This window comes from Mirounga angustirostris, unplaced genomic scaffold, assembly GCF_029215605.1.
Source record: "Mirounga angustirostris isolate CCGP_5_RB_7025 unplaced genomic scaffold, mMirAng1.0.hap1 SCAF_12, whole genome shotgun sequence".
Taxonomy (NCBI): domain Eukaryota; kingdom Metazoa; phylum Chordata; class Mammalia; order Carnivora; family Phocidae; genus Mirounga; species Mirounga angustirostris.
This window is the reverse complement of record NW_026991720.1, coordinates 23539428-23610087: the sequence shown is the minus strand read 5'-3', so window position 1 is coordinate 23610087 and position 70660 is coordinate 23539428. Positions and strand designations below refer to the sequence as shown.

Below are 70660 nucleotides of genomic sequence, written 5' to 3'. Positions count from 1 at the left end.
AAAATAAAATAAAGACAATTAGAAATTCCTAGAAAAACAAAAACCTACACAGGCAAGTAAAATTTAACATTTGTACCCCAGTTGAGTCTGCAATGGTCATATTTACGTCATCACAACAATGTAAACACTATTTAACCAAAGATTGTGATAGAATGGGAGAGGCCAGGTGTAGGCAGTATAATAGAACTGAACCCTCATCAGTTATATAAGAAGTAAAAATGATGAATAAATTTGACAAATCAAGACATAACTTTATAAATATAGAGAGAGAGATATGAAAGTAAATACCAAATTTATTTCAAAGAATTAAAAGTGGTTGCCTCCAGGAAGTGGGACTGGGGCCAGGAAAGGTGGCCCTGTGTTGGTTTCTATTCATAATCAGCTTTTTGATATAATTTGTTTTTTTAACCATGTGCACATATTGGTTTCATACATGTGCATGTTCACACACTCATTCATTCATTCATTCATTCATTCATTGAAAACCATCAAATCAAAATGCAGTAAGTGGTGAACAGCATGCTTTGAGTAAAGATGCACACAAGGTAGACCCAGAGGTTGGGGGGTGGTTAGGATGACCAGCACAGGCTTCGGTATTACTAGAGCAGAGAACCCAAAATGGGCTGTGGGGAAATCAAAGATGGCTGGATGGGGCCAGGCCACAGGAGCCCTATAGACCCTGTCAGGAGCTTGGACTTCATCCTGGTGTCAATGGGGAGCCACTTATTGTAAGAAGGAAAGTGACATGGTTGACTTTGTGTTTTGGAAATACACTGTGACAGCAATAATTCTGGAAGCTGGGTCTAGAAGAGTCAGGAATAGAGAAGGAAAATCCATGTAGGAGGCCATTGTCATAACCCAGGTGAGGAGTATATGAAGCGCTGAATCAAGACCATGGGCAGGGTGGAGGGAGGCAAATTAAAACAAATATTTAGAAGGTAAATGTGTGGCAGGACTTAATTGACTGAAGAATGGGGTAAGTAAGAGGGAGAAAGGGAGAGATGGGCAGATGGTGGCGCATCTCGCTAAGATGGGGCAGAGGTTTGGTGGTAGAAATGATTGGTTTGGTTTTGAATGTGCTGAGTTGAGGGGCTTGCAGGAGACCCAAGTGGGGATGTCTAGAAAGCTGTTGAGTATATAAATGGATGCTCTAGGGATAGGTCAATCCAGGAGCCATGGCCTTGGGAGCTGTCAGCTTGTGGTGGACAGTTGGGGTGGTGGCCCAAAGAAAGCATCCAGTGAGAAAAGCAGGGGACCAAGGACAAAAGTCTAGATTTTAGTATTTTAAGGGACAGACTGATAATGCCCTGGATAAGTTGAGCATCTTTTCATATATTCACAAGCCATTTTTATTTCCTCTTCTATAGTATACCTCTTCCATGTTTTGATTATTTTCCTATTTATTTCAAAGTAAATCCATCGCCTAGTTTAATGATAAAACTATAGAAAGATTCCCATTAGACTAAGGAGCAGTTAGATGAAGTATTAACTAAAGTAGTTAAATAAGGGAAAGAAATGAGGCACCAAATTGGAAAACAGGAAGTAAAATTGTATCATTAATGTAAAATTATGTGATTACATAACTTGGAGACCCAGGAGAATCAATGCAAAAAAGTGCAAATAGTAAAAATTCTATGGATTGCTGATGCAAAATTAAAATGGCAAGTTAATAGCATTCCTATATAAAACAACCAGACATTAAACAATACAATGGAAGAGAAAACCCGATTGTATTAGCAATAGAGGATAAGGTCCATATGAAGAATTTTTTAAAAGATTTGTTTATTTTAGAGAGAGAGTGGGGTGGGGGAGGGACAGAGGGAGAAGGAGAATCTCAAGAAGACCCCAGGCTGAACATGTAGCCTGATGCGGGGTTCCATCCCAGGACCCTGAGATGGCAACCTGAGCCAAAACCAAGAGTAGGTCGCTTAACTGACTGCAGCACCCAGGCACCCCCATATGAAGAATTTTAAAACATTTTCGGGGAATACAATAAGAGAACTCACCAAATGTAGTTGAAAAACCTTCTTGAATTAGAAATGTTGATCTTAAGCACTATGATGATGTTAATTCTTCCTAAGTTATGCTTCACCATTAAATATCTATATAATACTTAATGTTTTTTCTTAAAACCAGACAAGCTTATTCTTATATTCATATGGAAGAATAAACATGCACAAGTAGCCTGGAAATTCTCATAAAGAGGAGCCTTGAGAAGAGATCAGTTCTACCTCATATGAAAACATAATTAAAATAGAGAGGTATTGGAGAATATTCAGATTACTAGAACAGAATAAAGAGGTCAGAAACAGGCCCAATTTTATGTGGGAATTTAGAATAACAGAAAATAGCATTTCATATTATAAAGGAAAAGACAGATGGTTCAATGAATAAAAGTTGATTCCTACTTGACTCTTGACACAAAATAATGGAGCTAGTATGTAAAAGTTAAAACTAAAGACATAAAAACACTTGAATAAAATATGGAGCATTACAAAATATGTATGTAATTATATCCTAACTCACTTAAGCTATCTGTTAACTAATATTTGGGGCATTTCCAACGTTTTACAGTTGTAAATAATAATGTGATAAACACACATGTATGAACAAGTTTGTGAACTTTTTTTTTTTTTTTTAAGATTTTATTTATTTTTTAGAGAGCGAGCGAGAGAGAAACAGCATGAGAGGGGAGAGGGTCAGAGGGAGAAGCAGGCTCCCCGCTGAACCGGGAGCCCGATGTGGGACTCAATCCCAGGACCCTGGGATCATGACCTGAGCCGAAGGCAGATGCTTAACCATCTGAGCCACCCAGGCGCCCTGTGAACTTGTTTTGAGTGTTTATATTTATAGGAAAAATTATTTTAAAATTGAACTGTTGAGGGGTGCCTGGGTGGCTCAGTTGGTTAAGCATCCAACTCTTGGTTTCTACTCAGGTCCTGATCTTGGGGTTGTGAGATCGAGCCCCACCTTGACTCTGCACTCTGCAGTCTGCTTGGGGTTCCTTCCCTCTTCCCCTCCCTCCTCTTCTGTCCTTCCCCACCTCCCCTGCGTGCGCGTGCATAAGCACACTCTCAAGCACGCTCTCTTTCTCTCCAATAATACATAAATAAATAGTCTTTTTTAAAATTTGAATTGTTAAGTAAAGTGTAAGCATATTTTAAAGGCCCCAGGTCAAATTCCCCCCAGAGTGGATGGAGTGGATGGAACAGTTTACCCTCCACCCCATACAGGAGAGAGCCTCCTCACATCTTCACCTGCCTTAAGCATTATCAATCTTTTTAATCTTTGCTATTGTTATCAGTTGAAAAGTAAATCTCCTTTCTAAAAAAAAAAATGCATTTCTTTGATTCCTAGTGGAATTGAACATCTTTTTATACAGTCAGTGCCAATTTCTAAACCTTGCTTATTTTCCTATTGGAATGGTCAAAATTTGTATTGCTTTCTGAGAGCAATTTATATATTAAGGCAGTTGATCTTTGTGCATCACATTGAAAATATCTTTTTAGTTTGAATTTGTAATTCATATAATGTTTAAAACTTTTTCTTTTGGAAATTTTCAAACATATAAAAAAAAAAGGCTGAACAGTAAAGTGAAACTCTGCATATATCCATCATTCAGCTTCAACCATTATCAACATATAGCTAGTTTTGTTTCATCTCTGTCCCCCCACTTCCCCCCGATTATCTTGAAGCAAATCCCAGACATTATATCATTTCAGCTGTAAATATTTCAATTATATAGTGTCTTTGACATATGGAAATTTTTAATGTTCAGTAAATCAAATCCAATCAGAAAACAGCCTTCTTCCCAGCACCATTTCTTGAATAGCACTTTCTTTCCCCCACTGACTTGGAATGCCAATTGGATTTTCTATCTGTTCCTCTGATCTGTCTGTTCTGATACTAATACCTTACTGCCACAATTATATAGCTTCGAGATATATTTGTTCATATTAGATATGACAAGCATCAGGGGATGCTCAAATTCAGGCTTTTTTCTTCAAATCTTCTTCCCTATTTCCTCACATTTATTTAGCCAGATTAATGTAAGATTTATTTTATCAACTTCTCTTCAAACACTCAATTGAGATTTTGATTGCAATTATGGAAAATGCATAGATGAGTCTGGGTAAGATTGACACTTTGACGGGATCGTCTTCTTATTTTGAAACCAAGCATGACCCCCTGTTCAGTAAAGTGTGAGATCTCTTCTTAATGAGGTCCTGCACTCATCTTGTTAAGATTCTTCCCTAATATTTTATATTTTGGTTACTATTGTGAATGCAACCCTTTTCCCTATTATATTTTCTAACTGGTTGTTACCGCTATATAGAAAAGCTAATCAATTTTTCTATACTTTTTCTAACTACCTGCCTTATTAAACTTTATTAATTATAATAATTTTCCCTTGATCCTCAAGTTGTCTACAGAGTATATCAGGTGTTTGACTCTCCCTGTTCAATAATTTTATCACTTGTTTTTCTTTTTTCCTTGCAGTTGACTAGAACTTACTTGATTGGAGCTAATCAAGGACAAACTTGCGTGCTTGTTGGGTAGTGTTTCATCTTTAAGCATGACATCAGCTTCTGGTTTAGATCTGTTTTTTATCCCATTTTGGAATTACCTTTCTATTCCTAGTTTATTCAGAGGGTTCTCAAAAATATATATATATACTCTATTTTATCAAGTGCCTTTGGGCATCTGTCAAATGATCCTATGATTTTCTCCTTTATTCGTGAGATAAGTTGCATTAATCGATTTCTTGATGACAGTCTTCCAATTCCTGGAATTAACTTCACCTTGTCATTTATACTATTTTTATTACTCTTCTGCTGGATTCTATCTGTAATATTTTTTCCCATTAAAGTTGGTATATGAGGCTGCAGATGACTCTTCCAAAAAGCTTCGCTGAGAAGGGGAGGAAAGAGAACCGAAGCGCTCGAGACCCAGAATTAAGGAACTCTGTGTTTCGGGCATATTACTGGGCTTCGGGTTCACAGCCAGGAGAGAGGGAGAACTTGAGGAATTACGAGAAAGAGGATGTAACTGACAGAGCGAGGTGTCAGCCACAACCCGAGAGCACAGGTGGTGGGGTCAGCGCGCAGGGGCCGGGTTATGGTTGGAGGCCTCCGTTCTCATGGGGGTCAAGGGAGAGAGGTTATCTTCCAGCCTTGGGGGCTGAGGGCTGGAGGCAGGTCTCGAAAGTGGAGAACAGTTGCTGAGAGAAATACAGACAAATCAAAGGCTTGTCCACCAGATGCTGAGGCTCCCCTGAGGTTAAAGACCTGGATTTTTGTGTCATCAGTTTGCAAGATTATGCGGTTATTTTTCCCTAGGAGCTCTGAGGGGGTGGAATAGGATTGTGGGGCCCATTCAAGGTTGGGGTTTTAGGGGCAAGTGTGAAAGGCAGAAGGTGGTCCCCCATGTTGGCAGTGCTGACAGGGGCTAGGAGGACATACTGGAGTCAGGCCTCTCCATGAGATGGCTGTTAGAGTTTGTCTTTGTTTTAATCTCCACCTTGAGGCAAAAATTTCCATTTTTGCCCTGTCACAAACAAACAGAATGCACCAGGGCTTAAGCCAGATAACTTACGTAACTGATTTCATGCTCTGCCACGTTTTTGACAGTTACAAAAGTCTGTGCTGTTGGGACATGGTGTTGGGACCACAGGAAGTGTGTTCTGATGTGGGGGAAACGAGGAGATGGAGGAGGGCATGGAGCCCCTCCTCCCCACTCAGGGCTGTTAGGGAGTGGTTCGGGTGGTTTGGCAAGCAGGCCTGGCTGAGCAGGGGAGTGAACCTGCTGACCTGACCGACTGGAAGACAGTGGGGGGATTGGTGGGGACAGGGCAGCTGGGAGCCAGCCAAGGGTGTGAGTGCCCCAGGGGAGCTGGGGGGGGTGGGGAAGGCCCGCAGCTGAGGAGGTCCAAGGCCCAGGAGGCTGGCCTGTGGAATGAGCCTGCTACACGGAGCTTGAGGTCCCCCCAAATGAAGCCAGGGCTTGGAGTGGGCAGGGAGACAGGGAGCTGGGACGGAGGTCTCAGGGAGTGTGGGGAGTGCGCAGGGAGTCGGGAGGTGGCAGTACCTCGGAGTGGGTGGAGGGCTGGAAGGCAGGCCCAGCAGGAGGGATGGAGTGTTTAAAGGTTGCAGTGGGGCGGGAGGGGAAGGCTGACTCACCCTTGGCCCTGTGGCTGAGCCCGAGATGCCCTCCTGAGGAGCATGAGGCCCAGAGTGGGGAGTGACCTGCAAGACCCCCCAGCTCCCCAGCTAGTGGTGTCAGGGTTGGGGTATACAGCTCTCTGAGGGACAGCAGGCTGCCTTCCGGAGACAGTGTGACCCGTAGGCACCGCCTTCCCCATTTTGCAAGAAGCTTCGGTGCTGAGCCCACAGGCCTCCATCTGCCCTCCCTGCTGAAGGCAGCCTCCGGGTAGCGTGGGAAAGTGTCCAAACCTGCATGTGCCCACGCACAGGGATGGAACACCCTGCCAGGTAGGACCAAGGGGCTCTGCTTCCATTGCACTGTGGCCCAAGCCCCGTCTCTCCTTCCTGGTATGTTCTTTGGGGGTTGCCCCCCTCACGAATGAAAGAGGGGTGTAGTGGGCATGGGGTTTGGTTTCTGATGGGCTGGGCTCAAATCCTGACTGTACCATTGAGCAGGCAGCTGCCTAAGTTCCAGATTTGTTACGTGCAAACAGGGGATGCCATACTTAGTCTACAGTCTATAATTCCCTTGCCAGCAGCTGGCCTGCTCCCAGAAGAGGGTCCGTGTGTCTCGGGTTCGGCAGGAAGCTGACCCAGGGAGGTTTATGAGGGAATGCTCTCAGATCCACACCCAGGGAGCAGAGGGCCTGTCAGAGCTGGCCTGAGTCAGTAGCTGATGTCGTTTGCCTCGGGAAGGAGACACGACCAGGCAAGGTGACCCTCTTCAGTCAAGGACAGTTCCGGAAGAAGGATGGAGACTAACAGGGGGAGTCCTAACCTAAGAGGCTAGAAGGGAGCCTGAAAAGGGTGTGGGCTTCGGTGTTAAACATCTGGATTTAAACCCTACCCCTACCACTCACCATCCATGGGGGCTTGAGCAAGATTCCTGACTTCTGTGAGCCTTGCCTCACGTGTGAAATGGGAATAGTTGTGCCTACACGAGAGCTACATTTTGAAAGATGGAGTAGATGAGGTGGTTAGGGAAGTGCCCTGCATAGCACGTAGAAAAGAATAATTCACCACAAAAATCATTTCTTTTTGAGATTCAATCATACTTTCCTTTTTCTCATCTGCCTCTCCCTGCACAACTGAGCATAATCAGATGATGCCTCAAAATGTGTATGATTCAAACCCAAGGGCTCCCTGCACTGGGGCCCCCATCTGCAGGCCCCAACTGGAAGCTGGAGCCTCAGCAGGTACCCTCGCTCCTGAGCTCCTGAGAAAACTCCTGACCAGTGAGAACCCCGAGTTCCTTAAGCCTTCACAAAGGGCCTTCCCCTCCCCTGCTTTCCGAGCAGTGCCTTGCAGCGGGCAGAGCGGGGATTCCTTCTCCATTTCCCGGAAGGAGAACTGCCTTCTTTGCAGCAAATCCAACTTCCCAAGGTCACAGAGCTCGTGAGTGGCCAAGCTAGATTTCTTCCTGGAGGCCACAGTGTAATGGTTAAGAAGGAGGCCTCGGAGCCAGACTCACTGCCTGGGTTCAAATCCTGGCTGGGCCCCTTGCTGGCTGGGGAACCGTGGGAGATGTGCTTGACCTCCTGGTGCCTCAGCTTCTTCATTGGTAACAATGGGGAAAATAATAGTTCCTATCTCACAGGCAGCTGCAGGAACAAATGAAGTGTCTGGAACAGGGCCTGCTCTTGCGTAAGCCCAGGCTATGGACCGTGACTGTCCCCCCAGCCCACAACTTCACGATGAAACACCACTCATCGAACTCCTCAGAACATATTAGTATTTCCAAAGGGCTTCCAAGGGGCCCACCTGAGTCCTAGGTCCTATACATGCTTGACTATTAAAAATCATGCTCGCTTCTTCTGTCTTTAATTATTTCCCCCTATTGCCTGCTTCCCCACCACCTATAAACAGCAGTGTCCTCTCCCGCCCACCGCGCTCCTCAGCTGCTACCATCCTTCCCTAACTCTTCCCCTGACCTGTCAACTCCTAACAAATAAAGTAAGATACCCGAGCCTCTTTGCCTGCCCCTCTGTCCTCCCCCACCCTCCTTCCAGCTGTCCACGGGGCTCCGCAGGTCCCCTTCCCAGAAGTGGCTTGCCTCTAGGGGGTCCTGCGCCCGAGCAGGGCTGGCATGCGGAGCGCCTCCCTCCCTGTTCCTTCTCCCATCTGAAATGGCTTTTTTATTGTTTGCGGGACATTATGTAGGAGGCCTAGTTTGTGTTTTCTTCCTTTAAAGGGTATTGAGTTTTGTTCTGGTAGAATTAAATTACAGGTGGACCATCTTGATCCGGGCAGGCTAGTATTTTTCTTTGCTGTGTGTTTTTTGGGTTTGGTTTGGTTTGGTTTTTCCTTTGTCTTAAGAGTGTAGTGCGGTCATCAGCCCTAAGGGGATCCCTCTCTGGGATCACTCCTGCATGCTGAAGTCCTCACTGAGGTCTTGCTACTTTTTGCTGGACTGGAACCCCATGAGCCCTGCGCGGCCCGCAGGAGCTCAGAATAGCAGCCCCTCAGCTGGGCTTGGTGGAGCCTCACCCTGGGTGTGGCAGCTCGGGCCTCGGCCGAGCACCGTGGTAGCCCTCGTAGAGGCCACCTTCTCCTTCCAGCACCCTCCCTGGGCCATCGTAGCCTTCTGCACGACCATGACGCAGCACCACAGGCTGAGTGACTTCAACAACAGAAAGTTACTGCCCCCAGTTCTGGAGGCTGGAAGTGTCTCTGTGGGTTCCAAATTCCCTCTTCTTAGGAAGACCCCAGTCAGATTGATCAGGGTCCACCCTAACAGCCTCATTTTAACCTCACCCCTCTTTAAGGGCCTTCTCTCCAAATACAGTCACGTTCTGAGATCCTGGGCATTAGAGCTTCAACATGTGAATCTGTGGGAGACCCAACTCAGCCTGTGACGGCTACCCTGCCCCTCGGGTTCTAGCCCGTTCAGCAGACCTGAACTCTGGTCTCCGCTACCTGGCAAGTGCCTTGGTAGAAATCTGAGGCGAACGTGGGCCTCACCTCATGTATGTCCCTTCTGCCCAGAACGGCAGCCCTGTGCCGCCCATTACCCACTGACCGAAATCAGTGCCTGTCCAGCGACCGCGATGACTCGCGATGCCTCTTTCCTCAGCCGCATCTGTGAGGGTCTCTTCTTCCCTCCCTCATACCACAGTCAGGCTGTGGCTACCAGCAAGTGGCAGATGGTACGTTGGCCTCGCTCGCCCCAAGTGTCCCTCCCAGCGCCGCCCTGGTCTCCTCACCCTGGAGACCTTGGGTGGGAACTGGGTGGCAAACACCTTCCCCTTTACTTTTCTCACTGCCTTCCCCCCCCCCCCCCTTGGCTTTATTTATTGCCCTGGGAAGAAGAAAATCAAATTCCCACAGGAGGTGGGCTTGATGAGGAGATAGGCAGAGAGACCAAGAGAGCTGAGGACAGAAGGGGGAAGACAAAGGCCTAGAGAAGAGATCTTCCACTGGAAGACCAGTGAGGTTGGGGTGGGGAGGGAAGAGGGAAAGGAATGGAGGGAGCAGGGTGAGGACAGTGGCCGGCTTTTCTTCGGGGCTTCTTCACACAGCCGAGTCTGGATACGACCTTTGCAGAGTGAGAAACGCGACTTCTGTCCAACGTCCCAGGGCACTGCAGGGGCCCAGGGACCCAACTCACTAAGAGTAGAGGAGACCTGAAGGCAAGTTTATTCCGTGACTGTGGGTGGAAGGGGGTAAGCAGCAACCTTGCAGGGCCTGCCAGACCCTTGCTCGGCAACTGCCCACTGCCGAGTCAAGAACCACAGCCCAGAAGGCTGTGCTGGTCGCCAGGAGACTTCCTGGCAGCCTGGAATGAGGTCACAGTGTGGTGACAGGGCCTGGAGCCAGAGCAACGGAATGGGCCCTCCCTCCTGGAGATGCAGGCCTCCTCCCTTACAGGCTGGAAAACTGGCCTGAGCCTCTGTTCCCGCTTCCCTGCCCCCAGACTCCCTCCAGACCAGCTTTCCTGCTTACGTTTGCTGAGAACCAGCTCCCTGTCACTGGGACATGCCACTCCCCACAGTTTGGAGCCTAGTCCATCTCGGAGGGCCTCTGCGGGCAGGTCCAGCAGCACAACGGCCTGGACCACAGATAGGGGCCCACGTGCTCCCATGGGTGCCATTTTCTGTTGCTTCTTGCCCCCTCTGAGTTCAGAGGGTGATGCTTCCAGGCCTGGTCTCCACTTCGAAATGGGGAGGAGAGTGCTCTCTCTGCACATGTGGACATCTGACCTTTGGGAAAAGGTTCTTTCTCCTGGAAGTCAAATCCTGGAGAACCCCAGGGAAGTGTGCTGGCTTTCAGATTTTGAGGCCCTGTCCCCAGAGTCCAGGTTCCCAGATACAGAGAGTTCAGATGGGTAGAGTGGGCAGAGGAGGTTGGATTTCTATTAACATCAGAAAGAAACAAATCAGGACACTCTAAGATTATTAATAGAATGAGAGTCTATAAACTGCAGTACCTCAATTCGTACACTATTCAGGGTATACAATAGTTATTTTTATCTAAATTATTTCCTGAACAAGAATAAGACTCAGATGTTAAATTAAACAACTGTAACTCTATTTAGTTTCATTTTATGGTTAATGAAACCATGAGGACAATAAGAACTTACAATAGACCCGAAAATATTATTACTGCGCTGCTAAAAACGATGGTCCATAAGTTAATGAGTAAAACTTGAATAAGAAATATTCCTCTTCTAACACGAGTGAAGAAAATGTAAATATTAAAGCGAGAAAATTACAAGGGACAACTTGTTACCAAGCAGGTGACAAATCAAGAAGCATGAAGCTAACATGAAGAAAGGCATATAAAGGTGATTCAGCCAGCGAGGAAGGTCACGATATAAAAATGCCTCATGTTTAGCAGGAGTTCTTGGCGTGGGTATAGCTTGGATGCATATTTGAGGATGCCACCTCCTGGAACTCTCTGGGAAGCGGGGGTCAGCTGGGGTGGTGGCAGCAGGAACACAGAGCCCTCCCTCCCTGCTTTCTTCCTTCCCCCATTCCATCAACACTGACTGTGGGTGCTGGGCTTACAACAGCCAACCAGACAGACAAGACGTCTGTCCTCGTGGGTTTCAGTCCAGTGGGACAGGCAGACATGAAACAAGCCAACAACAAATCACACTAATAGCGATCTATTTGCAAAAGGAGATGAAGTGCTGGGAAGAAGTGCGGGGTGCTCTGCAACAGACTAGCAGAGTGGATTTAATTTGGGTGCTCGGGAAAGGTCTCTCCAAGGGAGAGAGAACGCAGCTCCATGCTGCAGGCGGAGTGGGAGTTGTCTGGGGGGAGAGCGGGAGGGCCAGCGTTCCTGGCAGAGGGGACAGACAAGGGCAAGGCCCGAGGCAGGCTTGGCGTGCTCAAGGGGCTGGAAGAACGCCAGCGTGGCTGGGACATCAGGACAGAAGGACAGACTGATGCAGGAGAGGAGCCTGGGAGCTAGGTAGGGGCGGATCATTTAATTTGAAGAGTGCTAAGAAACCATTTAAGGATTTTTTTTTTTTTTTAAGCAGGGGAGGGACATGAGGAGATTTACATTTAAATAAAATGACTGTGGCTACAGAGAGGCGAGTGGAGTGAGTAGGTAGGAGGCTACTGTGGTCAACAAGGTCACGAGGGCAGGAACATGGGTAAGGCAGGGGCCAGGGGCAGGAGGAGCAAGTGGGTGGATTCCAAACACATTAAGGAGTCCGACATTGAGACATGTTTTGAAGTGAGGGGTGAGGAAGTGGAGGTGCTGGGGAGGGACATGAGGAGATTTACAAATTTTGGCCTTGACTGTGACTTTTCTCCCCAGCGCCGCTCCCACAAGGCCTCCGTGGTGAAGCCTCCTAGGCTCCTTGTCCTCACCTCCCCCCAGCCTGGGAGAGCTGCCCCTTCCTGGGTGGCCCCAAAGCACTGAAACCCTCCTCTGGAGCCCATCACTGCCTGCCTTGCCCACCACCGTTCGCGCTGGTGCCTTGCGCAGAGGTGACCCGGGAAGGAGATGGGGCTCCCAGGGAGGCCGGCGAGCTCCGTGCAGGATGAGTCTTGTTTGAACGCCTCCAACATCCAGGGGGCCACGTCTATACTTCCTTTTATGCTGGGAGCTCCCAGACGGCAAAGTCTGCGGCAGTTGGCGTCTGCCAAGTGAGCAACCGAGGGGCCAATCAATGGCCCAGGGCCTGTGTTGGGGAATTCAGGAAAGGCATTGGGAATCTGAGGGAACGGTGGGCTCCTGTGGGGTCGGTCCTTCTGGCCAGTGGTCCAGGCAGAAGAGCTGGGAGGACAGCAGGGGCTCCGGCTTCTCCATCCTCACCCTGCCGGACCAGAATGCTGGAGGCTCCCTCCCCCACTCCCATCAGCAGGAGAGTGGCCCAAGGAGAGCAGTTCTGAGGAGCTGGTCCACCAGCCTCTGTGGCAGTAGCAGGAACAGGAGAGAGCAGCCGGGGTCCTCCTGTGAGCCATTGCATTGTTCCCGCTTTCCAGATCCCAAGAGGGAGCCTGGGAAGGTAAGACTCTCAACAAGGTACACAGCTTATTGCCGGAGGGTCAGAGCAGCTCAGAGCAGCTCGGCCAATCCTGGCGGGGGGGGGGGGGGGTAGGGGGGTAGGGGGGGTCAGGAGTCACAGACAGGACTGACTTTCAGAGGCAGAGCCTGGGAGGGACTTGAAATGGGGGTGCACCCTGGGGGGTTGCAGTTGCCTTGGATAAGCTCACTGAGGGCTGAGTGTAGAGGGAGAGCAGAGAAGGCACAAGGCCCCCAGCTTGCTCTGGTCCTGGGGGTCTGGGGGGGTTGAGGAACAGCCCCCACACAGGGTGCCGCCTGAAAGGAGCAGCCAGGGGCGGGGGTCAGGAGGTGCAGGGCAGGGCATTCGTGGAGCCCGGGAAGAAGGTGTTCCCAGGAGGACAAGTTGACCCACTGTGTCCAAGGCTGTCAATAGGTCAGGTGAGATGAGCTCTGAGAAGCAACCACTGGGCTTAGCAGTGTGGACATCATGTGACCTTGACAGGAGTGGTCTGGGGACCAAAGGGATTGTGGGGGCTTCAGGAGAGAGTGCAGGGTTGGGGGGACAAATGGAATAGCAAATAGACTCTGAGGGGTTTTGCCTTGAGGTGGGCAGTAGCTAAAGCCCTCTCCAACCGCGTGGCCAGGGGAGGGCTTTGGTTAGGGTGGCAATGATCTGAGGGGGCGCTGACCATCCAGTAAGGAGCAGGCGGTAGCCCGCTGATGTCCATGGGGTGGCCAGAAGGGTGGGATCCAGGCATAGGGGCGGGGTGGGCCTTAGACAGGGGCAGATGGTTCACGAGAGACCAGAAGGGGAGGAGGTCAAGGGGCACGGGGTGGGGGGCAGGTGGGCAGATGTGGTAGCAGGAGCATGAGATGTTTCCATTTGACCCAGACACGGGGTATTATGCCCACTTTAGAGGTGAGGAAACAGGTACAGAACTTGGCCTGAGATTCGAGGGCAGCAGAAACTGCCCTAGACCTTAGTGGGGGGTGGGGGGGAAGGAAAGAGAGTCTGGGAAGGAGGGGACAGAAGGGACCATCACACTAGTCTGGTTGGGCTGTGTCCTGGAGACCAAGGGCTTTAGAGTCAGACAGACCTGGTTCAGGCTGGGTCTCAGCCCCTCACCAGCTGCAAACAGACCAGTCTCAGCAGCCCCCCCCGCCCCCGCCCGGCCCTGTAAGGGGGTAAGGGGCGTTAACTGTATCTACTTCCTCAGGGCACTGTGAGGAACCAGGGAGCAGCCCTGTGCTGGCCTCTAGTGAGCCCTGGACTCACCTGGAAGTGCCTTCAGTGCAGGCAGCAGCCTTGGAAGAGGAGGCCTTCCGTGATGCCAGAGACAGAGCACCCTGGGGTGCGGGGAGCGGAGGAGCCCTGAGCCAGCAGGGAGGGGCTGGGCTTACTCCCTGTTGGCCCTTACCAGCCCTGCCCCGTGCGCGGTCCAGTCCCCAAGGCCTGTATGGTTCGGCTCGAACCCACCAAGTGTGCCTCTCTCCACCCCCTCAGTGTGTCCTCTTGCTGGTTCTGGCACAGGCCACAGCTGGGGAAGGGGGGCAGGAGGGGCAGGACGGAATGGAGTCCCAGGAGATCCCCAGGAAACCGTGCTGGAGGAGGGGGAGAAGCCGAGGACTCTCACTTGGAGTCACTGCCGGGTGTGGATTCCCTGGGCCAGTGGCTGAGCATGTAGGAAGGGGCGGCCTGCACCCTGGGTGGGAAGGGGCCTCCTTTCTTCCTCCTGAGAGCAAGCTCAGGGTCTGAGAGCAAGCTTGCTCCCGGCTCCCGCGAGGCTCAGGCCCAGCCCTGCAGAGGCAGCATGGATACCTGTCCAGGTAGGGTGCTCCCTGACCCTTGGCCGCCCAGTGCTCTCCGCCGCAGGTGGCCGAGTGCCCCAGGCTCTCCTCTATGGCCACCGGTCCCACATTCTGGTCTCTTTCCTGGACCAACCTCCGGAGCAGGGCTGGTATCTCCAAAGGGGCCCAGCTTACCAGCCCGGGTTGGGAGTCTGGGAGGGCATGAGGGCCCAATTTCTCTGGCAGGACCCAGTGCCTCCTCAGCGGCTTCAGGAAAAACCCAGCACACACCATCCCATCCTGAGCTCTGCAGTGGACGCCAGGCGAAGCTACCCATTCTGCAGACCTGCCAGGTTGGCTGTCCCACAACTTCCTCCGCACCTGGGTGGCTGTGGCCTGGAGGGGGCGGGGGTTCCTCCAGGTAAGGCAGGTAAGCACCAGGCCAGGCTCAGGGACTTCTGGGAAGTGTGGGTGACTTTTATTATGGAAGCCAGAGAGCACTGAGATGGGGAGTGGGGGTGGCGGGGGGCTTGGCTGCCCCCTTTGTGGAGCCATTCATTTGACGGGCAGGGGAGGCTTCATCAGACTAAGCCACTCAAACTCAACTCCCGCCTCCAACCCCTGCTTTTGCCATAACAATCTCATCTGCTGAAAGCCAAGGGCATTGTCAGAACAGACTGAACACCCATGCCTGCAAGTTCAAAGGTGTCTGTCCCCAGAAGTCTCATCCAAGATGACATCCTGGAACTGGTGTTTTGTGACTCCGGGAGAGTCCCCAGGGCGCCCCGGGTGCCCTGATGCTGTGGACCAAGGACAGTGTTAGGTCGCGTGGGCCCTCCCCCAGTAAGCATGGAGGCTTCATAACACGTCAGACTATCTGACTGCACCTCGATCACAGCAGGAGACGAAAATGCTCCAAGGTCAAGGAGAATCCAGGAGGCATCTGCCCTGAAGGGCAGACGGTGCAGGTTCAAACAGCCCCTTGCCTGGGAGCACACTGCAGTCCTCCCAGCTCGCTGGCCCCCCTACAAATCCCAGGTAAGAATTAGGCTGTGACCTTGGGTGGGTGGAGGGAGGGATTACACTGGGATTTCTGCTGCCTGCCTGCTTCCTGGGGCTCTCAGCTCCCTCCTTCTCTCTCCTCCCTTCAGGTCCTGGCTCGGTCTCCCCACGGAGCAAGCAAGCTGAGCCCTGGAGGGACACCCACCCTCCCCTCCTGCCCTCCTGCCCGAGGGCTGCAGTCTCCTTTGGATCTTTTTGCGGTCTGGGCTTGCTGTTCCTCTCAACAGTAGTCAGGAAGCCCTTACCCCAAAAAGTATCTGCGGGAGGCCTTGTCTACAGGGGGGATGTCCCCCCAAGGGCTTCAGGTGGGTCACACACCAAACTCACAGACGAGGGACAGCAACAAGGGAAGCCAATCAACTTGTCTTTCCCCTAGAGCCGCTGGTTGGCCTCAGGAAAAGTGCTGAGCCTCTCTGTGCCTCAGTTACACATTTAATCATTTATCTGTGTGCATTGTCTAGTGGGAGATTCCACAAGGTAAGAAAGAACACAAGAGTGGCTCAATTAACGGTGTGGATGCTGTGTTCGTGGCTTAACTCTCAGCCTGCTGTCCTCTATTTGTAGACCGTCTCCCTCTGGGATCCTTTTGGGGAATTACCTCTCCCACCCCGTGGGCACTCCGGGTGGGATTGTCACTCAAGGCATCTTGCCTTCTCCTGTTCTCCTTGGATACGAGACCCAAGGCAGGCCTGGGAATTAGAATCATGTGGAGAGAGGCAAGACTGGGAACCCAATGATCCCAGCAGCTGTGCTGAGGAGAACACTGAGCTTGTGCGTCCTTCGTCCCCTGAACTGCCCAGTGTCTGCCCTTCCTTAGCCTGGACCTTCAAGTGCCCCCTTAAGCTGGTGAACCACCCCCGAATCCTTCCAATAACATCCTCATTGTTCTAGTTAAGCAGTCAACACTGTTGCTTGCCTCGGGATACAGAGACCTCTAGGGACAGGAGGTGGGATTGCTTACCCTGGAGAAGGAGGGGACAGGCTGGCCTGGGGGACCTGTTCTCATCCTTAGGGGAGGCCCGCTTGGTGTCAGCCCCCAGGGGGCAGGGGACGGAGCAGAGGGCGGGGACTCCATACAAGGCCTGTGTTAGGGCCCAAGGAAAACATTCCCAAAGGTGAGAACGATGTTGGGATGAAGGACAGAGCAGGACCTAACACTATGGAGAAGTTTAAAATAAAGGAACATCCAGGAAGGGTCTTCACTTTCTCAAGGAGGGGGAGGATGTGTTCTGACAACGGCAGGTCACTGTGGCTCACCTGTCCCTCCTGCCAGGTGCCGGCTGCCTGGAGATCAGCACTGCAGTGAGGCCGTGGTAGGTCAGGGACGGCCACGCAGACCTCCATCTCACCTCCCGCCGCCAGGAGAGGGCCCCGGGGGCCTGCGTATCCTCCGCCCAGGAAAGGCCGAGCTCCCCTACCCCTCCTTCTCTGGAATCCTCCTAGCCCACCCCAGTGGCTGCTGTGCCAGGGCAGTCCAAGGTGAGGGGCACAGTGTCAGGCCACCCCGAGCCCATTACCGGGTACAGGTCACACCAGAGCCACGGCCTGCAAGAAACAACGCAGCTGGGAGGTGCCTTCCCCATGCAGAAGCCGCCAAGGGGCAGGTCTAAGCCAAGGCCAACAGGTGAACTGGTGTGTGGCCCACACTGAGTTCCAAGGAGCTGAAGGGGCCTGAGTGGGGGCTGTGGGCTCTCAGGAAGGCGGGCTGGGTGGATGGGCCGAGCAGCAATTACAGGAGGTGTGGGAGATAAACTCAGCCCCCACCTGGGAGCAGCCGGACGCCAGTGGGGAAGGCCGGATGGCAGCAGACGAAGACTGCAGGGCCGACCAGTGCCTGTGTCTGACGAAGCTCCTGCCCCTGGTGCCACCCTGACCTCCCTCCCCAACCCGGCTGCAAAGCAGGTCTTGATCGGCCACCTGCCCACCAGGGGGATGTGTATGCAGCTCAAGGGCGGCATCGTGTGGTCAGAATGAGGTAGTGCGCCCCACCGCCTCCAAAGAGCTCCAGTCATAGGTCCCTCCACCCGTGCGCAGTCCCACCCTGGGCTGGACTCCGATCTCGTCTCCTACAGATCTTCCCACAGAACCAGAGTTTCTTTGAGGAGCAGTCCTGAGGGGCGCAGAGCCTTAGAGGGATGGTGGAGAGAAGAGAGAGAGATGGAGGGAGAGAGGGCGAGGGGGAGGGGAGATGGGAAGGAAAGGTTTCAGGAGGGAAGGAGCCCCTCAGTGAGGGTGTCTGCACCCCAGGTCCGTCTCCTGGGTCTAAGCCACCTTTCAAAGGGACTTTCTAGGTGCATGTCTAGGTGCCTAGCCCCTCCCTTGAGCCCCTCACGCTGCAACTGAAATCTCCTGCCACCCTAGGGGACTTTCCCCCCTACCCCCCGGGAAGGGGAATGGGGCCCAGGAAGAGGGCGCCATTTAGAAAAGTTTCCTGTTTCCAATGTTAATGCAAAGAACCTGAACTTCAGAATCAATCAGATCTCGATACAAATCGCAGATCCTCCCTGTATTAGCTGTGTAACCTTGGGAAAGCCCTTTACCTTCTCTGCTTCTGTGTCCTCATTGGTAAAATGGGGATATCATCCCCACCTTGCAGGGGTGAAGAGGGGCCGCTGTCAGGACAAGGAGTGGTCACTACCCTATCAGCTCCGGGGAGGTATCCGCCTGCTGCCTGTGCGTTGCGACATCTTTCTGCACGTGTGTGCATGTGTCCATCTGGCAATAGATGGTTTGATTGAAACTGGCCATGGTTGCATGCCCCTGTGTAACCCACCCAAGGAGAGAGGAGGTGTGCTGAGAGCCTGAGTACCGTGGCCAACACCAACAGGGTTGGAGTAAGTCGACAATGATGGGGAAGGGGGCTGGGGGGCATAAGTCTGCTAGAGCTGGAGGGACAAAGGCTGAGGCTTTGGGAGACAGAAGGGGATGGGGGAAGTAGCACGGAAAGGGTGAAAGAAAGTCAAGAAAGGAACAGAAGAAGGGAGAAGCGTGCATGGCAATGTGGGAAGTCTCTCAGGGGGCTGTGTCCCCCTCTCGGGGGCTGTTTGAGGTGCCAGGGCAGCAGCATCCAGCCAGGGTGCCACTGAGCCACACCGCTCGAGTGTCCTCGCATGCGTCTCCTTCCTTCTCCGGGCTGCAACTTCTGCACCTGGAAAATGAGAAGAATGTGCTGGCTTCTTTCTCCCAGCCATCTCCTCCTCTCCCAGCCCCACCTCCCAGGCAGGCCGGGATGGGGGTCCCACCAGCTGTCCTTGGGGTAGGAGCTGTGAGGGCACCGGAGGGTGTGCCAGCCGAGGGTGGGGGCAGGCTGAGCACGAACAGGCTCTGGGAGGAAGGAGTCAGAGAAATTATCAGCAATGAAGACCTATAGGTTTCCCCAAAGTATAATTTGAATAGAAATGTCAAGCGCACCTGGAGTTATTATAGCCTGTAATCCTAATGACATACAGTCCTATATACCAACATGATAATATCCTGAGTGGGTATGGCAATGCTGCCTCGCATTAATCCTGCCTTTCTCCCCCACGGGTTTGCTCATCCCCAGCGCCTACAGAGCCTCCTTTGTTCTTCCCAGAGGCAGCCCGTGCAGATCTGCCTGGGTAGACACAGTGGGAGGATCAACATGCTCCCAGAATGGAGCTGTTGTGTCACGAGTAGGGGCATGGACAGTGTCATTTGGTGGTTTCATTTTTTAAAAAAGATTTTATTTATTCATTTGAGAGAGAGAGAGAGAGAGAGAGAGAGCATGAGCAAGGGGGAGGGGCAGAGAGAGAGGGAGAAGCAGACTCCCAACTGAGCAGGCAGCCAGATGCAGGGCTTGATCCCAGGATCGTGAGATCATGACCTGAGCCGAAGGCAGACACTTAGCTCACTGAGCCACCCAGGGACCCCTCGGTGTGACCTAAGTCCCCTGGAAGCTACTGAGCCCCACCATCAGCCTCCCTCTTCTTCCCCACTCTCCCTCTCTAGCATCATTTCCTTCTCTCAGTCCTCCTTCCCCATCTCCTCTTCTTTCCTAGCATCTATGCCTTGTTCTGCAAGGGACACCCCCAGACACAATTCTTTCCTTCTGGAGCCCTTGGGGTTAGTGGGTACTCATCCTGCTGGCTATGCTCCTTGGCTGCAGGGTTTGGGGCTGGGAAGGGGGAGAGACTGTTGCATGAAGTGGGAGCAGCATGGTTAGGGGTTGGTGGGCAGGGGGCTTTCAGAATAGGGCACAGAACATCCAGGCCAGTGAACCACCTCAGGATGGACCCTGGGCTTGTTTTATCTACAGCATAGCCCATGCCAGTCCCTAGGACTTAAAGCCAAGGTTGCACAACTCACACAATCCAGGAATCCTTTCCCAAATCCCATGTTCAGCCTTGTAGAACAGCAGTTCTGGAAGTGTGGTCCCTGTACCAGCAGCTTCAGCATCACCTGGGATCTTAGTAGAAATGCACCTTCTCAGGCCCCACTGCCAAGGGTATGCTGGAGATGGTTTGTATCGCCTTGGGAGACCCAGTTGAGTGCATTCCCTCCCCATCTCCACATTTAGTGACAGTCACATTGAGGGCTTAAAATCAGCCATCGTGGGAATATTTACACCATGGGAATTGGCAGACACCGCAAATCAGGGCTTATTTTTCTTTCCAGGAAGAGTTTCCAGCACACCATTGGACCTCGTCCACACCTACTGAATCAGAAACGCTGGAGGTGGGACCCAGCAGTCTGTGTTTTAATAAGCTTTCCAGATGAGCCTGATGCACAGTCAAGTTTGAGAACCACTGTTCTAGTTGGTTAGCACTGGCAGAATCATGAGAGAGATGGGAAAAAACTAGGGGGTTGGGGATAAAAAAAAAAAGGAGGGGGGAGACGTTGGGTAGCCAAAGAGTAAGGCTTTGCAAGGAAACTTTGGGGAAGGTAAAGAAAGAAGAAAGTAAACCGGACACTGGGCCTTCCGTCCCAGCAGAAGGGCAGCCAGGCACTTGGCAGGAAGCCTTCCCGGATAGAGATGAGCCCTCCAGCCCCGGCACCGGGAAGAGGGGCTGAGGAGGTTCAGGTGCAGCCTATTTGGAATGCTCTGTTTTTTTCAGATAGCTGGATGAGGGAGACGAAGTCAATCACTCCAAGTCACAAGATCAGGAGGGCGTGGAATAACTGGCTGGAAAATGCCCCTCCAGATGATATTTCTGCAGCTCAGAAGAAGACATTGACAAGCAGTTCATTGCAGATACAAAGAAGGGAAATTCTGAAAAGTTTCTTTCACAGAAGAGATGGAAATGCAAAATCACAGCACCATATCCATTACTACTCGTGTAAATGTGTGCAAAATGCCATGGGGGACTTCTTTTCCTTTTTCCAATGTTGAAATATTTCAAGCATACAGAGAAATATAAGAAGTAATATAACCAAAGCCTTGCAATCACCACCAGAAATAGCAAATATTAACATATTGCCACTTTCATGTCGGATTCTTTATTTTTTTTAAGATTTTATTTATGCATTTATTTATTTATTTACAGCACATGCGAGCAGGGGAAAGGGCAGAGGGAGAAGGAGAGAGAGAATCTCAAGCAGATGGACACCGAGCTGAGCACAGAGCCCAAAGTGGGGCTTGATCTCACGACCCTGAGATCGTGACCTGAGCAGAAACCAAGAGTTGGTCACTTAACCGACTGAGCCACCCAGGCGCCCCTCATGTCGGATTCTTTAAAAATAAAAATAATAATAATAATAATAATAATAATAATAATAATAATACAACCTTACATGGGCGCCTGGGTGGCTCAGTCGTTAAGCGTCAGCCTTCGGCTCAGGTCATGATCCCAGGGTCCTGGGATCGAGTCCTACACCGGGCTCCCTGCTCAGCGGGAAGCCTGCTTCTCCCTCTCCCACTCCCCCTGCTTGTGTTCCTGTTCTTGCTGTCTCTCTCTGTCATATAAATAAATAAAATCTTTAAAAAAAAATAATAATAATAATACAACCTTACAGACACGGCAAAGTCCCCTTTGCCTCCCTTTTCCTTCCTCCAAAGATGCAGCAGCTGTCCTAAAATTGATGGATATTCTTCTCATAATGTGTTCATACTTTATCACATATGAATTACTCATAAGTTATACTAACAATGTTTTAAGTGCTTCTCAACTTACGTAAGTGGTGTCACACTGAACCTATCATTCTGGAACTTGCTTTTTTCACCTAACGTGATGTTTCTAAGGTCTGCTTGTGTCGCTGGGTGAAGATCTAGCTCATTCTTTTTAACTGACGAATAACATTAAACTGTACAAATAGACCACAGTTCATCCATTAACCTACTGATGGACATTGAAGTTATTTCTAATTTTTCCCTTGTCACAAATTATTCTCCAGTGAACCCCCTTGAGCTTGTTTCTCTAGAGTATGTCCCTAGAAGTGCGGCTGCTTACCCTTGGGAGAACACATTCCCAGTTATACACATGTTGCCAAATCGCTCACAAGCTTGGCTGAACCAGTTCATACCTTCACCAACGTGGATACGATACATCCTAACATGTTCCTTCTTCCACGTGCTCTTGGGTTGTATGCTTTCCTGAATGTAAAAGCAATTATAAAGATTTTTCTCGTTCATTTCTGACCTTTCTCCTCCTACCTTTACTTTCTCTTAAAGGCTTAAGTTCTTCAGACGTGAATTCTTCCACCACCAGGGTTTTCCAGATCCTGAACCCAGTGGCCCAGAAGAAATGACTGGTATGTGCATTGTAAGGTGACATTATGTGTGTGTTCGTTCGTGTGTGTGACTCTGTCTGCGTCTGTGTGTGTAGCTCTGTACCAAAGCCAGCAAGAAGACGGACTGGGAAGGGCAGGTCTTTTACGGTGTCTTCTCAACAATGCATAAAACCGGGAGAAGAGTACCCAGTGCGACTTAGAATCTACTCTCGTACTCCAGGTCCTTTCCTCCCCCTCTCTTATTTGGTGTGGGTTAGGGAGAGACCTGTCCCAGGATGTCACCCTACTGCTCCATCCTCCCTGCTCCCTGCTCCCCACCAACCTCCAAATACTTCCTAAGCCATGGAAACACATGGGAGAGGGAAAGAGGGGTGCTGCTGCGTGAGGGAGGGGCAGTCCCATGTGATCCATCTGGGGGAAAGGGCTGACTTTTTGGCCCTGAGTCTAACAGCTCTCTGTCCATGCCAAGGGCTGCCTCCTGCATCTGGGCCTGTAGGATTGGGAGAGCTGCCAAAATCCTAGACTGGGCAGTGACAGAGGACAAACTAGATCCTGGCCACTGACCCTGACCCTCAGCCCAGGGCCATACAGAACCGGTCTGGGGTGCCTTCCCTCCTGGGCCCTGAAGCAGGGAGCCTTTAAGGCCTCTGAAATAGACTTGAGAAGAGAGGGGATAGATTGAAGGGACCACCACAAAATCACCTGTCTCACACTAAAAACATTTCAAGATGCAGGACCCCAAGGTGAGGGGAAAATTTCCAGTCACAGTTCAGTGGAAGTATGGAGGGCCCTGATCCAAGGACTATTTTTGAGTGGGATTTTTTTCCCCTCAATACTTTATTTCTTTTTTTTTTTAAAGATTTTATTTATTTATCAGAGAGAGAGCACAAGCAGGGGGAGTGGCAGGCAGAGGGAGAAGCAGGCTCCCCACTGAGCAAGGAGCCGGATGCGGGGCTTGATCCCAGGACCCTGGGATCGTGACCTGAGCCGAAGACAGATGCCTGGCAGACTGAGCCACCCAGGGGCCCCTTACCCTTAACACTTTAAACAGTGTTTGTTCGTAGGGGGTACTGTATTTATCCCTTTTCAAAAATATGAAGCCCGAAACCCTTGGCTTCCTTGTCCCACAGACTCTTTTGGCCCTAAACAGCTTGCCCTTATGGGCAACAGGTGGCTTACTTCAGGCTGGAGGACATCGGTGTGCCAAGAAGGTCCCAGCAGAGACCTCACCTCTGAGCCCTGGTTCACCAGCCAATGAAGATGAACGGAGGTGACGTCAGTACATCCTGTTTCCCAGCCCAGCCCAGCCCGAGAGGATGGGACCAAGTGAGGAAAAGAGCCAATGTAAGTGACGGATGCCATGACCGATGTTGGTAAAGAAGTGGGGTAAGGCAAATGAGTCAGCAGCAAGTTTAAGCAATGAAAATTGCACCACAGGGTGTTTCTCAAATTCTTGTCTACTTTTAGAAAATATGCAATACCATTCAGTTGAGCGTCTTGCTTCTGAAATAGCTACAGAAAATGTTAAAAATGCTGTGGGTGCACTAACACACACAATAGTTAACAATTGTGCTGCGTGCCCCTCAGCAAATCTTTAAGGCTGGCTGTTCTTAGTTTCCTCATCTGTAATATGAGGGGAATGCGTGAAAAATGTCTCTGGAGATTCCTTCCAGTCTAACATTCTGTGATTTGGTATCATGCTCACATTCTTAATTCCCAGGCTGGGTGCACACAATGCCAAGACCACAAGTCAATTCAGTTAGTGTGGACAAAATGTCCTCTCCAATCAATTCTTTGGCACAGTGTCGATAAAACAACTAGTTAATTGACACAATTTTTTATTTCACAACTGGCTTCTCTGGCATCTTCTCGACCAGTCCCTCCAGGGGGGTGTCCTGACATGCTGCATGTCTGGAGCAGTTATAAGGTGTGCCCTGGGCAATTCTCTATTACTAATGAACTACTGAGGTTTTGAAATGATTGGGGAATTTTTTGTCAATTAGAAGAGAGTCAATGTATCCCTATGATAATGCCCATGCCACTCACTTGCACTCTGATGTTCTGCCCTATAAGGAAGGAAAAGGGGTGGACTTAAAGCTTCCAGACAGGGATTGCCTGTAGCCCTGAGCCAAATCAGGGATGCCCAGGGGAGGTTGTCGTATGTCGTGCATGTGAGTATCATCCATCACCTGGAACGTGGCATTTGAGGACGACTGATAGAGACTCCTGATACATAGTTAGACAGCAAGTCACTGGAGACCTGGGCCCCGGAACAATCTGATCTAGATGTGGACTGCTGGCAGTATCCCATGATCCAGCTGCAAGCCAATGGAGAAAGAAAGCATTGAACAGAGTACAAAATGAAAGGCCTGTCTCTTGGTCCAAAAAACATTATTTCACCATAAGCTGCTCATAGCTGGGGAGGGGGAAGGGGTGTGAAATAATGTTTACTGAGCATGTACGTGCCAAGTCCTGTGTCAGACACTCATGGCAGGTTTCAATGCTACCCGCCGTGTAACTTTCTGTTCTCGGCTGTCCAGTGGGATTTGCACTTCCTCCCCATTGTGGTTTGGAATATTCATGTAATACTCGGGCCATGAGTTGTGAGTAGAAGCAATGTGTGTCAATTCAATGCCGGGGCATGTAAGTGCTAGTTTTAGACCCTCCAAAGCTTTCTCTCCCTCTACCATGGGGGCTGACAACAGACAGTGGCATTTCCATCATCAGCCTGAGTCCTGAGCGGCTGTGGAGCAGAGCCCCCAGCCAACTGTGATGCATGTGAATTACACATCACATGGGAGGATATCACAAAACTTGGTTGTGGGGCGCCTGGGTGGCTCAGTCGGTTAAGTGTCTGCCTTCAGCTCGGGTCGTGATCCCAGGGTCCTGGGATGGAGCCCCATGCTGGGCTCCCTGCTCAGTGGGGAGCCTGCTTCTCCCTCTCCCTGCTGCTCCCCCTGCTTGTGCTCTCTCTCTCTCTGTCAAATAAATAAAATCTTAAAAATAAATAAATAAAACTTTTAAAAATAAAAGCCACTAAGATTTTAGGGTTGCTTGTTACTATAGCACAACCTAATTTTATGCTGACTGATACAATGTTTTATATTACATAGTAACATAGTGAGAAAATGTGAGCTTTTGAATTAAAAAGACTTGACTGGAATCTTAACACTTAATGACCTTGAACAAATCCATAACTTCTCTGGGTCTCAGCTTCTTCATCTATAAAACAGTAGCGATGATTCCTATCTCATGATGTTATTAGGTTTGGAAATAGTATTTATAAAGTACCTAGCACAGGATTTGGCACAGAGTAGATGTTCAACTGTAAATTATTTTAATTTCATTAATTCCTCAAAATAGGCCTATGAGTAAACAGAGACCACAGGAGTATAAGAGAAGAGATAATTCGGGCACCTGGGTGGCTCAGTTGGTTGAGCGACTGCCTTCGGCTCAGGTCATGATCCTGGAGTCCCGGGATCGAGTCCCGCATCGGGCTCCCTGCTCGGCAGGGAGTCTGCTTCTCCCTCTGACCCTCCTCCCTCTCGTGGTCTCTGTCTCTCATTCTCTCTCTCAGATAAATAAATTTAAAAAAAATCTTTAAAAAAAAAAAAGAGAAGAGATAATTCATTATTGATGTTTCGAATGCCATGATATGTTATGGAGAGCCCTGTGAATGTGTGAAGTTATCTGTGCCCATCCGCCCCTGAGCTGAGAGAAGCTCTAGAATGGAGAGGTGGCCCCAAGGATACCGTTTCCAATTTAGCCTTTCTGTTGCCAGAGGAAAGGCAGATTTCACCTACAGAAGTGATTCTTGATACCTTCGGCATATAAAATAAAAATATGACAGGGGTGTAGGCTAGTATCATTGTTAACGTCACTGAAGCTTGTTATCCCACCAAGCAAGGTGCCAGACGAGGTCTTTCCCAAAGGTCCCATGAGCTAAACTCTTCTCTCAAATCAACGTATTAGTAGCATCATGCCCACTTCGCCAGCTCAGCCAGGACCCAGGAATAATCGGAAGAGCAAAATGCAGAGGAACGGAGAGGAGGAGAATATACATGGGGCGGGGAGGGGGGAATTGAGGGGCCCTTTCCCTCCTCCTGATCCCCACCAAGCCTGGCCTGATACAGCAGCAGGGGCATGACCGGGCAGGAAGTGGGGGGACCATCCCTTCCCTCCCCACGCTGGTCACTCTGAAAACCATTCCGTTCCTGAGCCAAAACTTGCTACAATTCCCACTCATATTCAACTCAGTGGAGTATGATGCCTCCAAACCCCGTTATCTCCAAGGTCTGCTCCCAGATCTCTTTTCCTCTGAGATGCTACACCATGGCCACAAACTTGGTATTACGACCTACCGTAATGTTTTACATAACATGGTAACATAGTTACTCTGGAGCCCTGTTGAGTTTCTCAATTCTGACTCTGGGACGGAAGCTCTCTGGACATATCCACATACATGGCGTGCAGACAGTCAGGGCCCCAAGGAAGACCTGATGACCCTGTCATCAGCAGTAGGTCAGACAGGAAGAAATGGCTGACCCCCCAAGGTCCTTGTTGAATGAAAAATAAACAGATGCCCAGTTCCAACAAATCACGACATGTTTGGGCAGCTTTCACACTGGCCAACAATCTTCCCCTGACTTGCTCCCAATTAACTTTTGACTTTTCCCATGAAGACCCAAGGCCCTGTGAGAATTCCCACAGCCAGTGGAGTGACTGATCTGCAGCAAACGGGTGATTCTTCTAAGAAGCACGTATTAGATGCACGTGGATCTGCGCTCAGAGGTTTACAGCATCCTAGGAATTGAAATAAGATTGTGACATTGGGTCCTGGCAAGGCCAGTCAACCTCATCGTGATCAAGATCTCAGATTGCACCCTGATCCAAATTAAAATCTGTGAAATGGCTTCCGTGACCATGAGCAGAATAAACAGTGGCTCATGGGAGCCAAGTATAAAATATTCAGGAACTTTGTGAGTCAGTTTTTAAACCATTGATAGCTTGAAATCTATAATGGTAGAAGTATTTACACCATGAAAATTGGCAAACTACAAATCAGAGCTGGTTGGCTCCCTTCCTTCCTCCTTCCCTCCCTCCCTCTCTCTCTCTCTCTCTCTCTTTCTTCCTTTCTAGAGCTAGTTTACCAAGGTATACATGGCTTTTTTTTTTTTAAGATTTTATTTATTTATTTGTCAGAGGGAGAGAAAGAGCGAGTGAATACAAGCAGGGGGATCGGGAGGCAGAGAGAGAAGCAGGCTCCCCGATGAGCAAGGAGCCCCATGCAGGGCTCGATCCCAGGACCTCAGGATCATGACCCGAGCTGAAAGCAGATGCTTAACCGACTGAGCCACCCAGGCATCCAGGTATGCATGGCTTTTTGCAAAGCCATTTCTTTCACTGGAAAAACTATGCAGCGCCTGGGTGGCTCAGTTGGTTGAACGTCCAACTCTTGGTTTCAGCTCAGTTGTGGTCTCAGGATTGTGAGATCAAGCCCCACATCGGGCTCCATGCTCAGCACGGAGTCTGCCTGAGACTCCTTCCTCTCACTTCTGCCCCTCCCCCTATTCTTGCTCTCCTGCTTTGGCGCTCAAATACATAAAGAAATAAATCTTTTTAAAAAAATGAATATTCAGGGCGCCTGGGTGGCTCAGTCGTTAAGCGTCTGCCTTCGGCTCAGGTCATGATCCCAGGGTCCTGGGATCGAGTCCCACATCGGGCTCCCTGCTCAGGCGGAAGCCTGCTTCTCCCTCTCCCACTCCCCCTGCTTGTGTTCCTGCTCTCGCTATGTCTCTCTCTGTTAAATAAATAAAATCTTAAAAAAAAAAAAATGAATATTCATTGGAAAAGCTATTCCAGGGGTAGAATAAAAGAAATCAGCTTTGTATATGGGAAGAACATAGCCCTCTAAAACCTTAGACCACTATGAGGACTAAAAAAAAGTAATATTGATAAAAATTTTGACCAGATAAGGGGCTGTGGCTTCAGCCCCTCTGTTGAGATGGTAAATGGAAAAGCTTTAGCTGACGTGAAAACAACTACATGTAAATGCTGAGTTTTATAAAGCTGCAGGAGTGGGCAGAAGCGCTGTAGGAAGCCTTCCTGAATTCTCAGGAGAGCAGTGGTCTTCCACGGCTGTGGATGGCAGGGAGCCGTCTCTAGCTGCCAAGCCTTGCAGAGAGGCGCTGACACCTGGGACTCCCCTGACAGACCCATGCTGTGGGGGCTGTGCCGGGAGGGACACAGAGCTTTGAAGCATCTATGGTTAGACTGCGTTGTGTCCCCTCAACATTCCCACAGTGGAGAGCCCCAACCCCCGATGTGACTGTATGTGGAGATAAGGCCTTTAAGAGGGTAAAGTTAAATAAGGTCATAAGGGTGGGGCCCTACTCCAACAGGACAGGTGTCCTTACAAGAAGAGAGAGTGACACCAGGGGTGTGCACACCCAGAGGAAAGGCCATGTGAGGGCACAGAGAGTAGGCGGCCATCTGCACTTCTCACCAGACATTGACCCTGCTGGCACCTTGGGCATAGACTTCCAGCGTCCAGAACTGTGAGAACCGTGAGAATATGAATTTCTGTTACTTAAGCCACCCAGCCTATCGTGCTCTGTTAGGGCAGACCTCGCCAACTAACACAATCTACAACGCACATCGCTTGTTTTCTGGTTTTGTCTGCTTATTGGTCAATTTTGCAGTGTAAGACACCTTTCCATAATCCTTCAGACCCTCTTGACCCTGCCTGAGATTCTCAATGGTCCCAGTGACCCAACTGTGATGCCAAAGGGTACAACCCCTTTGGCTGAGTCAGAACATTGGCAGATTACCATAGCGGGGAGACAGAGGTTGAACACGGGAGAACTCCGCTCCATCAGCCTCTAGTTGTAGGATTGTGGGCAAACTTTCATCCCCTCTGTGTCTCCGCGTCTTCACCTGTCAAATGGGGGCAAAAATATTATCCTCCCTTATAGGATTATAGTGAGGAGAAAACAAGATAACGTAACAACAAGCCCATAGCATAATGCTCTGTGAGCCCTCCTTCCTAAGGCCCAGGCAGCCTGGGGTGCAGCCTGGAGGGGAGCCGGGTCTGCTGGCCGTGGCGGTGGTGGGGGTGGGGGGTTTCCCTGGGAGGGCAGGGTCTCTCCTCTCTAGGGGACCTGCACTGTGGAGGAATAAGTTAGCTGGCTGGGGCGGCCCCTCTTGGCACCAAGACCTGCCCCCCGTTGAATTCTTCTCTCTCCTGATTGTTCCCAAACAGGATGGGAACGTCCTCCTCTGGAGAACACTGTGTATCTTAATAAATAAGATAATGAAGTAAAAGGTTCAGAGAGAACCTGGTTCTCAGCATGCACTCATTAAACGTTAACAATTTCGATCTACTCACTTCCCAAAAGCAGTTTTCACCTCACCCTGCAGAGCAGTTGTGGCCACAGGACTGAGGCATAATTTGGACCCTTTTGATAAGAATGGCACTGAGTAACTTTATCAATCAACTTGGTTGGGCTTTTCTTTCTTTTTTTTTTAAGATTTATTCATTTAGGGGTGCCTGAGTGGCTCAGTCGTTAAGCGTCTGCCTTAGGCTCAGGTCAGGATCTCAGGGTCCTGGGCTCGAGTCCCACATAAGGCTCCCTGCTCAGCAAGGAGCCCGCTTCTCCCTCTCCCACTCCCCCTGCTTGTGTTCCCTCTCTCACTGTGTCTTTCTCTGTCAAATAAATAAAATCTTAAAAAAAAAGATTTATTCATTTATTTGAGAGAGAGAGAGCAAGCGAGCCCATTTGGGAGCAGGTCCCTGCTGAGTACGGGGAGCCCCATGCGGGCTTGATCCCAGGACCCTGAGACCATGACCTGAGCCGAAATCAAGAGTTGGATGCTCAACCAATTGAGCCACTCAGGCGCCCCTGCTTCAGCTTTTCTAAGGGGAATTATGGAAAGGTGTCTTATACTGCAAAATTGATCAGTAAGCAGACAAAAATAGAAAACAAGCAATCTGTGTTGTAGACTATGTAGATTTTGTTCATGCCAAAGGCTTCTCCAAGCCTTCCCAAACATCTGGGATTAAACAGGCTGAAGCATGGCCCCCCCTCCGCCGCCGCCACAATGACCCCAGCCAGGGTGTAGTGAAGCCCAGCAGTGGTCCTTCCTGCCATCCTGATCTTCCTCACCACACCGGCTATGTGGCTTTACTGAACTCCACCTGGCTCGCCTCAGGGCTCTCGTGTCTCGTGTCCTTCACCGTGAGACTTGTGACCTGGGAGGGAATAGAAAACAAAGCTTGCCCTGACCAGGACAGGAGAAGTAGGTTTGCAGCAGGAAAGGGTTCCCCTTACGGGTGGTCTGGACCCAGGGGAGTTTGCCTCACTGAGTCAAACTCAGTGAGCTGCCACCTTTGGGCCCTGTCCCTCCGTGTCTGACACCCCAGGTCAGACTGAAAACCTCTTCCAGACTGTCAGCTCTTCCAGTACTGCTCTTTTCGTGTCCCCGGGATCATGCTGAGCGCACAGGGATGCTCAGATAGAAGTCACTTTTTGCTCTGTGTCACCTTCGGGTTAAAAGTCTTTAAAAGCCCTGTCCTGGGATGGCCTGCTTTGTACCTACAGAAGAGCAGGCTTCGCAGAGTCAGATGACATGAGGGGTCAGTTTACAATCTAACCTTATCAGGGACCCGGTTGCAAAGGGACCTTTCGATGGAGATTAGAGATTAGAGATAACGAACTCAGCAAAGAGCTGAGACTGAGAAAGGAATTCAGGTAAGGAAAATCTTCCTGCTGATTCAGAAAAAGGCAGTCACAAGTGTCGAATATTCTGGAAATCTCACACCTTACTATAATTTACTCTCTCTCTCTCTCTGCAGACTACAAGGAAACAGGGCTAAGACACAAACAAAAACACAAGAAACCAAGCCTTCTTCTGAGAAGTTATAAGAGGTCGGGAGAGGTCCTTAATTAAACATCGGAGATCAAGGCAGGAGAAAAGCTCCCAACCAGGCCTCTTGACAGATCCGATCAGATTTGGCACACAGCTAAGAAAGTTAAAAGATTCAGGGTCGATGAATTCTCCCCAAGCCTAAGGCAGACCAGGATTACACTAAATAAAGGATGGCAGCATTGGTAATGAAGATGCTGGTTTACACTTCGGTGCTGGCGTTTCTTTGGATCTAACTCCAACTGCATATCCTGTCTTAAAATAATATTTTTTCTTCTTTGTTCTTGGTTATTTTAACAAAAAGCTCTATTTTAATTATTGAAAGAACACCAATGCCACTAAAAAAGCACACTTCAGGGGCGCCTGGGTGGCTCAGTCGGTTAAGCCGCTGCCTTCGGCTCAGGTCATGATCCCAGGGTCCTGGGATTGAGCCCCACATCGGGCTCCCTGCTCAGCGGGAAGCCTGCTTCTCCCTCTCCTCTGCCGCTCCCCCAATTCGTGCGCTCTCTCACTCTCTCTTTCTCAAATAAATAAATAAAATCTTTAAAAAAAGAAAAAGAAAAGCACACTTGAGTTCCTAATGCTTTCAGGGAACCAAGCAATTCAAGCCCGGCTATCCGGTGGCAGTTTGTTGTAAAGCACTGGCGAGGAGCCTCAGGGGACCTAGACGATCGCTAGATGTGAACCCACAGAGTTCTGGTAAATGCCATAATGCTTGACCAATACTTATTAAGAAACCCCACCCTGGAAGGGACTAGATATAAAAGCCTGAAAACACTGATAGCCAATGTTCTAAGGACGAGTGAATGAACAGTGAGGGAGGATCAGACACAGCATTACCCTGTGGCGATGCTCGTGAGTCTTGGGCAAACATGGGAGCAAATGGTCCAGGCCATGTGGCCAGAGGGAGGCCCGGGACTTCTGGCATATCCCATTCCTCTGGCTCCATCTGTTTAGATGGAAGGGATGACAGGAAGAGTCCCTCAAATCCTCACCTACACAAAGCGCTACACCTTCTGCAGAAGGCCGAGATGCTCTGTGCCGTGTGAAGTCAGACCCCTTGGAGCGAGATGTCGGGGTGCTGAGATATCCTGGGGCAAGTCCCTTGGCTCCGAGATGTAGAAAAGGAAACACTGGGGTCCCGACAAAGAGATCGCAAAGTACCCTGTGTCAGAAACACTTATTTCTCACCGAATACCCATGTACTCCCCCACACTGCCAGGCCTCTTCTCCGAGAGGGGCCGTGTGGCTGAGAACAGACATGACAGGTGTTGTTTCTGGACTGAAGCCCGGAGGAGCCGACCTCTGACACACCAGCTCTCTCTTTCTTGCGTCCTCCACCAGCCCACGTCACACCACTACAAGCCACCACAAGCCTGGGAGTTCCTGCAGGGTCGCCCCTCCTGGTCTAGCCTACGTGTCCTACGTGCCTGGTTCCTGTGTCCGTCCCAGCAGTCAGACTAGGAGGCCGATAACCTCTTCCAGTGACGCTGGTGGGACCTTGAGGAAATCGCTCTTCTTCTCTGGGTATCATTTTCCTCACGTGGACACTTAAGAGTTGGGTAAGTTGACCTTTCTGTTCTGTCATTCCCTGGTTTTGTGTTTCTGAAACCATCAGTGTAATACTGCCTGGAAATTATTAGGTACTGTTACTAGTATTTGTCTTTCCTTATTTACCTACCTCTCTGCCTCTCCATGCCCCCCGCTCCCAGCTACCTATCCATCCATCCATCCTCCCATGTGACTCCTATTTCATTATAAAGGGGGCTGGGACAGTTGGAATGGTGTTTGGCACTCAGCAGTTTGCCTCCCCTTCCCTGAGCCCCAGGGACCCCAGCCATCCTTTGCTGTGATTGTTAATTTCATGTGTCACCCGGGGTGGGCCAAGGTGCCCAGATAGTTGGTCACACCTTATTCATAGAGAAGCAGGGCTTCTGAGAGGGTGTTTTTGAATGAGATTAACATTTAAATCAGTTGACCTTTGAGAAAAATAGATTGCCCTCTATAATGTAGGTGGGCCTCATCTAATCAGTTGAAGGCCTGCATAGAACAAAAAGACCAACCATCCCCCAAGTAAGAGAGATTTCTCCAGCAGACAGCCTTCAAACTCCAGCTGGAACGTCTGCCCTTCTGGGCCTCCAGCCTGCCAGTCCGCCCTGCAGATTCTGAGCTTGTCGGCTCCATAACCCCATGAGCCAATTCCTTATTATATTATCCTTTTGGTTGTTTCTCTGGAAAGCCCTGACAAATACATTTGCTCAGGGAAAAGTAGAGTGGATCCCTGGGCCCAAATGTGGAGAAAGGAGGGGAGCCAAGCCAGGGACATCCCAAAAGGACCAGCAGCCCAGGTCCATGAGTGGTTCCCCCCACCCATTTTCCAAAACATCATGCTCCCCGACATATATCTTTTAGCAACCAGTGTGTTAGTGGCTTGGGGCTTTAGGGCAAAGCTCCCCAAAGCCTGCTTGCCACAGGTCACAGCCACCTTCTCTCTGTGGGCCCTGCCTGAAAGGAAAGACTGCTCTTGAGCTGGAGAGCAGGGACTTAGGTGGTGGTGAGACTTGGTGAGCTGTTGACCAGTACAACCTCAGGATCAGGGATGACAAGGTCTGCCTCCCCTGCACCCTGGGTTGCCGGGAGGATGAGCACGGGTGTGAAGTGCTGGGTGAATGGGAAAGTGCAATGCAAGTATGGGGTGCTCTCACCCGAGAGCCATTCATTTCACAATCCCACTTTCTGCCCAGAGCTGTGCTGGGGATGGAAAGCCAGGAATGAAAGATGCCATCGGTTCTCAAGGAGCTCTCCAGACTGGGGGTGAGAGAGACCCACAGACAGGGGAGTCTAAAAGGTGTGGTGAGTGCTATAATAGATGCATGTCCTGGGTGAGATGCTCATGGTCCGGGGAGAGGGACTCCTTCCTCATCCCAGAGTGGTGGAGGAGGGCTTCCTGTAGGAGGTGACCTTCCTGAAGGATGGGCAGAATTTAGCCAGACAAGGAAAAAGGGGGAGTGTGTTCCAGGCAAAGGGACCTATAGGAGCAAAGGCATGGAGGTGTGAGAGAGTTGACAGGTTTGTAGTTATGGCCCCCAACACCCAGCAGCCAAGTTTTGGGCCAGAAACATGAGGAACAGAGGACAAGGGTACAGCCTAGAGGATGTGAAGAGGCAGGTGGAGGCTGTTTCTGGTCCCATGAGGACCAGGCCCTGTCAATACATCATCCCACTGTCAGTGACCCTCCCTCTCTGCTGACACTGGCTAGGACCAAGAAACCACTGGACTTCCCCACAGCCATGGCTCGCAAGGTGGGATCTCATGGAAACCTCCCCTCTGCACCCAGTGCAAGAATACACACACACACACACACACACACACACGACACTCAGACACAGCAAAACATGCTCAGAGACATACATGGGTGCAGAAATGTAGGGTCCTGACCTAAATTTCCTAACATAAATATAAAAGGGCACACACCCCACACACTCACAAACACACACTAAAAATTCGAGGTCCTGCTCAGAATTTGCCAACACAAAACAAGTGCTGTCACAGCCCCTGCCCCTCAGAACAGTCCCTCCCTCCCCACTGCACCCCCTCCAGACCCAGAGCCACCCACCGTGCCCTCAGCCAGTTAGCAATCCCAGCATCCCATGGACCCCACTGCCCCATCGCCCCCTCCCGAGATGGCTCTGCCGGATTACTGGCAGAGTGAACAGAGCTGCAGAAGAGTAAGCAGCTATTGTGCTGTGCTTTGCAACCCACTCAACTCCCCAATTTTTTTCCTGGAGAATACTTAGCAATAAAGCCTAATTTATGAAGTCCCCACAGATCTGAACTTTCCGCAGAATTGGCTGCAGCTTCTAGTGGGTTAGAGTCACACTGGAGTGGAGCAGAAGGCAGGAGCTGCGCCGGGGAAGGCGGGCAGAGGAGAGTCACAGCCTGGGAGCCACACCAGGCCAGGGTCCCCAAACCACCTTCCTCCCCCCCCCCCCCCCCCCCCCGCAGGGAGCTGAGAGTCACCCAGAGCATGTTGGGGATGGGGTAGGGGGGAAGGGTGACACGGGGCACAGAATGAGTCCAGGAAGGCAGAGGGGCCTGGGGATCTGTGGTTCCTGCGACCACCCATCACTGCTAACACCCTAGACAAATCCAAAAACTCCCCAAGCGTGTCCACCCTGCTTCCTCCCCAGGTCGCAAGACCAAATATGGTTTAAGACTATTTCTCAGATTTTCTCAGGTCTGGGGCACCTGCCCTGGGGTCAGACACTCACACCCCTTCCCCATCAGGCACCCCCAGAGGGCAAAAATAAGAGGCTTAATTCTCCTTGTTGAGAAAATGGAAGAGACTTCCCCACCCCCACCCCTTTCCCTTGTCTTAGAGCATTGACTTAAGAAAATTCGTCGTCGGTAATTGGAAATGCTTTCTCTGTCTCTTTGAAATGTATGTAAATCTTTTCAAAAGCTAAATAAGCCTCTTGCCAGTTTTATGACCCAGGCCTGCCTTTCTCAAGGACCCAGGAAACATTTCTTTGGAATACAACCATCTGGGAAGACAGCCCCCCATCTCCTAGTTTCTGTGGGAGGGTGGGACCCTAACTTCGGCTTCAAGTTGCAAAACTCGCTCTTGTCATAGAGATGAGAAGTTTATTTTGAATAAAAGTAATTAGCAGACACAGATGGCCACCCCCCAAACCAGGGGAATCCAGGATGAGCTATGGGGGACAAATGGTGCTATCATGTTTTCTTACCTGATGGGTTGTAGCTGTTTATATAAAAGGGAAATGTCTCTCTTTGTCTTTGCAATCTTTTAGTAGACTGCCTGTGATGTGCATCCCATTCGGGTTTAATGTTGATTGAATAAGAAAACTGGTTTCTTTCTCTTCTACCTTTGTGAAGAGTTGATTGGGTTCGGAGGAGATTTTGTCCCATACTTTCCTAAAGAGAGTTCAGGGCAAGGCCCAGCCTCGGCCCATCAGGAGGAGGGAGTCACCTGGAGGGAGCAGGCTCAAGTTCTCAGCAGCTGGCCCCAGTCCTCCAGCCCGCAGCCTGCCCTCCTTAAGGGGCTCTTTGCCCTGGGTGCACCTAGCTCCCTTTCCTGCATTGACTGGTAATCTTTTGTTTCTCCCCCAGAATCACAGTCCTATTCAGCAGTTCTCTCCCCGCTTTGCATACAAAGCCCGCACACAATAGATGCTCTGCGGAGGCTGCAGATCCAGTTTTTCTCTTTCTGTGAGTTCCCTTTGTTCCCACAGTGAACCCCCATTCATCTGGACCTCATTCATGACTAATTTTTTTAATCACTTTTCTATGCCAAGACTAAAGTGCACTTTGCTTTTTCTGTGAAGAAAGATTATGTCAAGTAAATTTGTCAATGAATTTGCAGGGAAGCATTTAATTGACTGGAGAGTAAGACTTTTCCTGAGCATTTAATGATGCACACTGGATTGTGGGATGTTGATCCTTTTCTCCTTTGTCCTTCCTGCCCACAGCTGGCCAGGAATCCCATGAAGGGTAGATCCCCTCACCTGGTGTCCGCCCCTGGGCTGCCTTGAAGGGCATGGCCCCGGAGAGGCCATTTGGTTCAAGCCTCTGGACTAATTCTCAACACTGGCTGCAGGAGCTTTAAAAATACATCTGCTTAATGCACATATGCCACCCCAGAGTTCCTGCCTTCAGTGATCTGTGGTGCTGCCCAGGGCAGCCGTCTGTCTTAAAAAGCTCCTGGGTGGTTCTGAGGTGAGAGGGGTGGGAACCTCTGTCTCCTCTGTCAGGGCTCTCCCCCGGAGTGAAGAGGCTCCTGGGTGAGGGCTGAGAGGCAGCATGGCATGCTCGGCTCAGGCTGTCTCTACCAGGCTGCTCATTAAAGCTCCCGGGGAGCTTTTAAAAAGTACTGATGGCTGGCCCCAAGCCTAGTGATTCTGATTTTATTAGGCTCAGTTGAGACCTGGGCACCGGGAGCCACTAATACACAACTGGGGTGAGAACCACCTGGACAGGGGAAAGAACCCTAACTACTCAGTCAGTTTGGCGGGACTAGAATTGGGGGGGCTCTGCTGGGCGACTTTGAGCAAGTTAATGAATCTCTCTGAGCCTCCACTTTCTCAATGTTGGAAGGCCGGCACAGCGTGGGTTAAGTATCTCAGTAACTCTCCCTCTTGCAAATTTACTATCAGTAATTAACTGTACTACCAATACAAATTCAGTCATTATTAGTAAAAAGGCACTGCTTTTTGAGATGAGGAACCGAGGATGCCAGGGCCTCCAGGTCTCTGGGAAGACCATGACAGGTGCTCCTTATCTCAAAAAACCCCATTTCATGGTGCTGGCACTTTTGAATCAAATTTCGGTTCATTAAACCCTCCCTGTAATTCACCAGGGGAACTCTTCGTACCTATTTAAAGTCCTGTACGCTCGATCTTATCGCAAAGGAAGGAATTCTTTTCTATTAGAAATAATCATATTTGTATCCCAGTATAAATATGAAGCAGCTTGCCTCAGGAAATGAGCATCAAACTTAAAATCCGATCGTGTGGGTTCTACCCAATTTGTGTGCCTTTGGCCAACGCCCCTCACCCCTTCCAGCCTCCATTTGCTCAACTGAATTTCAGATTGAGGACCTGAAAACCGGGGTTGAAAACACCGCAGCTCCTAGGAAGGGTGCGCGCTTGCGCAGCTCGTGCCCGACGCCAACGTGCTGACGTCAGCAGGCGGAAGGGGGCGGCTCGCAGCGCTGCCAGAGTGCCGGGTGCCGACAGCCCACCCCGAGCGCGCTGCTGGGCCGGAGTTCTGCCAGGTGTAGAGGAGGCTGAAGATCACAGAGCTGTGGATTCTGCCTGCCTACCCTCAAATAGACTGTGGTTTGGAAGCTCAAATAAGTCACGCACACAAGGGACTCTCACGCCGTGGGAAAGCCGTCCTGCTAGGGGCCAGGGCAGGCGCGCTGGAGGAGGTCTTACTTTTAACTGTGTCTGGAGGAGGAGCGGAGTGGGGGGCATGGGGCCGGAAATGCTTCGTCCCAGTGGCCAGGATGCCTAGGATGTGAATGGGGAAGCGATGTGAGTGAAGGGGGTATAAAGAGAATCGATGGGACATAGATGGGAAAGGCAGGCCGGCAGTTCCTGGGGGGCCGTGGATTAGTTTAGGGTGTTCCTACAGGTGAAATCGCAGGTTTTAAGGCCTTCGGGACACATTGCTCAAGCAGCCTCCAGGAAGGATGCTCTAATGTACACTGTGCTGGCAGTAAGGTGGGTGCCAGCAGCCTTGACCTTGACTTGAAAATGCAGGACAAGCAGGTACAGGGGCTGTGAGCTGGGGTGGAGTTTGTCACGCCACTTCAACGAATCCTTCCCAGCCCCTAGGCTGGGTGTGGGCGTGCAAAGGTGGACAGACACATCCCTGCCCTTGGGGAGCTCCGTCTAGAGGGATAGACAGACCATAGTCTAGAGGCGTGGGCAAAGCTGGGGCTCCCTTGAAAGCTACAAGCAGGTTTTTGAGCTGGAAAGTTTGTCTTTCCTGAGTCCTTCCTCTTTGAGGCACTGCACTCACCTCCACGGTGTTCCCAGGTTCCACCAATTGTCGTCAGCTTACCTGGCTCTCAAGGGACAGCGACGTTTTTTGGTTGCATAGCAGATGACACAGCTTTCTGCCACATTCCTTGTCCCAGCCACTTTCCTTCAGCCGTGGGGGAATTTCTAAGGTGCTTGTTGGTTTCAGCTCAGCTCCCTGTAAGTGGTATAGCCCGGCCTTCTCAGGTCCACAGGTAGGGAAGCCAATGGGGGGGGGGGGGTTCTCATCTGGGGAGTCTTGCAGTAGGCATCCAAGGCCTTAAAATAGGCATAGCTGTTAGTCCAGCCTTTAGGAATGAGCGTAAGGAAGTAAGTGTGAATATGTGAACGATTTATCTGCAAGATTATGCATGAGAGCATTGTTTATGAGATTAAAAAAATCATCTAAAAGGATCTAAATTTTCCATAAGAGATAGGTTAAATAATTTATGGCATACTTGCACAATGCTAGCATTACAAATTACATCATGATCATGGGAGAATACTTAATGACATGAAAAGAAAGTTGAAGACAATTGAAAATATCACATTGCAAAACAATATGCACTGGTTGATCCTGTTTATGATAGCAAAAAGTATATATGCACATATAGCAAAACACAAGAAAGAGGGAAAAGTTATGCATAAAAAATATAAAACACTGGTGATATCAGGGTAGGGGAATCATAAGAAATTTAAAGTATCTTCTCCGGATGTTTTCTACAAGACGTGTTCATTACTTGTATAATCAGAGTATAAGATACTCTATTTTTTAAAGTATAATAAAGTGGTATCTCCCTGGGCACAGGACAAGACATGCCCAGGCTGGGGCCAGGCGCTAGGGAGCCACATTTCTGGGAGCAGGCCCTGCCCAGGAGGGTCCTCCAGAGCTCCTGGATGCTAGACCATGCTGCTTAGCCACTCACAGTGCCACGCAGCAACCCCACTCACGCGATGTACTGCAGAAATGTGCTTGCCAGCCTTGCCTCAGCCCTGGGCACGCAGATCTTCCCACTCATCAGCCTCCCTACAGGCTGTGATGGGACAAACCAGGACTCAGGCCCAAGAGTCGCATAAAGGCAGAAAGGGTGGATTTTGTGGTCACTGTGTTGCATTCAGCTGAGCAGGCACATTTGAACTTCCATCCCTGACTGCTCAGCCCCGTACAAACCCAGTGCCTTCTTCAGGGAGCCTTCCAGACTGACCCCACTGTGCAGTGTGCTCTGAATGCCCCTGCTCTCATTAATAAGTACCATGTGTAGAGTGGTTACCGTGTGCTTTACCTAAATGAACATGAGCTACCATCACAATAACCCTATGAGCAGGCCCTACAATGCTCTCGTCACAAATGAGGAAGCAGAGGCAGATGGAGGGTAGGTAACTTACCCCAAAGCTCGTGCTAATAAATGGCAGAGTCAGGATTCAACCCCAGGCAGTGTGGCCCTAAGGCCAGCCCTCAGAGACACCGTGCCACACAGGCCCTCTGACAGACAATCGATGTCGCCAGTCATGTTTCCATGGTGATTTTGAATTGTTCCCAGATTGTTCCTGGAAGACTGAATTCCTTACGGGTCCCTGAGGAGGTGCTGCACACCCAGCATAATTGCTACTCTAACTGCAGGAGAAGCAGGTGTGTCCTCTTGAGCTAGCCTCTAGCTGCTAGAGACATGTCTACGGATGATTATGCAAGGAGCCTGGTAAAACACCTCCTTCAGGGACAGGCACAGCGCTGGAGACTCTGGAAGCCACAGGATGCATCAGGGCTCAGCCTTCTTGTAGGATTGAAGGCTTCTTGCTTTCTTTCCGCAGCATCTTCCCAAATGCCTGCTCAGTCCCCAGGTTCCTGGGGAGGGTCCAGCTCTACCTAGGATCATGGCCCTGGTCCTTCCACTCCAACTGGGAGGAGAGATTCGGTGAGGGAAAGAGCATGCAGCCCAGAGCGTGAGCCTGTTGGAGTCGACCTCTTGGCTGTCACTTCTTTCTTCAGAGTTTCCAGGCTGGATTCCAACCCAGGATGGAAGAGGCTGTTACCAAATCTGGGCAAATTAGCACAACCATATTAACAGGGGTTATCTCAGTGTGGGGGTGGGGGGGAGATTAGGGATGGCTTTTTTAGTGGCTTTCTTCTTTGCATTTTCAAATTTTCTGCAATGAACATGATTATTTGGGCAATTAAATAGTTAAAGGCAGGGGGTGGTGGCGGTACTGTTCTTGCTGCGTTCTTCCCAGGGCTCTCCCCGCAACCTTCTGTAGACTGCTAAGCTCCAGGGCACCCTCTACTTTGTGGGTCTTCCTCCGAGCCCCTCCTGACCTTTACCCCAGCAATCCTCCCCTTCTTTCACACCCTCCCACTGCACACGACTATACTGTAACCTTACAGATTACACAGCATTTCACAGTTCCCCACAACCTGCTGCACCCCACAACCCCAATGTCGTAAGAAGTCGTCTTTCCTGGGCACCTGGGTGGCTCAGATGGTTAAGCGTCTGCCTTCGGCTCAGGTCATGATCCCAGGGTCCTGGGATGGAGCCCCACATCAGGCTCCTGGCTCAGCGGGAAGTCTGCTTCTCCCTCTCTCTCTGCCTCTCCCCCTGCTCATGCACACACTCTCTCTGTATCTCTGTGTCTCAAATGAATAAAAAAAAAAAAAAAGAAGAAGTCATCTTTCCTATCTTTGGAGATGATGCCTGGAACCATATCTCCATCCTTGGCCCCTCGCGCGGACATCAGTCCCCAGTTCACTGCCAGACATCTGCAGCGGGATGCTCCAAACAGCCATGGTCACAAGCATCACTGCCCCAGCCTGCCCTCTCCCCTCCACGCCCAGGCACCTCGCACTTTCCTCGCCTCTGACCGCAGCACCGTCACTGACTTGGTAGGCATATGGAATCATGGCTGCTTTTCCCTCCTCAGGTTGGGCATTCAGTGAACAGGGAGGGCTGGTGTTCTTGTCTTCAAAATGTCTCTTGGCTCTTCTCCTGTCTCCCTACGCCCCTCACTCAGGCTCTGGAACTATTGCAGAGGTCCACGACGAAATCTTACTCATTCTTTTCATCTCCAGGATCTAGCACCGGGCCCAGCCCATGTATGCTCTTCATGTATGCTTCCTGGTTGAATGAATAAATGCACAAATGGGCAAAAAAAAAAAAAAATCTTTTCTAATTTGTCTCCTCGATTTTAGTTTTTTCCTTGCAAGCCTTCCCATATTTCTCTGCCAGTTGACTCTCCCCAAATGGAGACTTGGCCCTGTGAATCCTTCACATGGTGCCTTTAATGGCTCCCACTCTCTCTCAGGTCCTTCAATATCCAGCCCCTCTTTAGCTTCCTTTGTAAAGGATTTGATCTCTCTCCTTGAGTCTCTCCTCCAGCTGACCTGGCCCTTCAGATGGGATCCTATGGAAGGTAGCAGACCTCATGGTGGGCTCTCTGTCCACCCGGGACACTGTCTTGCTCCACTTCACCCCAACCTGTAAGACATACGTTTTCACGAAGTCACTGTTGTTCGCAGTCAAGAATGGATAATCCACGGATATTTATTGAGGGCCAACTATGAGCCCACTGCTAAAACCTAGGGATACAAACATTTGCTCAAAACTCCATTTCACAGTTTATAGAGCCCTTACTATGTATCAGGTCCTGAGCTGGGATGAGCAGACCTAGTCTTGATCCTCATGGAATGTACATTCTCATGATGCAGACAGAAATAGAGACAAATTTATAATTAACTGATTGATTGATTATACTTTTAGATTGGTTCTATGTAGAAATAACCGGGGTCCTCTGACATGATAACAGGGGGAACATCAGTCATCAGCAGAAATAACTTAGAGCACTCACACACCTGACAGGCATTTAGGGAGCACCTGCCACATATCAGGTGCTGTGACAGGGACTGGGAACAGGGAGGTGAATAAGATATGGTCTTTGCCCTTGGGGAGCTCACCCGTAAGAGGCCACGTACATACCAAAAGATCCAATCCAGTCCCCCCCCATACACATATTTAATATTAATTTTATTTCATAGACCTATTATTTGGCTGAAGTATCCAGTTGCTTTTTTAGTCCAATTTATAGGCCTGTTTAAACTCCTCCTCAATGTAGTTGGAAAGGCCTATTTCATACAAGAGAAGCTTCTTAGGATTACCTAAAGTCAGAACAGAGATTTAACCGTTATCTGCCTTTCTTCTCCCTCAACAGAGCAACACCAGTGGGTCTGCAAAGCACAGGGCTCTGTGAGGCCACCTTCAGACCCCAGTGCGCCCTTGTCAGCTGGCAGCTCATGGCTGACGTCAGCGTCGAACCACAGGGGCCACCTTGACTGACAGCCATGGCATCCAATGACACCACTTGCCGGGAGAGTCCTCGGACCATTCTGAAGCTCAGGCTCCCGCCTGTAACATGGGAATGAGACCCGCCCTACCTCTTTCTGTGGGTCACGGTCAAAATCAAACGAGATCATGAAAGTGCTTTGAAAAAGAAAAAGCAGTATTGAAATATAAAGTGCTAGATTACCTTTTTTTTATTGTGACGGTTGTCAGCGCTCAAGTTTTACTATTTAATAATAAGTCAAGATTATCAGAAGCTTGATAACACACCATAGCTGAATACAGCAAGCGTTATTTGTTGCGTACCCAAGAGCCATTTCTACTCTCCTTCCAAGCTCATGGGGAACCGTAATTCTTTCAGGTGAGGACAGAGCTTTTCTTCATCCACCTTGATCTGCCCCAGCCCCAGGGGGAGAGTGATGACTGGTCTCAATCAGTCATGGCAATCACATTCTACTTTGCCAGTGATAGGGGTGGGCGTAAGTCCCAGGTCTGGTCAATGAGAAATAAGGGAAAATGTGACTTCCCTGCCCCAACTTGAAACAGAATTTCAAGATAAGAAAACCTTTTGCCTCTGTCTTACTGGGCAATCATGTGAGGACATGATGCCTGAAGGGGTAGAATCTATCTTGCAACTGTGAAGCAATAAGCACAAGGACACAATGGAAGAATAGAAGATCAGAAGGAGCAGGATTCCCTTCTTCTTCCCCTCCTCCTCCTTCCTCCTCCTCCTCCTCCTCCTCCTCCTCCTCCTCCTCCTCCTCCTCCTCCTCCTCTTCTTCTTCTTCTTCTTCTTCTTCTTCTTCTTCTTCTTCTTTTCTTCTTCTTCTGTTTTGCTTCTGAATTTTATTATAGAGTCAAACAGACAAAGCACAGTCAGATGAGGAGACAGAACATTTATGTGTGCATGTCTTAGGCAGAAAAATTGTATCTGAACCAACAAAATCTGTTCATACATACATCAATGTGCCTTTGATCCAGACATGTTTAGAAGGAGCAGGATCCTTGATGATGCCACTGAGCTACTACGCCTGCCCTCCTCCAGGCTTCTGGTTATAAGAGTTAACTAAATGCTGTTGATGCTGAAGTCACTGTTACTTGCATCCATTTGCATAGGTAAATTGGTGCAATCTCTACAGAATGTAACTTGGCATATATTTCTATTTGATATATTTGAATGTACATGCCCTTTGACTCAACAATTCTCCCACAGAATTACCAGGAATTTCTTCCACAGATATAGTTACCCATAGGTAAGTATAGTTACATCACTATATTTATTCATATTGAAATGTAATTACATTAAATATTAATTAATTTAGGGGCACCTGGATGGCTCAGTTGGTTAAGCGACTGCCTTCGGCTCAGGTCATGATCCTGGAGTCCCTGGATCGAGTCCCGCATCGGGCTCCCTGCTCGGCAGGGAGTCTGCTTCATCCTCTGACCCTATCCCCTCTCATGTGTTCTCTCTCTCTCATTCTCTCTCTCTCAAATAAATAAATAAAATCTTTAAAAAAAATATTAATTAATTTAATTAAATATATTGATTCAAACATGTATGCAACAATATGTAAGATTAATGACAGTACATCCATAAAATGAAATATATGACTTTAAAAAGATTGGCACAGCTCTATGTATACTGGTAGGAAATTATATTCGAGACCATTAAGATATATGTATGCTGGTAAGAAGTGAGATTCTGGATATATTAAATGGAAGAAGTGAGATTAATAGTGGTTGAAGCTGGATGATGGGTATGTGGGGATTTGTTAGGTCATGTTTTCTTGTAAATGTACTATGGAAATTGGAAATTCACCAAAATAAAAAAATTTCAAGACAAGGGGCAGGAGGAGTAGTGTGTTTACTATGACATCATTTGTGTGTGTGTGTGTGTGTTTCTTTTAAGCAAATAGATAGATGAAGGATAGAACATGAATATGCATGGAAGGACACACCAGAAATTGATAATAACAGTTGCTACTAGGGAAAGAGGGAGGACTGGGAAGAGACTGAGTTTTCATATCTCTTTGTCCCTTTTGAATTAAAAAAATATTTTATTATATAGTATTTTATTAAAAATAAAATAAGATAAAGATTTATTTAGTTTTTAAATATTTTTTTTTTTAAGATTTTATTTATTTATTTGACAGAGAGAGACACACAGCGAAAGAGGGAACACAAGCAGGGGGAGTGGGAGAGGGAGAGGCAGGCTTCCCACAGAGCAGGGAGCCTGAGCCGAAGGCAGACGCTTAACGACTGAGCCACCCAGGTGCCCTAAATATTTTATTTATTATTTGAGAGAGAGAGAGAGCACAAGCCGGGGGAAGGGCAGAGGGAGAGAGAGAAGCAGACCCCCTGCTGAGCAGGGAGCCCGATGTGGGACTCAGGACTCGATCCCATGACCCTGGGATCATGACCTGCGCTGAAGGCAGACACTTAACCGACTGAGCCACCCAGGCACCCCAAAATAACATAAAGATTTATTAATCAACCAAGTGTAGGTGATGGATAGACAGATAAGCAGTCCATATCCTTGCAATGCAGCCTCAAGTGCTGTTTGATGTTCATGCAAGAGATCTGTTCAAATCCAGCCCATGACCCCGAAGATGGTGCCACTGAGATGAGCAACCCCAGGCTGCCATGGGGTCTTGCAAATAAGCTAAGCCCTTGCTTAGAGCCAAGTTATAAAGACGCTGGGGACAAGGAAAATTTGATTGCAGCGAGTGAAACAGACACTATATGAAAACAACACAAAGCACCATAAAATATTTCTCTTAAAATGTAATTCCATTGTATACACTTTCTAAAAGCAGAAAAGCACCAAAAAAAAGAGATTAAACATCATTTCTAATCCCACTCCCAGAAGCGATACCGTATATTTTGGTGTGAATGTGTGTGATCAGAAAACACCATTTTGTAATTGGAGTCTTCATTTATTTATTTTTATTTCTTTAAATAATCTCTGCACCCAGCGTGGGGATCGAACTCACAACCCCGAGATCAAGAGTCGCGCGCTCTACCGATTGAGCCAGCCAGAAGCCCTGTAATTGGATTCTTTCCAGTTCACAAAATAGAATTAGTTTTCCAGCATCATTAAATATTATATTTTACAACATAATTTTTAATGCGTGCATATTGCTCTTACGTGGCTTTTCAATAATCTTATCAATTTCTTTCATCGGACATTTAGTTGGTTTCCCACGTTTTCAGTGGCAGCACAATTACAGATCACAGGCAGTGCTAACACTTCCTGACTTCCACAAATATTAGCTCAACTTCCTTTCTTCCTTCCTTCAATAAGTAGTTATTAAATAAGTGCAAAACAACCAGGCTCAAACAAAGCACCTATGAAGGACATTTCTGAGATATTTGGGGAATTTGAAAGTAGAGTTGCTCTTTCGTGATGCTAAGGAATTATAATTGTGTGATAATGGTCTTGTGGTTATGGGGAAAAGCTTCCTTATTTTTTAGAGACTCACACTAAAGTATGTAAGGATGAAATGTCACGATGCTTGTAATTTGCTTTAAAATATTTTAACCAAAAAGTAAATGAAGCAAATATGGGAAATCTAGGTGACGGGCGTATTGTCTGCTTTTCTGTATGTTTGAAATTTTCATTTAAAAATATGTCTTAAAAATGAAATACATCATGCTAGGTCCTGGACTATGAGCTGAAGATGTAGCAGTGAACAAAACAGACCCCTGTGGTCTTGGCAGAGCACACCAGCCTTTGGGGAATATGTTTCCATAAGAAAGTCTCCAATGCAACCTGAGGGTGTCGCCAGGACCCGTGTCAGCCCAGCGTTCCTTGCCCTACACACCATCATCACTGCAGGTGTCTTTCCCCACCTTCTAAATATCTACCTCCCAGTGGCCTTGAGTCTAGAGGAATCCCCACACTGTGGTCACTAATACTGCGTGTCAGAAATCAGTTCTGTGGTCCATAGTGCCCCTGGGGTTCCATTCAGGAAACTCTTCCCGGGCACCCAGGTGTGCCTGGCACTGCGAAGGTACCAGGACCTAGAAAGGGGATGACCTGACCCCTGCCTTCCACTTACAGCCTGTGGGAGGAGGTGGAAGAGGTCACCCAAGCCCGTTGGAAGGAGGGGAGTTGGCTGGAAAGGTGACCAGGACAAGCTTCTTCAATGGGGAAGGAAGAGACCCCAGGGCAACGGGAAGATTCTTCTAGGAGAAGGGCTGGATGAGCAGTCCTGCATGCCCACCCACAACTAACTGCACGCCCACCCACAACGCCCACCCAGAGGAGCTAATGTTCATTGTATCCTTTAGTTCAGGGGTTGGCAAACTTTCTCTCCAAAGGGCTGGATAATAAACATTTTAGGCTTTTCAGACCAAGAAGCAACATCAGAGATATGTAGGTACAAAAGGGAAAAGGTCCCCTCCCCATTTTTTGGCCAAAATTCAAAACTTTATTTATGGACACCAAAGTGTAAATTTCATATAATGTTCACGTGCCATAACTATTCTTTTTATTTTTTTTTCAACTATTTAAAAATGCAAAAACCAGTCCCAGCTCATAGCCATACCAAAACAGGTGGTGGCCGAATTCGGCCCACCCACGTAACTTCCCAACTGCTCCCGCCCAAGATGGGCTGGTTCTTAACTGAAAGGTTTGTTTTCAGGGCTACTCTTTGCTGTGGGAACGGGAATGGGCCTGATCTAGTTGTTGGCACCTGGGTTCCTGGCCCATTTCTACCCCTTCCCAGCTGGGGGTTCTGAAGAAAGTCACTTAACCTCCTGGACTTCAGTTTCCTTGTCCCTGAAACCCGAGGGAGGCTCAGGCTCCTACTCCCAGGCCGGGAGGGGAAAATATCGCCTCGTACACTCTCCTGTGTACGTGGGAAATACTGGGTAGGGGATGGACTCGCGGTGCGTCCAGAGCATCCCCCCAAGGCCGAAGGGCGCTCTCCTCCTCACAGCCCTCGAAGCAGCGCACCTAGTGTCGCCTGGGGGCAGACTCCTCACAACCCAGTGCCGGTGGCTGAGCGCTGGAAGCCGGGTTCGGGGCGCGCCAGGGCAGACCCCCATCCTGGGAGGGGGCGCGGGCTGCACGGCGGGCGGGCTCCCTCTAGCCCGGGGCCGTCGGGCCGGCCGCGCGGGCCTCGCCGTCGGTGCGCCTCCGCCTCGTCGAGGGCGCGCCGTCCGAGCTCCCCGCGGGCTCAGAGGAGCCCTTCACCGCCACCCTGGCCCCGAGAGGTCGATCCCGGCAGCGCGGCCGTGCCGAGAGCGTCGGGCGGGACCGCCAGGACTCGCCGCCCCCGCCAGGCGGCCCCCGGGCGGTCCCCGAGGGCGCGCGCGTGGCTGCCGGCGCCGCGGAGGCCCTCCCTCGAGGCCCCTGCCCCGCAGCCAGCGGGCCGGACGCTGCCCCACGCCGCGGGGCAGGGCGGGGCGGGAGCAGGCGCTCAGGATGCGCCGGGGCTTGCCAACCACTTGCGCAAGTGGTGCTCGGGCAGCTATAAGAGGGGCTGGCAGGCATGGAGCCCCGGAGGAATCGCGGAGCAAGCAGCTGCGAGGTAAGGCCTGGGCACGCTCCTTCTTCCTTCTCCGCCGGTCTTTCTTGGCCAGCCACCCCACCCCACCCGACGCTGAACGCGGGGGAAACTGAGGCGGGCGAGGGGCAGGACAGACGGCTCGGTTCTGGACTATGGCGGCTTTGTCCCAGAGTTCGAACGGGAGGGAAGGCGGCCGGGGAGATCTGGATTCGGGGCCGGGCTGTGCCGTGCCCACGGAGCAGGAATCTGTGCCATGGAGGCAGCCAGGATCCCCGGAGACTGTCAGAGCCGCCAGCCCAGCTGCTGAGATGCTTTGGAAATTGCCTTGAGCACATCCCCGAAGATCAGGGTACCCTGCCCCCCTCGGAAGGGGATAGATTCGCGGGTGCTGGGGGTTCGGGTAGGAGCGTTCGGTTTCTGGGAACTAGCTTTGCTCTGCGGCTAAGAATTCCCGCATCATCTTCCGGTGGGGGTGTTCATCTCTGATATGTGAATGCGAGGATCTGTATAAGGCCAAAGCCTAGGAACAGGACCACTGTGGGGTAGAGGTGGAGGGAAAACTGTCAGGAAGAACCCAAATATCTCGGAGAAATTCTGCCGAGTCTCACACATCTGGCCTCAAAGCCAAGCAAATTGCCTTCTTGACAATGGAAGAAATTGGGGTTTTCTGAGCTGACAGAGCAGCGGGTCGCGGAGAGGCCTACTGCATGTTTCTCACTGTTACCGGCTCTCTTGTCAGGACCGCAAATACCCACTGTTGGCAGGTAGGCCCCAGGCAGAGTCCGCCTTCTCTCCCGGCCTGGTTTACATTGCATTGTGGGTGTGGTTGCCTTTACCTTCCCGTTTCTATAGTTGCAAGATGGTGGCATTTTGGAATTGTGAATCCTTACGTACCGCTAGATCCAAGAGGAGTGGCCTGGTTGTCCTTTGAGAATAGCAGTTTTGGAGTGGGTGAGATGATTGATTTCTGCTAGAAGGGTCTTCAGGGTGGGCGGGGCAGAGGGCAGGTACTTGCAGGCACCAACCCAGGAGCCCCAGGTCCGTGACCCCCGTTGTAGGAACTACAACGGGGAAGTTTGGTCTGTAGCCTTCTGAGGTGGGCAGCCGTCAGCTGGGACTGGTGGGAGCGAAGGTACCCAATCTCTTTCCCACCAGGCTGGTCTACAGAATCATAGTCGCTGCCATTCCCGTGTCCCTAGGAGCAGAGATGCCATGCGGATCATTTCCCTCATTTAGGTAGGGGGAGAAGGCAAGAGAAAACCTGGATGTTTTTAGGTTCTTCCCTTTTCTAGCAATTGAGGACATTCGGCTGAGGGGAACGTGTCCGTGTTGGCCAAAGGAGCGTCCTTCTCATATTTTGTACATCTTATGCCCAAAATAACTCTTCTCGGTATTTGGGGGAAATATTCCGCCCCCCCCCCCCCATTCCAGGAAATGGTTCCAAGCGCCAAGGACAGAGCCAGGGAGATTGCAATGAATTCCTGCCTTTCAGCCCCAGGCGGATGCCTCTCATGTCTGAGTGGCCCGTGCAGGGCGCGGAGGTGGCCACTTGGGAGAACTCTCCTTGCAGAACCCAGGTCATTGTCCCCCACTCCAGCCTAGATGCCACCCGAAGGAACGTGGGAGTTGGGGAGAGAGAAGGGGCTTCCCGGAAGTAGAGTCCTTGTGGGGTGTGCATCCTTGAACAGCATGCATGTGATTGCAAGGAAAAGCAAGCCAAATTGTCCTGCAATTGTCCAGTCAATCAGGAGACTCTGTCCTCCCCAGCAGTAGGATTCTGTGGTAGCAGCTCCATCCCGGCCTGCCAGCCCGGAGCCTCGAAATTCTTCTTTGACCACACAGTTGTCTCAGAGAAATAGAAAGAGGTTGTTTTTGCTTAGAAACAACACACCTGATGCCTGGGCTCAGGCACTTATTCCATGTGTGACAACAGATGGGCCTTCCTTCTCAGCAAACTGTGGCTTACAGTCTTTCCGACCCAGTTTGTCAGCTCCCCAGAACCAGATGCGTGATCCGTGTCAATGCCTACGTCTCACTGATTTCATTGCTGATCTCATCCCCATCGGTGTGCACATTGTGTTTGTACTCTGGGGTGCACGGGGCTGGGGAGGAGTTCAAAGGCGGCGGTTCGGGGGGGCAGCCACAGAGAGGAGGGGGAGAGGTCTCTGAGAAGCGCAGGAGGCCCAAAGCAAGCAGCTGGAGCCAGGCTGACGAATGGGACTAAGGCAGGGAGCACCTGGGACCACCATCAGGATGGAGCAGAACCGGGGAAGCTGAAAGGAATGGGGACCCACAGGGTGCTGGAGGACACACCTGAGGTGCAGGAAGCCAACCAAGGTCACTGTTAAAGGGAAACCTGAAAGCCAAAGTGTTTTCTGCCTTCATTAAGAAAGTTTCCTAGGGATTCTGGCTGGGCAAAAGGGAATTCTACAATGTGACTTTGAGACCAGGGCAAGTGAACCATGATAGAGGTAGGTTAACCTGGTTAGACAATGAAGGTCAGAGATGGGAAACATTTTATTTATTCTTTCAACAAATATTAATGAGTTCCCGCTCTGTGCCAGGCCCTTGGGAGATGCTGGAACAAATAGCATGTCCATGCCTCCTGCACCTGGCAGACAGTGCTAATTGATCGAGGCACCCTCTCTTCTGAGGCTGGATGGAGCTTCAGGTTCCCCATGCACACAGTGCGCCAGGGAGCCGCGGAAAGTTGATCAGAGTTGACACTGGAATTGAAACCTCTTTGTTTTCCATGATGGGGATCAGATCTAAGGGTGGTTTGTGATGAGTAGGAAGACTGTAACCCCCACACCCCCACTCTGGCTGCTGGTTATGTGTGTTAACATTTCTCAGACAAGGCTCTCAGTTGCAAAGAAGAGAAAACCACTCATCTAGCTCAGTGTTTCAAACAATATATTGCAACCAACATTTAAAAAACAGAACTCCTAAGAGTGCAGCACTCTTTGTAAGGGTGAGTTTGATTTCTTGACCCTCGTTCCTCTTACATGTGTTTATCCATATCTAAAAATATATTCAGAGAGTCGAAACATACTCAAGTGAGTATATGTGGAAGAGTATCTCACAGTGGAGGCTAAGGACAGGGAGGGCCCAGAACCACCCAGGTCAGGAACCAGAAGGAAGGTCAGGAAGGAGCGCAGCCACTGACTGTAACCCACCAGTTACAGGATGAACTCTGGTCTTTCTCGGCTATTCCATGCACGTGAGGGCAACCACGGCTACCCTGGAGCTTCTGAGCCCTCAGCAGAGACAAACTGGGCTCTCTGAAGCCCTACTTTCAATTCCTGGGAGAGATGCCAGTTGACCTAATCAGGCTTTGGAAGAGGAAGAGATGCGGAAAGGGAGGAGAAGAGTATTCTTGGTCTCTTGACTACCACTGGGCATGCAGACATGGCCTCCAGGACCTGTGTGTGTGTGTGTGTGTGTGCGCGTGTGCGTGCGTGCGTGCGTGCTCAGAACAGGGCAGATCCCCCACGAGGTGGAATCAAGCCTGGCACATTCTAGCTCTCTAGCCTCACACGCTCTACCCTTCTGCCATATTGAATTCTCCTAAACCCACCATAGTTTTCCCCAACTCCACACTGTCGCCTTGGCCTGGAATGCCCTGCTTGCCCTCTTGGGGAACTCCTGTCTTTAAGGTCTCAGGTCAAATACTGCCTCGTTTACAAGGCTGTCCTCACCTCCCCAGAGTTACCACCTTCCTCTGTGCTCCCCAGATTCAATGCTCCTTCCCTCATAACCTTGATGAGGTTGTGTTAAAATGAGTTATTTTAGCTTCTGTTTGTTCCACTGGATTCTGAGTAGCTTGAATGACCAAGATCTGGTCTTCCCTGTCTCTATTCATCCTTTGTTTTTTCCCTGTACCCAAGTCCCTTCCAAATTGGAATTATGGAGAAAGGAAGGAAAGGAGGAGAAGGAAAGGATGGGAGGGAGACCACAGGAAGAATTTCTGCAGGGAGAGGCTTAGACCATCCAAAGCTTTTTCCCTCATAATTAACAGCAAATACCACATTATCTGAATTTAGTTCGTACTAGCACACCGAGAATTACTGAAGAGGGGGGTATAGAAATCCCAATGGCCGGAGAAGAGAAGAAGGAAGAGAGAAGCGTGTGCTGGGTTCCTACTAACCTCTGGCACTTTCAACCAGGAGAAGACATGTGACGTTGGATAGCTCAAGGCTAGCAGCCTTCACCAGCAAATGCCTCTGTGTCCCTAAGCTCTCCCCACCCTCCACCGCCCCCCCTCCCCGCCCACTGCTATCATCAGAAGGCTGTAGGCAGGCCTGACCTTGGCCCAGCAAACCTTCCAGCCTGGATCTGGAGAAGCATCCCCCTATCTTGACAGAGAGGTTCCACGTGGTCTGCCTCAACCCCTAGGACCAGAGTGGAGGTGAAGGAGGTCACATCTGGAGGCCACCAGCTTCTTGGGGAAATAGGAGATGAGCTTGTCTGTGGAGAAGGCAGAGGTGGGGGGCCCACATACAAGTGGGGCAGGGTTGGGGAGGGGGATCAGATAAGGATGAATAGAGCTGGGGCCAGCATCCAGGCCCCAGGTGAACTCAGAGAGTAGGATGTGGTCGGATGGAAGGTGTGGTTATAGGAGCCTCTCCTGCTGGCCTTGGAACTGTTTTCTGTGGTGGTATTTCCTTTTCTAGTGCTGTCCTGGGAGCACTGGTTTTTCTCTTTCCTTCTCCAGTGGACCCATGGCAGGGGATGCTGGTAGAGATGACGGGGGGTGTCAGGGTCTTAATTAAAGTAGAGGGAAGGCATCAGGAGGCAAAAGCTAGTGAACAGGAGGGCCAGAGGGTGAGGGTGAGCAGAGGGGTGGGGGCAGGGAGCAGCAGAGTGAAGGGGAGACCTTGGCCAGTGTGCATGCGGCCCATTGGCCACACCTCCCCCCACAGTGCCCATCTCCCTCCCCAGGATCTACTTAAATAATGGGCAGAGAGAAACAAAAGAGACAGGATGTTGTATCAACATTTCAATGGTTCATCTTTTAACCCTCAAAAAATGACAGCTCCTAAATGTTCAAAACCATTTTGGAAATTTCTAGAGAGGAAAGGTTTTGCCGCCCAGGCAGCTGGCTGACAATCGCCTCTCCTCCCCGTTCCTCTCACCTGAGCTTTCTCCACCTGGGCACTCCTGGGTCTACATCTGCAGCCCTGTTTTTCTGAATGTGACTGCCAATCCCAACTGTCAGCTGGATGGGTCCACCTGAGGTCCCACCAGTTGCAAACAGCAAATCAGAGGCATTGCAACTCCCTCCCTGTGCCTCTGCCAATTTCCATCTCCATCCTTCTTGTCACCTGGGCTGAAAGCATTAGCCTGGGAACAGTCAGAGCTCCTCACTTCCGCAAAAGAAACCTAGCCTCCCTACGCAGCACTTGGGGCCCAATCCCACCCCACCTCCTGGCCCATCACTCCCATGCTGGCTGTGAGCCCGTGTCCTGAGTTCACAGGTATTCTTCAGCCTCTGAGCCCTTGGCTGGACTGCTCCTCTCTTCCACCTTCATAAACCCAATTCCTCCTGATTTTTACGGCCCTTATCAAATGCCACCTCCTCCAAGATGCCTCCTTGATTCCTTAGCTGGAAATAGTGGTGATAACAGCTCATGTGTATTGGAGTTGGCCATAGGCCAGGCAAGGAGCTAGCACTTTATATACATTACCTCATTTCATCCACAGAACAGCCTCAGGTGGGAATTACAGTTTGTATCATTCCCATTTTATAGCGAAGAACAATGGTCTGAGAGAGTTTGGCAGACTTGTCCAAGGTCCTGTACTCCAACTCAAGCAGAGTTCTGCTGAACTCCAGAGTTCATAATTTTATACACATCTCCCTCCCATGAATTACCCTGGGCATGTTTAAACATCCTTCCTAAAAAAAAAAAAAAACGAAAACAAAAAAAGCTTTTACATTCTTCCTGGAGTTGGAGCTAATTATGTAAACTGGTTGTTCAAGAGCACAGTTTTGTTCTTGAGTTTTATCTCTAAGAAATAATATATGTTAATAGTTGACAACATTAAATACTGCGGTATATTCCCTGGGCTTTGGGGAAACCCAGCAGTCTTCAGCCCCATCCCTCCCTAGTCCTGATTCCCACCTTCCTGTGTTTCCATGTCCTTTTCGTCTTTGTACCTGGCCCGTAGTGGGCGATCAGTACACGTTGGCTGTCAACCATCCGCTATCCACTGAGTAACCATTACGTGTCAGGCACTGTGCTTAGTGAAGTTGTAGTTGCTGTCTTGAATTATCCCTCCCCTCTCTAGTCCCTAAACTCTGCTCTCACCAGCCATCTACACCACCTTCTTAGGCCACAGCCAGTCCCCACCCGGCTCCTGACACTCAGGGGAACCCAGGAACACTTGACATCTACTCTGTCCTGATGCCCATGTCCAGGTGTGTGAATCAGCTAGCATTAAGTTTGGCTGCATTTAGCAGAGACCCCAAATAACAGTGGCTTAACCAAGACAGAGGATATGTCTCTCTCACACGTGCAGCACAAGTCCAGGGATGGGCAGTCTGAGGCCAGTATGTCACCTTGGCTCCCCATTCCACCATTTGTAAGGTGAGGCTCTCCTCCTCATGATTCAAGATGGCGCCAGAACCCTGGCTACTGCGTCCGCAATCCAGGCATGGGACGCAGGGAGGGATGAAAGAGGAAGAGGCAAAGGCACACAGCCCAAGAGCTGCCACCCAGCACCCATGCTGATATTTAATTGGCCAGGCTTATTGGCATAGCCAAACCTAGTTGGGGGAAGCTGAGAAGTGTAGTATTTATTCTGGATGGCACATCACCATCTAAACTTGGATATTCTATTACTGCGGAAGAAGGGAAGCATAGATATTGGAGACAACTAGCAGCCTCTACTAAAAGGGTTTGGTGTGTTGATGTGTTCGTGTGTGTGCATATGCTGTATGTTATGTATGTGAGCACACATGTGTGGCGTATGTTGGTGGGCCTCGTTCTCTCCACCACTTTGATCTCAGATGGACTTGTTATGGGTTCTCTACGGAGCTCCCCTAAATCCGGCCCCTCCTCTTAGGCAGATTTAGCAGCAGCTTCTCAATTCCCCATTTCGAGGAACTACAGTGTATTTTCTGTATCCACTGAAGCATATTATCAGTGCTGATAGAGGGGCTTATAAAACTGTCTTCCCGTTCAGGTGTTACAGGGTGGCCATTATGCGAGAGCGACTATGCCCAGAGTTAATCTGGTAATAAATTCTCCCGGGAAGGAGGGTATCATTACACTAGAATCCTAGAAAAGGGTACCATTCAATCTTGTGCTGCAGGGGGAGCACCCAGAAATGCCAGGCACCCTGTGGAGATGGCCCAGGGGAGGCAGTGGGCCAAATGCTAGATTCAGGGTTGGCTACAGGCAGTGTTAGCCCAGTGTTTCAGGCCCTGCCTGGTAATCACACAATTCCCAGATGGCTGACCTCTCCCCCCACCCACCCACCCTTCGGCACACAAGCACAATACGCAGGGGCTTGACAGGTCCATCTCATTTACCCTTTTCCACCGGGTGGTTTTATTTGTTACATTTTACTCACGGGAACGGATGCTGTAGGGAGGTTAAGTATTTGCCCAGGAGCTCACTGACGCCCTGGGACCTAACCACTATACTTTCCACCTTTGCTAGGGTTTCGTGGAACCATACTGGGGATTAGCGCTATTTAACTCCGTTCCACAAACATTTGGTGGAAATGTTTACTCATGTAATCGGGAGTTAATAGAGGGAGCTTCGACTTTTTTTTTTTTTTTTTTTTTTGAGAGACAGAGAGAGAGAGAGGCAGAGGGAGAAGCAGGCTCCCAAGGAGCAGAGAGCCCGATGTGGGACTCGATCCCAGGACCCTGGGATCACGACCCGAGCCGAAGGCAGACGCCCAACCATCTGAGCCACCCAGGCACCTGAGCTTCGACTTTTTAAGAGAGAAAGCAAGCACAGAAACACCTGAAGTGCCCCCTCCTGAATTACTCGGGATTTTGAGTTGATACGGGGGTACAATCTCCATAGCTTCATCCTAGAGCAGGGTGTTTGTTTCCAAGGACATGGTCCCAGGAGGTACCTTGGTTGAGCATTGGGGTGGTTTGTAAGTTGGGGCTCTCCTCAAAGGCTGGGGAAACTGTGGGGTGGGGAGAGAGCACCCCAGCCTCTCTGGGTTAAGCAGAACCCTGACTCAGCCACTTACCTGTTTGACTGTGAGCAAGTTAGTGCATCTTCTTGACCCTCGGTTTCCCCTTCTATAAAATTCAGATTAAAAGCATACCTTTGATCAAGCATGATAAATAATATATAAACAGACCGTTTATTTCTATTATATTGCCAGAATATGAATCATACTAATATGATTATGGATAGAAAATGTATTATCTGTTGTTATCAAGACCCAGATGAGGCAGAACATAAAAAACAGGGATTAACTTTTTTGCCTTTTCCGGAACCTTCATGCTAATATTTACTTGCATTTGATTATCATTTCAGGCTCATGCACACAACATGGATCACAGACTCGCACACATTTAACTGTATTACCTTTTGTCTTATGTATCTCATTAAAACTTAGCTGCTTACTCAAGGATCTGCATATTACTAATATTAGAATTCATTGTTCCATGACTTCAAAAGTGTCAATCATTCTGGATGAACATGTTATATAGTCTCTCCTGCCTCCATGCCTTTATTTTATTTTTTTTTTAAGATTTTATTTATTTATTTATTTATTTATTTATTTATTTATTTATTTATTTGTCAGAGAGAGAGAGCGCGCACAAGCAGGGGGAGCAGCTGAGGGAGAGGAAGAAGCAGGCTCCCCGCTGAGCAGGGAGCCCGATGCGGGCCTCGATCCCAGGACCCTGGGATCATGACCTGAGCTGAAGGCAGCCTCCTAACCGACTGAGCCACCCCAGGCGCCCCTGCCTCCATACCTTTGAACCAGCTGTTTTCTGGCCATTTGTGGCAACCACTTTCCATTTTTACTAACCCCTACTGGGTCTTTAATACCCAGCTCAGGTGACACCTCTTCGAGGGAGCCCCTTTTGTACTCCTGTGGTATCTTGCGCTCATCCTTCTCGAAAAGTTTGTTCTTCCTGTATTGGAATGGCCTACAGACCTGTTTATCTCTCCTATGAAAGCATAAGCAACCCGAGAGTGGAGAACATCTGTTGTTCACGATTGTATCCTTGGTGCCCGGCTCTGTATCTGACACATTAACAGACCTTCTGCCAGGGCTGGGTGCGCTCCGGCTCCCGGTGGGAGAGAAAGAAAGTAATAAAGCCAGTGATAAATGCCATCACAGAGGCATCAGAGGCCGCCACGGGAGAGTAATGGAGAGGACAAGTAACATCATCTCTAGTAATAAGGATAATAATAGAGTACATTTCACAACACCTTTAAAGCTCTTGCACATGCATTGTCTCATTTGATCCTCATAAAAGTCAAGAGGTAGGTATATTGCAGGAGATGCTGGTGGGGCTTTTAGTGGTTATGTGATATGCTTTGTGTCAGGCAGCTATTAAATGGCTGGGTTCAGACCAGACTTTAAAAGCCCGTTCTCTTCCTCACAGCGTGCAATAAAGTCCTATCATCACCATGACGTCCATGTGCTCCTGCCTTGGCTTACTGCTCTGTGGTCCATCCCACACCACTTCGTAGATTAATTGCTCAGGCCCTGCCTCCCCGAGGAAATGCATTTCATTAATGTAATTCTAGATAACAAATTGTCTTTGACGCTGAGGGGATGGCAGAAAGCAAGTCTCATTTTTATACACATCAGATAATGTGGTTGGTAACAGGGCGTCTGGGTGTTTTTTCTGAGATACCAGCGACTTGCTATGTGTGGTTCCTTCTGTTTTCAGGCCTGAGAAGCACATCCTGGGAAGGAAGATGCGTTGCGGATCCCTGTGCCGATTCCTGTGGCTTTGGTCCTGTCTGTCCTATATTGAAGCCATGCCCATCCAAAAAGTTCAGGATGACACCAAAATCCTCATCAGGACGATTATCACCAGGATCAATGAAATTTCACAACCGGTAGGGAGGGTCTGAGAAGACAAAATAGAGCTGTGACTGGCCCATGGGGAAACCAGGACCTCAGACGTTAGCCAAGGCCTGTGCAGCCTCATGTAGGAGCCATGGCAGCCTTGATTCCTCCCTCCTGCACGAAGAGAGCTGCCTTTCCTCTTCCTCTCCCCTCTGCCTCCCACCTCCTCCCTCTCCTTCCTCTCTGATGGGAATCCTAGTGCCTAGGACCAGAGGGAGCCATAAAGGTCCTTGTGTCCAACTGGCAGATGACCAGAACCCCAGCTGCATCCCCTCTGAGCCTCTGTCTCATCGCTAGAATGTGCTTATCATTGGGCATTCTTTTTTTTCTTTTTTAAGATTTCATTTATTTGAGAGAGAGAGAGCAGAGCTAGAGAGAGAGCACAAGTGGGAGGCAGAGAGGCAGAGGGAGAAGCAGGCTTCCCGCTGAGCAGGGAGCCCGATGCAGAACTCGATCCCAGGATTCTGGAATCCTGACCTGAGCCGAAGGCAGACGCTTAACCGACTGAGCCACCCAGGCGCCCCGCATTGGGCATTCTTCCTAGCTGAACTCTGGCCCTGTGAAGCTTCTCCCTATTACTGCGAGTCCTGGGGTCCACAGGCCTAGACCTTCAGCCATTTCCCAGAGGAGGGCTGTATTTGGAATTAGGAAGACCGAATGTGAATCTTCACACTTCTGTTCTCTCTGTAAAATCTTAAGCTAGTTGCTCAGTGTCTTGAAGCCTTGGTTTCCACAGCTAGATAGTGGGACTATCATAAGGGACTTCACAAGGTTGTTTTGAGATTCAATTAAACAAAGCAAGTGATCCACCTGCCCTCCCCCTGGCCCCCAACAGAACCAGAACAGAGCATGCCCTCATTAAAGGTTTTTAGCTGTGGTTTTTGGTAGCCCCTAGTCTTAAAAGCCTGCTTGCTCCCCCAGCATGGAGCAATCTAGAAACTTCCACATCTCTCGCCCGCTATGCATGTCTGACAGTGGTCTTGGGTAGCCAGGGAGAAGTTAGGTGGCCAGAAGCAGGGACAGCTCAGAACTAGACAGGGTTTGGGGCATTTTATAGAGAGAAACCCAGGAGTCTCCCTGCTTTCACGGGGCCACTCAGGATAGATCCAGAGTGTCCCAGCTTGGGTGGTGCCGAGAGTGAGCGTCGCAGGCAGAGGGGAAGGGGAGAGCCCCTCCTGGTAACCAGCGTTACTGGAGCTGAAGAGTGAGGTGGGGCACTCTTGGGGGGGGTTGTCCAGCCTTGATCCCTGAGGGGGTGGGAGGCCTTGGAGAACCAAACTGGGAGGGAGGAGTCCTCTGAGGGGTGGAAGTGGGGGGAGGATAGCTGGGAGAGGGGCACTTCAGGAGGACCTCAGTGCCTGGGGAAGAGACTTAACTAAGTAGAAATCGGGCCCCATGGCTGGTTCCACAGCAGAGGCCATTGTGAAGATTGGTCTGGAAGGGGAGGGCAGGGTGATTTGGGAAGGGCAGGAAGACAGAAGTCCAGGAGACCAGCTTGCAAGCGTGGCGGCCCCGGGGCCCAAGAAACAAGGGCCTGGGCCAGGGTGGTGAGTGGGACCGGAGGCAAGCAAGAGAGTGGACCTCCACACTCACGGGAGACGCCGAGGCCTTGCAGAACTGACTTCTCTGAGATCCTGCTCTCCCTTTTCCTCTCTCCCAGCAGGGTGTCTGCTCCAGACCAAGGGTTGCTGGTCTAGACTTCATTCCTGGGCTCCAGTTGGTCCGGACTCTGTCCGGGATGAACCAGATGTTGGCCATCTACCAACAGATCCTCACCAGTCTGCATTCCAGAAATGTGGTCCAAATAGCTAATGACCTGACGAACCTCCGGGACCTTCTCCACCTGCTGGCCTCCGCCAAGAGCTGCCCCTTGCCCCGGGCCAGGGGCCTGGAGAACATCAAGAACCTGCGCGATGTCCTAAAAGCCTCAGCGCACTCCACAGAGGTGGTGGCCCTGAGCAGGCTGCGGGCAGCCCTCCAGGGCATGCTTCGACAGCTGGACCGCAACCCTGGGTGCTGAGGCCTCAAAGGGCTCTCTTCCCAAAGTCGAGGAGAGAGCCCTGGGCTTCTGGGTGTCTCCAGGAGAGAGCCCGTGTGGGTGTCCTTTATCCGGACCCCGGTCCATTTCTCTCTCACACCTCGGCACCACTCTTCCAAAGGCATAAGCCGCCAAGGCACGAAACCAAAGATAGAATGCATGATTCCATACTCACCGGGAAGGGGGACCCACCCGGCAAACAGTGAACTGGATCTGGGGTTCTCACAAGAGTCTTCCTTCCTGTGCCACCTCCCCCCTCACTGCATGCTTCAGCGTGACCTGGGGTGATTGCAGGAGGCACCCACCGAGCCTTTGGACCATCAAGCAAGGTTCTGTTTGAGAATTCTGGGAGCACCGTGAGGGCTACATCCACACATAGCTGCAACCTCCAAGCAACACGTTATTTATTACGCCTTTTATTCTGGATGGACTGGAAGGAAAACGTCAGCTTTTCCAGGCTCTTTGGGGCTGACCAGAGCCAGGGATGCTGGTTCCAATCCCTTCGATGGGCCTGGCTGAGGCAAACCCATTTCTAGTGACTTGAGGGCTCTCTAGTTAGTTCTTTGGTAACTGGCTTTGTTTCTACTGTGACAGATGTGAAATTACAGTGTTTGCAACGGCACTGCCCTGAGCGGATCTCCAAGGACCAGGTTATTTCAAAAAGAATTAATAAATTTTGTCATCTGTGATGTGTGGATGTGTGCACCTAGAGGTGGGGAATGTGTTAGGGGCAAGGGGAAGGATCCAGAATGTGTTTTCGGAATCACATTTGTGCAATGAGCTCTTCGGATGGGGGAGGGGGGTCATTTTCTCATCTCTGCAACCACTTAGTGTGGTTTTCATGGAAAGATGACCCCTTCGGGGGGTTGTGGGGGGCTTTGCCAGCCACCCATGGAGGGAGTGGCACTGAAGACTGTTTATTGGGGCAGTTGTGAGCCCTGGCCTTCTCCAGTTGCTGGAGAGAGGTCTTTCTTTTTTTTTTTAAGAGTTTATTTATTTATTCATGAGAGACAGAGAGAGAGAGAGAGAGAAGCAGAGGGAGAAGCAGGCTCCCAAGGAGCAGGGAGCCCGATGCGGGACTTGATCCCAGGACCCTGGGATCATGACCTGAGCCGAAGGCAGACGCTCAACCATCTGAGCCACCCAGGCGCCCTGGAGAGAGGTCTTTCTTATCAGGGAGTGAGGATCCCTCTCTGGCGACAGCGATCCCCAGAGCAGGGGTCCTTGGTATGGACCTTGGAATGGTCTAGGGATGATCCCACACTGGATTTATAAGCAGTAGCCCTACTTGAGATGTGCCTGCCAAATTGTGATTCTCATCTGACTGGCTCAGCCAAAACAAGACCATGTTTCCCACTCATTTGGGGTGGATTTTTATTCCAGTGGGAAGGTCTGTGGGCTTTAGTGGATGGATGGTCCCAAGACCTGGGCCAGCACTGCTGAGGTCTCCAGGAGTGCCTTTCCCACTAGAGGTCATATTTGAGGGGATGAACAAGGAGGCTTGGCTTTTCCACCGTCCTCCCGCTGTGGTGAGGCCGTCACACTCTAGGTGGTGGATCTGTCCAAGGAAATGTGAATCAAAGCTGTCAACTTTGAGACTGAGCACCTAATTTGTGCTCAGCCCTGATTGGTGCTATGGGCTAGAGAAGCTCACCAAGTACACGTTAAAATCCAGTCTAACCCTCAGGGACCTTGCATTGTAGATGGTAAAAACTGCACACACCAGCATGCAAAGTCTGGCCTTTCACCATGGCAACGGAGCAGCCGAACCAGCAACCTCCTCAGCAGGCGGGAAATGCTGAGCTGAGGCTGGCGGTCTCGGGGGCCCACAGGCTAACCCTGCTTGCACTTGGTAGCATTTTTGCTTTGCAGGCACGGCAGCATTTATTACCGTGTAGCCACATCCCTTTGAACAGTGTAGCTGCCAATTTAAAAATAAGAACATGACCTAAGACCATAACAGCAGACAGGTCGCAGGGCCAAGACTAGATTCAGGCAGTGTCCCTGGAGCCAGGTAATGCTCCCCGGAGGCACCAATAGTGTCGGGCAGGGGAGACCAGGAAGGCTTGCTGAGAGAGAGGAGTTGGAAGTGATTTTGCAGGAGGCGAGGGGTGTGAATTGTCTGGAGGGAGGAGGCTGTTTGGTTGGTGCTAAGACACCGGGGTGAAGGTATGTGCAGCCAGTTACAAAGAAAGGCAGACAAAGGAAGGACGGGAGGGAAAGGGACATGTTGAAGAGGCCTTCAGTGGCAAAGAAGTTTGATATCGAAAGGGTTAAGAATCGAAAGTTCTAGAACAGAGAGATTCATGAGATGGGCAGAGTCAGACCCGTTCTGGAGAATAGGACCTAGGCAATCATTACCACCCAATCAGGCTGGGATCTCTTAAGGCTTTCACTCACCAAAACCTGGCACCACAGCTCATTCTCAGAGTGTGAAAGTTCTAAAATGTAAATGATTGTCTTTTTTTTTGTTGTTAAAAAAAATCCAAATAAATTAACTTTGCCCCTTGGTCTTTGTTTTCTGTCACCCTTTCTGCAGGGGCATTAGAAGAGCTATTTGTGTGTGACAGGGCAAGGCCTGGCTGGCCTCCACCCCTCAGGGGGTCAGCTCTGCCCAGGCTTGGCCACAGCCGGCCACCAGTTAATCAGGCTGAAGGATTCCCCCAAAGCACTGAGCTGGCAAAACAAGCACATTCGGCACCAGAGTCAGTGTGGGTCTGCAAATCAGCCTTGAGAAGCACCAAATTATTTTTTAAACAAAAAAGAGTAACAACAACAAGAACCCGCAAGCACACAATCAACAACATGCAGCCCAACAGCAGACCCAACCAGGGGCACAGACTCTCGAAAAGACAAGACTTATCTCGTTGTAGGCACAGACAATCATCTCTGTGGTGCAGTTAGAACCTGACAGTTTCCACCCAAGTTCTGGGGAGGACTGGGGGCAGGGCGGGGGGGGGGGGGGCGTCCATCAAGCAGTCACTTCCATGGGCGATTTCAAAGTATAGTTGACAGCTGCTAACCCATTCCTGAGTACTAGTTTAAGTGGTGGAGGAAAGCGAGACCGAGCTCCCAAAGAAGGGGAAGCCGCAGGGGGCTGGGGGAGCAGGGGAAGATTTGTCAGATACGGCTGGAACAGCCTAAGCGGGTCACTTGGCAGCTCAGGGAAGGAGCTGGACTCTGTACCAGTCAAGATTTCTTTAGCTGCAAGATACAGAAATCCGATGCAAACCAACTTAAATAAAAAAGAGAGAATTTTTGGTCCACGTTGCTGAAAAGCCCGGGCCATGGTCCTTCTCTTACAAGACTTTCTCTGCACTCATCCCCAAAGACCTAGAAAGGTGCCCATGCCCTGACCCGCCCCAGTCTCTGCCATCCTGAGATGGGTAGCAGGGCTCGGGGATGATGTATTTGCCCCTTGGTGGCCATCTGGGACCATTTGAGATGTCTTGTTTCCGAGCAGTCATGAGCCTTAGAAGCCCCCTGCCCCCACCATCCCTGCACCTCTCCCCTTGGCTCCTTAGGAAGCCTCTCAGCCCACATGGGGCAGCCAGAAGGGGTAGGGGAAGGGGAAGGTCCCAGAGGAGCAAATCTCAACCAGTGGAGAAGGGGGGGTCTGTGGATAAACGGCCCCGCCTCCCACTCTCCACGGGGGCAATTCTAAAGTGCATTCTGTAGGACTGAGCCCTGGGTGCCCACTGCCGTCACATCCGTGGAGCACTCCTAACTGGCTTTTCCTCCTTCTCATTCCCACTCTCCCTGCTCCTCACTCCTGCTTCCTAGGGTCACCTCCCAAATACACCTCCTTACCAGAACCCTTGGGTCTGGTGCTGCTCATGGAAGAACACAGAGTAAGACAACTGCAAAGCAAGTGGAGATGGATTTGGATGCTGAACCATGAAGCCAGATTCTAGAGAGGGGTAGGTACCACACACCAAAACTCAGAGAACCATCCCTAAGAGCCAGGCCTAAGAGAGAAAAGAAGAGAGAGCTCCTAAGGAGAAAGGAAGTCCACTTCAGGAAAGCTTGACACGGGAAAGAGAGCAGGACAGGAAGAGGAATCTACTAAATGGAAGAACAACAAGATTAGGACGGAAGGAAGGATGGAAGGAAGGAAGGAAGGAAGGCAGGCAGGCAGGCAGGCAGGCAGGAAGGAAGGAAGGAAGGAAGGGAGGAAGGAAGGGAGAGAGGGAAGTAAATACATGTAAAGTTAATATTGCCTGTCTTACTGCATTTGGGCAGCTATAACTGAATATTGTGGTCTGGGGGGCTTATAGACAACAGAAATTTATTTCTCACACTTCTTGAGGCTGGAAGTCCAAGATCAAGGTGCGAGCAGATCCCGTGTCTGGTGAGCGCCTGCTTCCTGGTTCATAGACCACACCCCTCACTGTGTCCTCACCGGGTGGAAGGGGCAAGGGAGCTCTCTGGGGTCTCTTTTACAAGGGCACTAATCTCATTGTTGATTATTATGTACATAATTACTATTTAAAATAACACTAATCACCTCCCAAAGACCCCACCTCTGAATACCTAACCTTGGAGGTTAAGATTTAACATAAGAATTTTTGGGCGACACAAACATTCACTCTATGGCATCCCTTTATGATCACTGATTGGAGGAAAGATCAGGCCAAATCAAGGGAGTCTCGATCACTGACTCCTACCTGCCTAAACTGTCTTTTTACAATAAAGGTACCTAATATTAGCATTTCTTCCACTGAGCTCCGATGGCCCCTGTTCAGTCGGCGCATGCGCAGCTCACGCGGAATCACTTCTGCAGGGGTCTCATGCCCGAACAGGACCACCCCGCCTGGCCCCGCGCCTGGCTGTCGTGTCCGGCCCAGCGCAGGCACTCCACTCTTGCTTGGTGACCAAAGGATCGGAGACTCCTGTATTAACAAGCCCATTATATCAGGTCAGCTAATTCTGTCAAAAGCCTGAACACCGTCCCGACCCTTAAAGGTTAAAATTCTTAAAATTCTGCTCACTCTTAACTTGCTCAGCAAACCTCTTCCTTTTTAGTTCAAAGATATAAGCCCAAACCAACTAAAAAAAAAGAGCGTTAAGACAGTGATGGGAATCTGAGTATGGATTCTGGGTTAGATGATGAAAGGAATTATTACTAATTGTATTAGTTGGGGTGATGGCATGGTGGTTAAATATTTTAATTTAAAAAAAATTTTTTAAAGATTTTATTTATTTATTTGACACAGAGAGAGCACGAGTGGGGGGAGGGGCAGAGGGAGAGGGAGAGAGGCAGACTCCCCACTGAGCAGGGAGCCCCAGGGCTCCATCCCAGGACCCTGAGATCATGACCTGAGCTGAGCCGAAGTTGGACACTTAACAGACTGAGCCACTCAAGTGCCTCCATTTTTTTTTAAATTTTTTAAAGATTTTGTTTTTAACTAGCCTCTCCATCCAACGTGGGGCTCAAACCTATAACCCTGAGATCATAAGTCACACGCTCTACCAACTGAGCCAGCCAGGTGCCTCTATTTTTAAATGCTTCCTTATTTATTAGAAATTCAAACTGAAGTCATTTAGGATGAAATGCAATGATGTCTGGGATGTACCTTAAAATATTTCAGAAAAAAATATATGTAAGAGGGTAGATAAACAAGGTCAATAAAATGTTGGCAATCGGGGCGCCTGGGTGGCTCAGTCGGTTAAGCGTCTGCCTTCGGCTCAGGTCATGATCCCAGGGTCCTGGAATCGAGCCCGACATCGGGGTCCCTGCTCAGCGGGGAGTCTGCTTTGCCCTCTCCCTCTGCCCCTAACCCCACTTCTGCTCTCTCTCTCTCTCTTTCTCAAATAAATAAAATCTTAAAAAATAAATAATAAATAAAATGTTGGTAATTGTTAAAATTGGGTGACAGGTACACAAGAATTTATTATAGCAAGCCCTGTACTTTGGGGCCGAATTTCCAGAAGAAACAGTTTGGGGTAAGGTGCAGTCCAGTCCAGCCCAGCCCCTCGGCCACCTGGGTGTTGTGTGTTCTGGGGAGGGGGGAAAGGGGTGCAGGGAAGAGGAAGAAGGAGAACAGGATGTTGGGCCCCGAGTTGTGTTTAACTTCACATTTGATTTCGCTGCCTGGCAGATGTTCCAGGGGGCCGGGGGGGTTGGGGAGGGGGCGAAAGCCTGTCAGAGTGGGTGTGAAACTGTGAACTGAAACAGAGATTTGACAAATCAAACAAGGAGACAGTGGTAAGAGCCAGCTGTGAGATACTGGAAAAGCAACTCCTGATGCTTAGAAGAAAAAGCCAAAGGAGTAGAAATTAGAGCCTCGGATGGACATTGCCATAGCCCTGCAGGGCCTTGGGGTGCCGCATGGAGGCACGGAACTCCCCTTCCCCCTTTGCAAGGGAGAGTCGTGGTGTCCCCACTCCATGGTTATCCCTCTGTATTAAATATCCTCGATAGGGTGAGAAGCCCTCGGACCATTTGTGAAGGAAAATGGGATTCCTGTCTCATTTTCCCACTTAAGTTATGGTAATAAAAAGATACTTCATCCCTACCTTCAAAACCTTGTCCCTGGGGCTCTGCATCTGGCTGCATTTCTCCACTGGCTTGCATCAGACCCCTCCCAGTGCAGGAGCAAAGCACTGTTCACCTCCACCCAGCCACACACACCCTCTACACACACTTCAGGACATCCGAGAGTGCAGAACGGGGCAAGCCGGGGGACCGACCCAGAAGGCCAGTGAGGCTTCCCCCTTGGGGCCTAAGCCAGAGCCCTTGGCACGGAACGCTGTGGAACCTCAGACGGGGCCTTCCCGTCAATGGCCAGTGTTTCATCTCAGGCAGATGTCCCCAAGGAGATTCACAGACCAGAAAACCAACCCTGAAGTCGCCTCCACCCTCCTATCCTCTTTTTGGCCATCATTCCTGGAATGAGGAAACACCCACACTCACAGCTTTTCTTTTTCTAACATGTGTGTATTTACCTCAGTGAACTGGCGGGTGCGGCATAAGTGGGGCTCCCCACCCCCACCCTGCCAGGCCTGCGACCCTGACGGCAGGGGAAACCCCTGCTCCCTTCCCTTCCACACTTGGGCTTGGACCTTGCACCTGACTCAAAACCCGGAAGTGGTCTTCACAGCCCAATAATAATTTGGAGCTCGTGGTAACGGCCCAGACGGAGGGATTTATGACCCTTTGTCGCTTGGAGGAGCAAGGCAGGATGTCTGTTACTTATCTCATGCACCAGATGATGCCTTAGAGGTCTCACAAGACTTGCCCGAGGCTCCCATCTGAGGATCAGAACCTGAGCCTTCAGCTTTGCAATACCCAGGCTGGATATCTATGGCCATCTTCCCCCGCCCCTCCCACGCCCAAACACACATACGGATTTCTGATGTGTCCCATGACCCCCTCTCCCCATCAGAGGGACAACCATCCGGGAAAGCTGGCTGGCCAGGCCACGGTCCTGGTGTTGAGGAGCTTGCAGTGTGGGCTGCTCACACACACACACACACACACACACAATGGAAGCAGATGCCCGCACAGATGGCTCCAGGGTTCACTCACAGGTCTGCTTACCTTCCCCATCAGCATTCCTGAAGCTCCCTGCACTAGTCGCCTGTCCTGCTGCTTTTCTTGGGTGAGGAGCTCTTTAAATCACAGATCGGGAAACCAACCCTCACCCGTCTAGCTTCTCTCGCTTGCATATATTTTACTGTACATTTTTTTAAAGATTTTATTTATTTATTTGAGCGAGAGAGAGCGCAAGCAGGAGGAGCGGCATGCAGAGGGAGAAGCAGGCTCCCCACTGAGCAGGGAGCCCGATGCAGGACTCGATCCCAGGACCCCGGGATCAAGACCTGAGCTGAAGGCAGTCACTTAATCACTGAGCCACCCAGGCGCCCTACTGTGTATTTTTTCATTCACATTTCCCTCTCCACCCCCACCCCCCACTCAACACACATAAGCTCCCGGGAGGCAAGGATGGTCTTCGGGTCTGTTTTATTTTCTACTGTATCTCTAGCACCTTGGCCAGATCCTGGCACAAAGTACAAAACAATTATTTGTTGGCTGAATAAGTGTCTGACTTCAAGAGCTGAAGGCCCATACACACTTCACATTTGGGCCATTAAGTTTAGGAGCAAAAGAAGCCCCATGAGGGGAGGCAGAATTCTGGGCTGATGATCCCAAGCCAGATATAGTTGCAAAAGCCTTGCCAGGTGAACAAGACTGGAGGAAGATTGGAGATCAATAGGTAGAATTCAGCAGAAGGCTTAATCTCACAGGTGGAGCTGCCCTACCATAGGGTATGGGTGGACTATTGCGGTGATGGCTTCCATGAGTCATGCCTTCTGGTCTCCACCTCCTTAGGTAGTCTCCTGTCACATGACTCAGGGCTTGGCCATATGACCTGCTTTGTCCAATGGGACAATGGCAAGCCATATACAAGCAGAGCCTGGAAAAGTGCTTGCACTCTGAGGCCTGTCCTCTCTCATTGCTGGAAAGCCTTCAGCCATCACGGAGCCAGCCCAGACTAGCTTCCCAAAGGATGAGCGACCAAGTGGAGGAGCCCCAGCCAATTAAAAAGCATGTTTTTAATTACCTGGACTTTCTGATGCTTTGACATTTTGGGCCCTTGTTGACACTGGATTGCTGATTGTTCCAGCCAAAGTCTCAGGGCTGACTCTCATGGCCTCATTTCGATCACATGTCTCTTGCTGAGCCGATCACGGTGGCCAGGAGGATGCAGTACTCTGCTTGTAGAGGTTTGAGTCATCCCAGAAACTGGGCAAGGGCTCAATCCCACTTGGAATAAGAATGGGTAAGGGGGAGGGCGCCTGGGTGGCTCAGTTGGTTAAGCGACTGCCTTCGGCTCAGGTCATGATCCTGGAGTCCTGGGATCGAGTCCCGCATCGGGCTCCCTGCTCGGCAGGGAGTCTGCTTCTCCCTCTGACCCTTCTCCCTCTGACCCTCCTCCCTCTCATGCTCTCTGTCTCTCATTCTCTCTGTCTCAAATAAATAAATAAAATCTTAAAAAAAAAAAAAAAAGAAGAATGGGTAAGGGGTAATATCCCAAAGGAAAAAAGGGTTCTATTACCAAAAAGAAAGAAGGATGGATTCTGGGAAGGCAGAAACAGCAAACAACATCTCCAGGAATGCTCTGCGCTTCTCTGTCCTGCACCTCTGATTCTTGATAGCCTTCCAGAGCCTTGTTCCAATATGGATTTCTTTCTAGGAGAGTGAAGACAGGAGGCTCTCACTTTGACCCTTTACTTTCTTGTATGAAGAACAAAAGCCAGTTTCAACTGCCTCTTAACTTCAACCACACAGCATCAAATAAAAAATGGTGTTTGACCTTAGGCTTTGAAGAAGGTGAAGCAATTGTCCTTGGCTCTGAGAACTTCTGATAGGAATGGAGAACATTTTCATTATTGGTTATACTGGACTGTCATTGCTCTCGTTTGGGTTATTTTATTGGTCTCTCTGCTTTGTTCGGGGTCACTCTTTTCCATTGAGAAAATTGGTTCCTTTTTTTCCCTCCCTTATGATGGAGCTCATGTGGCCAATACTTTATCTTAGAAGGTATGGCTGCTCTGGGTGTTTTACAATAAGCATGATGACCGTAATGATCCCTTACAATAGAATAACACCTTGCCACCTAGAAAGGCCGTTCACACACATTACTGTATTTGATCCCCACAATAACGAGGATGGAGGAGTACGGTATTACCCTCGTTTTCTTTAGATATAGAAATAGACTCAGAGAGGTTAAGTGACTGACTGAAGGTCACAGAGCTGTGTTGCCTTGGGTAGAAGGAAAATATTGGCAAGGATTCGACAGACATTTATTCGAGGCTTCATCTATTTACCAAGATTAGACTTTATTGCTACCAAGCTAATCAGGGCTAAATCCCCAGAAGAACTAGTTTGCAGTATGCAAACTATAGTAGCTCAGAAGGACCAAAACACGAACACAGGGTCACAGTGCCACCAACAGCCATGACTGGAGCTCGGCCCAGCATGTCCGCCCTTGGACTCACCCACAAACGAGTCCAAGAGACGCAGTCCCAGCCCAGCCCCCTG

At 50.1% G+C, this 70660-nt stretch overlaps 1 protein-coding gene and 1 long non-coding RNA gene across 4 annotated transcripts; both read left to right on the top strand.

The window, feature by feature from the left end:
• The first annotated feature begins 21903 nt into the window (after positions 1 to 21903).
• LOC135362075 (uncharacterized) lies at positions 21904 to 44710 on the top strand. Its single transcript, XR_010406398.1, has 5 exons — positions 21904 to 22052; positions 22144 to 22223; positions 23333 to 23546; positions 31057 to 32689; positions 42869 to 44710. It is a non-coding gene; the product is annotated as an uncharacterized LOC135362075 (long non-coding RNA).
• A 3669-nt stretch (positions 44711 to 48379) lies between these two features.
• LEP (leptin) lies at positions 48380 to 63124 on the top strand. 3 transcript variants are annotated; one of them, XM_045869847.3, is made up of 3 exons: positions 48380 to 48533; positions 58393 to 58564; positions 60238 to 63124. In XM_045869847.3, the coding sequence occupies exons 2-3, from the start codon at positions 58421 to 58423 to the stop codon at positions 60592 to 60594; spliced, it is 501 nt and encodes a 166-aa protein (XP_045725803.1). In that variant the 5' UTR covers positions 48380 to 48533; positions 58393 to 58420; the 3' UTR covers positions 60595 to 63124. The 3 variants fall into 3 exon arrangements, with proteins under 3 accessions (XP_045725803.1, XP_045725802.1, XP_064431056.1); XM_045869846.3 differs by having other exon boundaries at positions 48381 to 48533; positions 60235 to 63124; XM_064574986.1 differs by lacking the exon at positions 48380 to 48533 and adding an exon at positions 56699 to 57979 and having other exon boundaries at positions 60235 to 63124.
• Positions 63125 to 70660: the final 7536 nt, after the last annotated feature.

What these genes read in the sequence shown, in the direction of transcription:
- LEP (XM_045869846.3), top strand. Translation starts at nt 58,421, where the DNA reads ATGCGTTGCGGATCCCTGTGCCGATTCCTGTGGCTTTGGTCCTGTCTG. An exon ending in TCAATGAAATTTCACAACCG is followed by an intron (nt 58,565 to 60,234) that starts GTAGGGAGGGTC and finishes CCTCTCTCCCAG; the next exon opens with CAGGGTGTCTGCTCCAGACC.